Source organism: Choloepus didactylus, chromosome 9, assembly GCF_015220235.1.
Source record: "Choloepus didactylus isolate mChoDid1 chromosome 9, mChoDid1.pri, whole genome shotgun sequence".
Taxonomy (NCBI): Eukaryota; Metazoa; Chordata; class Mammalia; order Pilosa; family Megalonychidae; genus Choloepus; species Choloepus didactylus.
The window spans coordinates 2664205-2736293 of record NC_051315.1 but is presented as its reverse complement, the minus strand read 5'-3'; the positions used below and the strand labels follow the sequence as shown (position 1 = coordinate 2736293).

General features: G+C 43.5%; 4 pseudogenes; 1 reads left to right on the top strand and 3 right to left on the bottom strand.

The window, feature by feature from the left end:
- Positions 1–30498: 30498 nt before the first annotated feature.
- LOC119544536 lies at positions 30499–35541 on the bottom strand (annotated as a pseudogene).
- Positions 35542–37871: 2330 nt separating this feature from the next.
- On the bottom strand, positions 37872–48624 carry LOC119544535 (annotated as a pseudogene).
- Positions 48625–50826: 2202 nt separating this feature from the next.
- On the top strand, positions 50827–54012 carry LOC119544889 (annotated as a pseudogene).
- Positions 54013–57812: 3800 nt separating this feature from the next.
- Positions 57813–58909, bottom strand: LOC119544559 (annotated as a pseudogene).
- Between the last annotated feature and the right edge of the window lie 13180 nt (positions 58910–72089).

Below are 72089 nucleotides of genomic sequence, written 5' to 3'. Positions count from 1 at the left end.
GGGGAAAGGAGAGGAACGGCAGAGACCGCCCTGGAAGACATGCGGTTCCATCTGGGACAGGAGTAGCTCACATGATCTGTCCAAGTGCCATGTCAGAAGGAAATTCTATACTCGTAGCAGCCCTTGCCCCCATCTCCATTCCCTTATCCCCTAGTGACTTCTAATCTGTTACTGTCTCTATGGGTTCACTTGCTCTGCACATTTCATGTAATTGCAATCATTCCTATGTGGCCTTTTGTTTCCTGCTTCTTTCACGTAGCATACTGTTTCCAAGGTTCATCCCTGCTGTAGCATGTATCAGTACTTCATGACCTGTTCCTCTGGCTTCTTTCAAATTTGTTCTTTGTGTTTGTTTTCTGTAGTTGAATATTTTGTAACTAGGTGGAATGTTTTGGTATTTACCCTGCTTGGGGTTCTCTGAGCATTTTGGATTGATGGTTTGGTGTCTGCCATTCATTTTAAAAATATTCAGCCATTAGTCCACCAAATATTTATTCTGCTTCTTTCTCTCTTCTCTTTATGGTATTCCCATTTCACACATTACACTATTTTTAATTGAACCACAGTTCTTAGATTATTCTGTTCTGTCGTAGTTTTTTTTTTTTTTTTTTTCTATTTTTTTTCCTCCTTGCCTCAGTTGGGAAATTTCTAATGACATATCTTCCAGCTCACCGGTTCTGTGTTGGCTGTGTCCAGTCTACTCACAGCCCATCAGAAGCATTCTTTTTTTTCTGTTAGTGCTCTTGATTTCTAGTATTTCCTCTTTTGTTAAATTTATTTTTTCAGATTAGCAAAGTAGTCATGCTCTTTGTGGAAGATGCAAAAAAGTGTGGAGAAAAAGAAAGAAGCACGTATTATAGCACCTTCAAGAGTCAATTACAGGGCTGGGACTAGGGCGGGCAAGGAAGGCGCTTGCCTCAGGTGCTAATTTTAAGAGAGAGCCAAAACCTCAGTAATCAAGATATATTTTTGAGTAACATTTCCAAATATCAAAATTAATTGTAAAAGATTCCATGATGAACAGAATATAATGATTTTAAATCAAGATGGGATCTGCCTCTGCACTTACTGAGCCCTGCCTCACTCAGCTCATCTTAATCCCAGCACTGGTTGTAATAAACCTTTAAATTTTTTTTTTTATTGTAATACAACTCAGAATTTCCCATTTTAACCATGTTCAATTTTACAGTTCAGTAGTATTAATTATGTTTGCAATGCTGTGCTATATCACCAATATCCATTACCCCCACTTTTATTTTATTCAACATGATGTCTTCAGGATTCATCCATGTTGCCAAATTTTTAGAGCTTTGCTCCTTTCCACAGCTGCACGATATGCTATTGTACGTATATACCACATGTTATTTATCCATTCATCTGTTGATGGCTATTGGGAATAACGCCGCTGTGAACACTGGTGTAGAAAGATCTGTTCAAGTCCCTGCATTCAGTTCTTTTGGGTATATACCAAGAAGTGGGATTGTCAAGTCATATGATTCTCCTATTTTCAACTTTCTGAGGAAATGTCAAGTTGGCTTTCACTGTGGCTAATACATTTTTCAGCACCACCAGCAGTGTGTAAGGTACTCTTGATTTCTAGCATTCCTTTTAATTCCTTTTTTTAAGTTTTCACCCCTGTTATATTATCTGCCTGTTACTGAGTGTCATCTTTCCTTTTCATTAGAGCCCTTAGCATATTCATCATCATTGTTTTAAATTCCCCGTCTGATAATAAAAAAAATTTCAGTCAGAGACTGGTTCTGATAATGACTCTGTTCAGACTGTGTTATTTTTACTCACCTGGGAATCTAGTCTCAGCCTCAGCCTTGGCCCCTCCTCCGCGGTCCAGGGCCCTCTTGGCTGTTGGCCTTGCCAGGCACAGTGCAACTGGTGACAGGCTCCTGGGCTCAAGGCAGGCGGACCGCTACCCCCGCGCTCCCTGCCCGGGCTCATCACACCTTGTCGCTGCCTGGCAGCCGCAACACCAACGCCGCTCGGGTCATTAGCGCAGCGCCACGCTGCTGGAGGCTCCAGCCTTGCTGCAGGTTCAGCCCGTGCTCTGGGGTTCAGGTCGGAATGAGCGGGAGCGTGTCCAGCGGATCCCACCCAGACCAACGACGCAGGAATGAGGGCCGGGCTCCACGGCAGGGCTCCGGGTGCGGCTCCGGGGAGTGCATGCGCCTCCGAGCCCTGCTAACCAGGTCAACACTGAGGACGACGTCCGCTCCGACTCACCGCGCACACACGCGCGATGCACCAACAGCTCTGCTCGCCCCAACGGTCGCAGGGCATATACCAGCAGGCCTCTCTGCGCCTCTCACAGCCCTGGAGGCTTAGGGCCACCCAGAGCACAGCCCGGTGGGGCCATTGTGGCACTGGGTATGGGTGGGTGCCCAAAGCCTGGAGATGCGGGGGCTGAGGGGTGGTGGTAAGGTGGCGACCCGATGTCTTGTCAGCTCCTCCACTGCCGGGTCTCCAGATGCCACCCACAGAGGACGGTCAGAATCAGGGTGGCCTTGGAGGCAGGCAGCACTGGTGACGCTGGGCAGAGGAGAAGATCAGGTAGCCCCTCTTCCTCCTCCCCCTCCCTCCCCCTGTGCTTGCTGGCAAGATCCCTGAACCAGATGTCCAGCCTGTCCCTGGCTGAATGTGTGGCTGGTGTGTGAGTTGGTGAAGAGGTGGGCCCCGCCACCACGGCTCAGCGAGTGATGGGGGACAATTACTGTTCGGTGGAGTTCCCCTGGCACTCAATGGTTCTATCCCATTTTAGAGATGAGCCACCAGCACCAACAGCTCAAAGTCACTCAGCCCAGGAATGAACACAGGACTCAGAGCCGCTGTCTTAGCCATTCCTGCCACTCCTGCTGATGGTCAGGGGCCTCGCCCCGGGTGGCAGGCCTCCAATTTAGGTGCCTCCATCTCCTCTGCTTTAATCCCTAACACATGCTCATGAGGTCAGAATCACTGACTCCATTTTGCATTTAAGGAAACTGAGGCTTTGAGCAAAGTGGACATTGTTTGCATGTCACAGGGATATTACGTGGCCCACCTGTGCATTTGGCCCAGCTGCGGGTTTGGATCCAGGCTAACCTGACCTCAAAGGCTGTGCCTTGCACAAGTCCCTCAAGGAAGTGTCCCTTGAGACCAGCCTTGTGAGGGAGTCCAAAGGGAGTGTGTGAACTACACGGGAAGAACAGTGACCAGAGGTGGCTCCCAGGTGGGTGAGTGCTTGGGTAAGAGTGAAGAAGACTAGGGAAGTGGGACATGAGGTCAGGTGAGCATGCTGGAGAGGGCACTATGTTGGATCACGCAGGGCTGTGAACACTGGGCAAAGGAGCACGGGGTCATTGCCTATTTGGGAGTGAGCAAGGGGACACTGTTCTAGAGCCTCAGCATCCCGGAGCTGGAGGGAGCTCAGTGGGCATATCGTCCACACCCCCACCCAAGCATGGCTCCCCGAGCATCGGCCAGGGATGAGGCTGCCAGCCTTAGTGCCCTCCTTTGTATAGTGGAAGTGCTATGGTTGCCATCTGCCTTCTCCCGGGGTTGGGCATGCTGGTGTTTAGCCCAGAGCTGACTTCTTATGAAAGTAGACATGAAGGAGACTTCAGAACCCACAGAGAGTTGTGGGGGGACCAAGGGGACACCCTGCCCACCCAGCTCACCAGGATGCTTCTCTCCTTGTTGCTGCTTTCTTGTCCAGGTCGATGGGGATGCACCCATCACCCCCACTCTCTGCTGGTTGTAGGCAGCAGTGAGGAGATGTGATGCAAACCCATGAGAAGGAGTGCATGTGGGTATGCTGGGTGGGAACAGACAGTTGAAAGCCCAGAGGAGGAGATGCTGCTGGAGACTGAGGAGGAGAAGGAGCTGCTGGAGGACAGGAGGAGGAGGTATGGCTTAGGCTGAGCTCATGCCTGAGGTCTCTGGGAATTGTGGGGAAGTCAACTCCCTGGACTGTAGGGACAGGGAGGTCAGCAGACCTGTAGACCTGCATCCAGATCCAAGGGGCTTCTAGCAGCTTTTTTCTGCAGCTGGGACTTCTTGGCCCTTTTAGTGGGTGCAGAGAGGAAAATGCTGGCAGCCACAAGGGAAAGGTTGAGCAAGAGCTGTCAGGGAGAAGGGGTGGGCAGTCACCTTCTTTTCCTAGCCTCAGGACTCCCCAGGACAAGGCTCATGTTCATTTCCTCCCCATCAGAGCTGGAGGAGCTAGCCAAGTGCACACTAACCTTGTGGACTGTGGCCCTGATGCTCATATATGGGTCATGCTTGAGTCAGTCACTGGAGTGGGATCTGTCCCTGGGACTGAGCTCTGCTTTGGTGGCCTGGTGGCTGCATGGAAGGACCAGCTTACCTTGAGGCCTCCCCTGAGGACATGCCCATACCTGGGCCTCAGAGGGGTGGAGTGACTTACCTGAAGTCCCACAACCCAGAAGTGAACCAGGAACTGAATCCTTGGCAGGGGTACATTCAGCTGCCTCCATTCATGCAGCCATTCAACAAACATTTGCAGAGTGCTGCCTGGGTGCAAGGCACCTGGGGAGATGGGTCAAGCCCTGTCCATGTCCTCTGAGAGTTTACAGTCTCCCTCCCCTCCCCTTGCAGTCCAACGTCACTCATGGCCTCTGGGGCCTGGCCTGGCACACCTGTGCTCGTGCTGCCCCCCAGGCAGGCCTGCTGTTCCCACCATGTCCATCCTACCTGCACAATTCCCAGTGACTCACTACTGCTGTCAGCTCCTCCAGGAAGCCTGCCTGCCTTGATGAGACCCCTTGGGAGTGGGTGCCTTTCCATGTTTCCGTAATCCCGCTTCCTCATCTTGTGTCGACATTTACCATGCTGTCATGCCCAATTCCGCCCCTCCCCAGCTGTGAGCTCCAAGAGGGCACGGACAGTGCCTGACACCCTGTCCCATGCAGCCCGTCATCCAGGAGGAACTCCATAAGTGCTTGTGAAGCAGCTGAAAGAAAGCCAGTTTAGAAGTCATGCCTAGCACTACCTCTGAGGCGCAGAACCTCAGGTGGGTCACTCCACCCCCTTGAGCCCCTGGGGTGAGGATGAAATGACATTAAGACCCAAGGCCCTCTCTGGGCACTGACCTTCCTGAACAGCTGCATGACTGTTGGCCCAGGAACTTCCAGCCAGCATGGTCAACCCAGGGAGGCCACCGTACCCCACAGTGTACAAAGCAGGACACTGAGGCAGGCCTCCTTACCATGGGTGAGGCTCAGGGATCCTGGCTTCGGTGGGGGCAGTACAGGTGCCCCCAAGCCTACTCTGGCTCTATGATATGACAACTCTGATGGACAGCACGGGCCATGGACCCTGATCACCCTGAACACCCCAAGCTGCGGTAGCCCAGACTCCTTTCATGTTATTCTGCGTGGTCTGGTCAAAACACCTTCCCCAGCATGCTGCCCCCACCCTGTATTCCAGCTTCACAGGAGCCTTCTTCATCCCAGGCCCAGGCCCAGCCCTTGCCCACCTCAGAGCCCCTGGCCTGCATTGCTGTTCTCTGGAAACCACCCACCTCCTTGGGTTCTGCAAAGCATGGATTTTGGGGTCAGATTGTCCTTGGTTGAAACCCTCAGCTGGACCACATCACAGCCCTATGTCAGGATCTCAGACCCTCAGATTCCTGGAGTGCAGAATGAGGTCTGTGATTGAAACCTCAGGAGCTTGTGTTGGGTTTAAAGCAGGGCAGCTGAAGGATACTAAATGGCTTGGACTTGGGAGGTCTGCCTGGCCCAGTGGGCATGGGACACAGGACTAGGCCTTCCCCAGTTGGAGCAACAGGCAGGAGCACTGTGTGTAGAGGCTGGGATGCTCACTGAGAGCTGTCGGACATGAGTGCTGGTTCTGCCTGCCCATCGATAAATGTGGCAAAGTCACTGAGTGCCTAGGAGGGGTTCCTTAACACCAGAGAGTGCCCCCATCACTCTCTCAGCCCTGGCATTCTTACCAGCCTCCACAGTGGGCTTCCTCCTGCCCCTCTCATAGAGATAGGCTGGATTCAGGGGCCCTGGGTCCTGTCCCTGAGGAAGGGGGAGGAGGGAAGGAGGTGGAGGCTCAGCCTGCCTTCTCCTCAGTCCAGACCCACAGGCCTCTGCCCACCTCCAGTTCCACCCCGTGGGGGTCCTCCATGACTTGAGTCTTATGCACTTCCACATCCACCCAGTCATTTACTTTTGGGAAACTGAGGCCCAGGAATGGCTCAGGGCCTTTGAGGTATGCAGAGCACCAAGGATAGGTTAGGGCTACTCCCCTCTAGGCCAGGGCACAACCAAGCCCCCTGGGTTTGCTTTGAAAATGAGGTCCCTTCCATCTTGGGGCCCCTACCCAGACTTCTCCCTTGCAGACACTTTTCCTTTTGTCATCCCTACCTGGGCCCAGCACACACGTGAATTCCCAGGTGTGGACAAAGGGGCTGGGTCAGAGGGGGAGGGGTCACCAGTGAGGTGAGCTGGGCGAAACAGTGAAGAAACTGGAGACAGCTCTGCTCTTGTGCAGTGGCACCCACTCTTCTATCAAGTGCCTACAGACTCATAAATGGGGATGGGGAAAGATGCAAAGCTGATGGGCAGAGGGTATCCCCAGGGCTCCAGGGGACCACTTGGCCAGTGCCAGTCCCAGGCCAACCTTAAAATGACAGGCCTGGTGGATAGGGGCCATCGCTCTGCACACCTGAAATGGCGAAACCTGCAGTAGTGTGGAAGGAGCCTCAGGAGAGAGGCCTCGGTTTCCCCTCTTCATGTTAGGGGATACAGCATGGGTCACCACAAGGCTTCCACAGACTCAGGGAAGTGTCTGTTGACCTTGGTCCTCCTTCAATGACCCACTGATCTTTAAGGTGCCCTGGAGAGCCACTGCCCTGGGGACACTCACAGTGTGTTCAGTGTTGTGGCTTTCCTGCCTGGAGCTGCAGTGCTAGCACTGACCACCAGGAGGCAGGCAGCTTCTTCTGCCAGCCAGTCACACTGTGCTTTTCTGGAGCTTCTGGAGCCCAGGAGAGTCATCCAGGCACAACTTGCACCTCCTATTACTCGCATACATCTTGACAATCAGAGCTGGCCAGAGGGTGCTGCAGGGACTCTCAGTTCATCTCCTTTATTCTTTCAGCAGAGATGCTCCAAGCACCTACTCTTTACCAAGCTCTGTGTTAGGTCCAAGGTGTGGAGCTGAAAACAGCCTGCCTGGCCCCTGCACACCAGGAGCTCACACTCCAGAAGGGGACATGGACAGATGCATGAAAGCCTGTACTAGGGAATGAAAGAGCACGCACTATGGTGAGATGTAAGCAGGGTGCTGCAAGGAGGGCTCTGGGACCACCAGGAGGGAGGGTCCAGAAGAACACAGGGAGGTGACACTTCTGTTGTGACCAGAATGATGGGAGGGAGCCATCCCCTGCACAGCTCTAGGAAGTGCGCTCCTGGGAGATGGCCCACTGTGGGCAGGGTCGGAAACAGAGTGAGTTTGGACAGCGAGGAGGTTGGAAAGGGGTGGTGTGGGCAGAGCAGGCTTGGGAGGGGAGGTGGGGAGGGAAGGAGGGCAGAGCCAGGTCTTGGAGCCCACAGTATGGTATTATTTATGGACTGCAAGTGATAAGATTACCCCAAATCCAGTGGTTTAAAAGAGTAAACATTTATTATGAAGCATTTTCTCCAGACCAGGACTCAGAGCTCAAATGAGCTGGGAGTCTCGTCATCCAGGTCTCTCCGGTGACTGGCTGGAGCTGTGGTGTCAACTGAGGCTCAACTCAGGGAGGAGCTGCTTCCACGTCACTCATGGTGATTGGCAGGTTTCATATTGGGGGTGCATTTGGAGATAGAGAGACAGAGAGATCATGCACAGGAGGGAGTGATGATGACAGAAGAACCATGTGCAACTAAATCTTAGGAGTGATGTCCCATCATTTAGTCATGTCTTGTTTAGAAGCAGTCACAGGTCCAGGATACACTCAGAGGGGAGTTACACAAGGCTCCTTATACCCAGCAGCAGGGGTCATTGGGAACCAGGGTGCAGGCTGCCCACCACAGAGGCGGGAAGGAGGCACCTGAGTTTGAGTCTAAATACAGTGGGAAGACATTGGAAGTCGCCATTCCATAGTGACAATATCCGAATACCATCTAAATTCAACCTCGTCATGGTACTGAGACATGAAACCAGAGGGAAAGTGACTTTCCTAAGATCATCAAGCCATACCCAGCCCTGTTTTGAGTTGAATTTGGTGCTAGTCCATCCCTTTCTTGAAATGCATCCATGTCTACATTTGTGCATTAGCTACATGTGAAACAAGCCTGGAAGTAGATGCTAGAATGATCCCCATTGTGTCAGAGGGCATCATAAAACTGATAAGAAGTAGTAGCTATGTCTGAACCCAGCTCTGTCTCCTCCAAGGGGGACCCTCACTGCACCCAGGCCTTCCCAGGTAGCTGTGGGGAGGGATGTGTTGGCAAGACTGTTTCAGTTCACAGGATGACATGGTTGAGAAGTATGAACAGTGACAAGTCTAGAGGGGCCTTCTTGTAGTTCTTATCCATTAACAGGACCCAGGTAAGGGGACCTAAGGAGGTGACCTCACTTCCTTGGTGATAGAGCCCAACAGAACTTGGAACCCTGGTAACTGGGCCCCCAGATTCCAGACAGCCCCCTCACCCTTCTCACTTGGCTGGAGACAGTCGAGAGGGTAGGATGCTCTCCTGCTGCCTTCCTCATTCCCAAGACTCTTGCCTCCAGAAATGCAGGAATGAGACCCTCTTCCAGCACCTTTCGTGTTGGCTCAGCCTTCAGCCATGAAGCCTCTGGCCACTGGCCAGGGTGGCTTGGGGACAGCCAATTCAGGACATGCCAACACTTTGATCCTGCCTGGGCAGCCCCATCTCCCAGCCACCTCCCAGTGTGGGAGAGGCATGAGCAGGTGGACAGGGCTGGGAAGCCAGTGGGCCCTTCATGTTCACGTCCCAGATCATGGAGGGCCAGGTGGGCAGGCAGGTGTTGGGGGTGGCACCCATCGGGACAGTGTTACCCTGAGCCCTCAAGCTGTCATCTCCTTTCCAACCAGGCTGGAGGTGGGGGCAGACACCTGTCTGGGCCTGCTCAGGTCACAGACATGACAAGGGGCAGTTTCCCCCATGTCGGTGGCAGAAAGGAGACTTGACCAGACCTTTCCCTCCAGGTTGGGAGCAGCCCAAGCCTCAGGGCTCATGGAGGGAATATCACAGAGCCCCAGAGTTGAACGGCTCTGGGGTCTGACCGGTGTGACCTTGAGCAGCCATCTGATGCTTTCTCATCTCAAGAGTGGGGTCCATTAGTGAGGACTCACTGGGAAGATGCTTTTAATTCAGGCTCTCAATTCAAGGAGGACCATTACTACTCAGCCAGAAAAAAATGAGTTTACAGGGCTAATATTTTAATTATATCCTCACCTCAAATTCTATTTTAAGGCATAAGACTTTTCCCGCTAGAGGCACACATGTCCCCCCTCTGTCCTCAAATCACTGAAGGCTTGGGCGTCGCTTGTCTGTGCTTCAGGCCCAGACTCTCCTGGTGGTTCATGGAGCTGCCACTGATTGCCTGTCCCCACCTCTGTCCCACCCCAGAGGGAAAATGACTCGAGAGGAGACCTGCGCTGTACGGATGGTGAAGGCCAACCCCTGGGAGAAGTTAATGGAGCGCCTGGTCCCAGCATCCCAGGAGGCGCCTCGTGTATATCATCAGTTTCCTAGCAACATGCCGGGAATTCACCACCACCCAGCAGGTCCTGGACCTCCTGTTCCAAAGTTGAGAGCCCACGCAGTCCCTGGGGCCCTGAGGGCTCTGTCCCCACTAGCTGTGGGTCTCAGGACTGTCACCTCATCCTCAGGCCTCAGTTTGCTGCTCTGAAAGGTGGGGCAGTGAGAGGTCCATCCTCCTGGGGTTACTGTAAGGACTAACAGGGATAAGCCATGGGAAGTGCTTCCCTGGAGCCTGGCTCAGCAGAAAGGGTGGCTGGAGGGGCTGAGGTTGCTCCCAGGCAGTATTTTCCTCTTGCCCATGAAGAAACTCTCGGCCTTCCCCCTTCACTGATGTCATTTTCTCATTTTGAAGGAGGTTTGAGGTTCCCTTTCAGAGGACCCTGTCCTTGGTATGGGCAGAGCAGGGGTTGCTGGCAGAGGGTCCCAGGCCCACCTACATCTGGAAAGGTGCAGCTTAGGGTTCATTCATTCACTGTTCCAGTTTGCTAAAGCTGCCAGAGTACAAAATGCCAGAAATGGCTTTTTCAATGGAAATTTATTAGGTTACAAATTTAAAGTTCTGTGGCCATGAAAATGTCCAAATTAAGGCATCCAGAGAAAGATACCCTGACTCTGAAGAAAGCTCAATGGAATCCAGGGTTCCTCTGTCACAAGGCAAGGCACATGGTGACATCTGCTGGCCCTTCTCTCCAGAATGTCTCTGGGCTTCTGTGTGTCCTTGCTTGTTCCTCCCAGGGCATTTCTGTCTCTGGGCTCTCTCCAAAATGCCTTTGCCTTTTATCCCCTCATAGAGGATGCCAGTAAAGATGATTAAGAGCCACTTTGAAGGGGTGGTGTTCCAGTTTGCTAATGCTCCCAGAATGCAAAACACCAGAGATGGATTAGCTTTTATAAAAGGGGGTTTATTTGGCTGCAGAGTTACAGTCTTAAAGCCACAAAGTGTCCAAGGTAACACATCAGCAATCGGGTACCTTCACTGGAGGATGGCCAATGGTGTCCGGAAAACCTCTGTTAGCTGGGAAGGCACGTGGCTGGCATCTGCTCCAAAGTTCTGGTTTCAAAATGGCTTTCTCCCAGAATGTTCCTCTCTAGGCTGCACTTCCTCAAAAATGTCACTCTTAGTTGCTCTTGGGGTGTTTGTCCTCTCTTAGCTTCTCCGGAGCAAAAGTCTGCTTTCAAAGGCCATCTCCAAAATGTCTCTGTAAGCTGAAGCTCCTCTCTCAGTTCCTATGTGTTCTTCAAAGTGTCCCTCTTGGCTGTAGCAAGTTCGCTCCTCCTGTCTGAGCTTATATAGTGGTCCAGTGAACTAAACAAGGCCCACACTGAATTAGCGGGGCCACACCTCCATGGAAATTATCCAGTCAGAGTTATCACCTACAGTTGGGTGGGTCACATCTCCACGAACACTGACCCAATAGGTTCCAACCCAGCCGACATTTTCTGCCCCCACAAAAATGCATTAAAGAACATGGCTTTTTCTGGGGGACATAAATATACAAACCGGCATAGGTGGGGTCACATCTCCATGGAAATAATCTAATCAAAAGGTCCCACCAACAACAGGTTGGCTCCCACAAGATTAGATTAAAATAACATAGTCTTTTATGGGGTACAAAACATTCAAACCAGCAAATTCGCCAAATATACATTGTCTACCATGGGCAGGCCCTTTGCTTCATTCAGTGAACAAAGCAGACTAATGACCCTTCCCTCCTGGGCTCCATTTGAGTTGGGGAGTCAGGCAACAACACTAGTCCATGTAAGCACACGGTACACCCAGGAGGTCAGCTGTGAGACGCTCACGGTCTCCCTTAGGTATGGACATGGCCCATGGCAGATGTCACGAAATACAAAAGTGAGTGCACCTTGGGTACCAGGGGAGCAGCTTTTCTTACCAGAGAGGGAGTGGCTGGATGGCATGGAGAGGCTGGGCAGAACCAGGGGCCCCCAACATCCTATGGTCCACCTGGAGGGCTGAGTTCAAGGGGCTTTCCCAGCACATGGATAGGAGTCAAAGGGCATGGGGGTGGGGTTTCTGGGGTCCTGGCTGCAGAGGACCCTGGGGGCTCAGAGGTGGCTCCTGAGAGAACCCTTCCCCACCATAGCCCCTTCTAGCCCTGATGCCCCCAACCACCACCCCACGCAGACCCAGAACAGGGGTTTTCAGCAGCCTTCTCTCAAGTCTGCCCTGGAACTCAGTCCTGTCTGCCTGCAGCAGGGAGGGCTGGGCTGGGCTGCACCCCGGCCCTTTGGGAGGGCAGTATCAGTGGGAGGAGACCCACACATGCCCTGCAGACAATGAGGCAGCACCTCAGGGCATGAGCTCCAATGGGAGAGGCCACAAGAGCTGGGGCAGGAGGACAGTCTTTGTCCCCTCACTGAGCAGATATTCATGAAGCTCCTGCTGTTTGCCAGCACCTTGCAGTGAATACAGCAGGCACAAGCCTTCCCTGTTCTGAAGCTTATGTTCCAGGAGGAGGGTCCTCTAGGGCAGTGGGGAAGGGAAGGCCAGTATCTGACTCTGCTGTCCACACACCTATCCTCAGCACCCTGTGCTCCATCCTGGGAAAGTGGCTGGACAGGTACCCCAGTGATTTTATTCACCTGCCTCAAGCTGCTGGCAGCTCATGTCAAAGCTCATATGCCCAGCTCAGACCTGGAGTGCCATGCCTTAGATCTGCTTTCAGAGACCGACCACCTGGAGCCCACTGAGGTGGATCCGGAGGGTGAGGAGAAATGAGTGTGGGTGCACATGAGCATCGGGGAGGGGGTCGGACTGGACCACACAGGGAGGAATGTCCAGAGGGTGCCCTTGGGCCAGGAGCCAAGAGGTGCATCAGACGAGTCATCTGGTAGACAGCAGACAGGGAAGACTTTTAGAGTGGGTTGTTGGGCTGGAGCTTCCCCTAGATGCAGTGGGATCTTTTCTATATTTGAAAGACAATTTGCACCATTCATGCTGTTGTACGTACCTGTTCTCCAACTCTATTTTCAGCCCCAGGCCTGTGAATAGCTGCAGGGCAACTTCAAGTGCCACTTCCACCACCTCCTGCAGACATAAGGGCAGCTCCACAGCCTGAAACAGTTCCATCACCAACTCTTCTGCTCTGGAGCTAGAGTCTGCTGAATCACCTGCTGGAGCACCAGCTCCAGAGCTGGAGGCAGCTCAAGCATCACCTATACTGCCGCCTACAGTAGTGGCACCAGTGACCACCCTGGAGCTAGATGCTTCCACTTCACCAGCCAGAGCACCTGCTCAGGAACTGGAGGCAGCTCCACCATCATCACTAGCACAAGTACCAGAGCTGGAGGCACATCCAGCACCACCTCCTGGCCATCTCCTGAGGAAGTGCCAATACCTGTTCTGGAGATAGAGCCTGCTACATCCCCAGAGGTAGCACCTGCTCCCATCCTGGGGGCAGCCACATCACCATCAGTATCGTCAGTTCCTGAGCTGGAGACAGCTCCACCGCTACCTGAGAGCCACTTACACAGGTAGCGCCAGTGCCCATTCTGGAGCTTCAGCCTGCTCTGTCCCCATCAGTAGCACTGGCTGTAGAGTGGGAGGCAGGCATGCAGCCTCAACTGGTACCACCACATGGACTGGCCACATCACCAGAGTCTTCCTGCTCCTGGCCTGGGACATCGGAGGATGGGCTGAGTGAGGAGAAGGATAACCTCTTGGCTTTCCCTCCTAAGCAGGTGGCAGAGCAAACTGAGAGATGTGGTGGACAGCTGGGGTTGGCAGGGTAGAGCTGGGTGGATCTTTCTACCAGGATCTGACACCCCCTGATGCAGGATCTGATGATCCGGCCCCAAATCCCAGCGTCAGTCCCACCTTGTCACCTGGGCAAGTTTCTCAACCCCCAAGGCCTTGCTTTCCCCATCTGTAGAGTTGATATTGGACACTAACCACACCCAGGGCGCACAGGTAGACTGTGAAAATTAAATGAGAGCAAACAAATAGAAAGCCTTTGATGGCCTGGCCTGTTGAGAGGTGGAGGGGAGCCCAGTGGGGTGCAGCCAGCTCCTCGGGTGGCCCACCCTGTGTTCTGGAGGTCTCCACAGCATCAACACTGAGAAGACCCTGATATGTACTGGACCCTTTGGCAGACATCCAAAACCCCTGAGTCCCCAGGGACCATGCACTTGCCCTATAGCAGCTTGTGTCACTCAAGGGCTGGGCACCCTCAAGGGGCAGAGAACACACCCATCCTCGGCATGCTGAGCTCCAGCTGAAACCACTGGGCCCTGGCCTGTCTCCCAGAGGGTGGTGGGATCTGAACTGGGCTGGGGCAGGGCCAGGCTGAGTGACACTCCCCTCCTCCCCAGGAACTGTTCAGGGAGGTGGTGCCCTATCACTGTCTGGGCTCCATCTCATCCCAGCATGACAGGAAGGGCAAGGAGCATGTGGTGCCCACCATCCACACCACCATCACCCAGTTCAACAGTGTGGTCAAGAGTGTCATCACCACCCACCTTGGGGACCAGAGCATGAAGGCCCCGGACAGGGCCAGGGTGGTGGAGCACTGTATCGAGGTGGCCAGGATGTGCTGCAGGGGGTCTCTCTTGGAGTCCTGGAACTCCCTCTTCATGCTTCTTACCTCTCAGGACTGCAGGCCCACCCTGTCCTGCAGCACTGCCTCCCTCACATGTGCCAGGGTGGGACACATGTCACTTCCCACTGAGACCCCTGCATCAGGCTGAGGGAAAGGCCTCCTCTGGCTGTCACCCACTTGGCCCACAGTGAGCATTCCATGGCCTCCCTGAGCATCTGTCTTATCCAGGAGAGGAGACGTCAGCTGAGGATGGTGGAGCAGGAGGGCATCCTACCCCAAGTCAGGGCTCATTCTCCCTCCCTCCCCAGGAGTGCCAGGTCCTGAGCAACTTCTCCTTCCTCCATGCCATCCTCTCTGCTCTTCAGAGCACCTTGATCCACAGACTGAAGAAGGCCTGGGAGGAAGTTTCTAGGTGTGCAGGCCTCTCTCCAGAGGCAATCAGGGTGCACCAGGGCCCCCCAGGGGCTGGGCCTTGCTGGGGTCAGTGGGTCCTGGGTAGTGATGGGCAGATTGGGGCTCTAGGTCTGCCCATGACCTGGGGTCAGCTGTGCTGCTTCAGGACAGGCTCTCTTACCTGTCAGATACAGATTTGAGTCAAATGGGAGCCTGTCCAGTGTTTGCTTCACAACAACATGCTGTGTCCAACTGAAATCTAAATGGTGAAAACCAGTTGCTCAGTTAAATGGGAATAAGGGCCCAGTTGTGCCAACCTGAGAGCTCAGCTCCCCAGACCCACGGGGTCCCCAGGGCTCAGAGTTACCCAGTGTCTGAACCCCTCATACAGGCAGGCCAGTCCCTGGGGGGCTTCAATAAGTGGATTTACCATGACACCCTCCCACCATTCCCAACTGACCCCTTCCTTCTTGCCCTCCCACAAAGACAGCTTCTGCCACTTTCAAGAACTGTCTGAGCAGGGGGCTGCTCATCAAGGTAAAGAGGCTGGGGGAGAACCTAAGATGGCAGCTAGGTGAGACAGGGCAAAAAAACACCTCTGTGAAAAATACCAGATAAAAACCAGAAGGTGACCCAGAATACCAGTTTCAGCGATGCATCAGCTGGACAAGGTCTGCTACAACCACAGGGGCTGTACACTTGGTGAAACCGGGAGTCTGCACTCTGAAACGAGTGAGTAAGCCGGCTGAAAGACCTGCAGCCACGCTGCAGTGTGGGGAAGCCGGGGGTTGGCGTTTGGAGACGGACTAGTTCTTTTAAAAAAAAGAAAAAGGGGGGAAACCCAGGAGTGGCTGCAGTTGTGACAGTGGGAACCGGGCAGTGAAGCACGGCAGGAGTGGATTGAGCCAGACTCGGTGTCTGGTGTGGAGGATAGCCTGCTGCAGATTCCCTCAGGGCCAGGGGAGAGGAGGGGAGAGTCAAAAGGAGAAAGAAACCTTGCGGCTAGCAGCTGGCCCCCCGGAGGACTGGATAAACTGCCCGGGGCCATGCCCACAGCCCAGAGCTGCACCAGTTGTCCCGGAGCTGGGAAGGAGGAACTTTGCAAGGAGGAGGGGGTTGAGATGCCCCATTCGGCCATCTTTGCATCAGGCTGAGAGCTCCACTGCATGGCCCAGCGGCCCAGGGCTTCCCTTGAGGGACAGCGTGCACTGGTGATGTACCATGGCATTCCCTCGGCAGAGGTCCTGGAAGATCACAGCTGAGAAAGGGGGCCCACTCAGAAAACCCAGGGACGCTATGCCATGTCCAGTGGTTTGTGGGTCAGCAACAGAGAGATTCTGGGGCAAAACTGAAATGAAGGCTTAGATTCTTGCAGCAACCTTGAATCTCCGGGAACACCTGGGGAGTTTGAATATTAAAGCTGCCCTGCCTCCCTAACCACCCGGACACATGCCCCACATTCAGGGCGGACGGCTCCAGCAACACACCCAAACTGAGTTCACCAACTGAACCCCACAAGAATCATTTCCCCACACACCACAAGGGCAATGTTGAGGAGAACTGACTTGAGGAGTATAGGTGACTCGCACACGCCATCTGCTGGTTAGTTAGAGAAAGTGTATGCCACCAACTTGTATTTCTGTAAAATTTAGATTGGTATTTTTTTTTTTTACAACTTGAAAGAACCCTATCAAGCAAAGCAAATGCCAAGAGGCCAAAAACAACAGAAAATCTTAATGCATATGATAAAACCAGATGATATGGAGAACCCAATTCCAAACACCCAAATCAAAATATCAGAAGATACACAGTACTTGGCACAATTAATCAAAGAACTACAATCGAGGAATGAAAACATGGCAAAGGATATAAAGGGCATGAAGAAGACCATGGCACAGGATATAAGGGACACAAAGAAAACCCTAGAAGAGCATAAAGAAGACATTGAAAGAGTAAATAAAAAAATAGAAGATCTTATGGAAATAAAAGAAACTGTTGGCCAAATTAAAAAGACTCTGGATACTCATAATACAAGATTAGAGGAAGCTGAACAACAACTCAGTGTCCTAGAAGTCCACAGAACAGAAAATGAAAGAACAAAAGAAAGAATGGAGAAAAAAATCAAAAAAATCAAAAGGGATCTCAGGGATATGATAGATAAAATAAAATGTCCAAACTTAAGACTCATTGGTGTCCCAGAAGGGGAAGAGAAGGGTAAAGGTCTAGAAAGAGTATTCAAAGAAATTGTTGGGGAAAACTTCCCCAATCTTCTACACAATATAAATATACAAAGCATAAATGCCTGGCAAACTCCAAATAGAAGAAATCCAAATAAACCCACTCCGACACATATTCTGATCAGACTGTCAAATACTGAAGAGAAGGAGCAATTTCTGAAAGCAGCAAGAGAAAAGCAATTCACCACAAACAAAGGAAACAACATAAGACTAAGTTGTGACTACTCAGTGGCCACCATGGAGGCGAGAATGCAGTAGCATAACATATTTAAAATTCTGAGAGAGAAAAATTTCCAACCAAGAATACTTTATCCAGCAAAACTCTCCTTCAAATTTGAGGCAGTGCTTAAATTTTTCACAGGCAAACAAATGCTGAGAGATTTTGCCAATAAAAGACCTGCCCTACTTCAGATACTAAAGGGAGCCCTACCAACAGAGAAACAAAGAAAGGAGAAACAAAGAAACAGAGAAACAAAGAAAGGAGACAGAGAGAGAATTTTAACAGACGTGTATAGTACCTTACATCCCAAATCACCAGGGCAGTCATTTTTCTCTAGTGTTCTTTCTCCAGAATGGATCATGTGCTGGAACATAAAACAAGCCTCAATAAATTAAAAAAAAAATTGAATATATTCAAAGCACAATCTCTGACCACAGTGGAATACAAATAGAAGTCAATAATTTTTGAATTGTAACTCCACTATTTACTTCCTACATGATATAAAATACACAAACTCTAATGACAAATCGGTGGTTTTGAACTCAATGTAAAATATGTAATTTTTGACAAGAACTATGTAAAGGTGGGGTAATGGAGGAGTATAGGAGCATAGTTTATGTGTTCTATTGAAGTTAAGTTGCTATCAAAGAAAAACAAGATTGTTATGGATTTAAGAGGTTAATTCTAAGCCCCACAGTAAACACAAAGAAATTATCAGAGAACATGACCATAGAGATGAAAAGTGGAGAATGGGTTAAGAGAAATGGGGGAAGGGGCAATGGGGAGTTAAGAATGAGTGTAGGGTTGCTGTTTGAAGTGAAGGGAAATGTCTAGTAATGGATGGTGGGAAAGAGATAGCATTGCAACATTCTAAATGTGATTAATCCCACTAAAGCAATGCTAGGGAGGGGGTGGAATGGGAAGATTTAGGCTGTATATACATTTCCACAATTGAGGAAAAAAAAAAGATAATCTAAATAGATGACAATTGAATGCCAAGGATGACCCTGGATGGGATCTGAGGATGGAGGACAGGAGGCTCAAAGGGGCACAGTTGAGACATAAGGGAAAAAAAAAAAAGGAAATATAGAATTTAAGCTTTGTATCAATGTTGAATCTCTTGTACTTCTTAGCTGTGTTTAATGGGGTTGCATAAAAGAATGTTCTTGTTCATGGGCATTGTATATGTGAATCAGTGTTTGTTCAAGGATGGGTGCAGCTAGCTCTCGTATGTTCAGAAGACAAAGCAATAGATGATGGATGATAGATAGGGAGAGAGAGAGGGAGGGAGGGAGGGAAGGAGGGAAAGAAATAGCGATGTGACAACATGTTAAAGTTAGTGGATCAGGGTATCGGGGGGGTCAGGGAATGCTGGAGTTCTGTGTGTGGGGTTTGTATTGTTTTTGCAACTGTTCCTATAACTTTGAATTTATTTCAAAATAAAAAAAAAAAAGAGGAGGCTGGGGGTTCAGGGCTCATAGAGGGTGGGTTGTTAGTTTCTCACTGAAAGTTTCTTTGGAATATTCCAGTCTGTCCTTGTGTGAGCAAACAGGAAGAGGTCTCAGATAAAATAGACTTTAAATGCAGGGATGTTTTGAGAGACAAAGGAGGCCACTACATACTAATAAAAGGGGCAATTCAACAAGAAGAAATAACAATCATAAATGTCTATGCACCCAATCAAGGTGCCACAAAATACATGAGAGAAACACTGGCAAAACTAAAGGAAGCAATTGATGTTTCCACAATAATTGTGGGAGACTTCAACACATCACTCTCTCCTATAGATAGATCAACCAGACAGAAGACCAGTAAGGAAATTGAAAACCTAAACAATCTGGTAAATGAATTAGATTTAACAGACATATACAGAACATTACATCCCAAATCACCAGGATACACATACTTTTCTAGTGCTCATGGAACTTTCTCCAGAATAGATCATATGCTGGGACATAAAACAAGCCTCAACAAATTTAAAAAGATTGAAATTATTCAAAGCACATTCTCTGACCACAATAGAATACAATTAGACGTCAATAACCATCAGAGACTTAGAAAATTCACAAACAGGAAGAGGGATAGGCTTGGTTTGCATGCAGGTGGGGCAGTTGTAGCACAGGAGGCCAAGGTCCTCGGGGGCAGTGGTGGTGGCTGTTCCAGGAGGAGAGGGTGAACTGGCAGATGACGTTTCCATCACGGTGGGAGGGTCTCGTCAGGGTCTCATATGGATGACATATGTCTCAGAGCATTATGAGAAATAGTTGGGAGACTTAGGAGTCCATGGCACATCCTTTCTGATTGTACTCAGTAGTTCCACATAAAAGGGGGAGTCAAACATCACTGCCCAGTATTCCCGGCAGCCCCCACTGTACTTGGTCAGACCTGGCACCTCAGGAGACCTGCTCCAGAGTGGACACAGAGGGACTTGTGTGTAGACAGACTGTCCTGAATGGAGCCTTGTGGAAGGGAAGCCTTGGGCAGACTTTGGGGTCCTTGATTCCAGTGGGCTGGGGCAGGGAGGAGACATTGCATCCTCTTGCTCCAGAGACGCTGCATCCTCTCGCTCCAGGGGTTGGAAGGCATGAGGCCCTGACACCCACAGATGAGCTGGGAGAACTGCACCCCAGTTCATGGTGGGGTGGATGTCAGCTCAGATGATGCCTCTTTCTGGGAAGAAGCAGGTTCACCTTGGACTCTGTGTGTGTCCAGGTACAAGACGACACCCCTCTTGGACCTGTGTCCTAATCTGGAATGGAGGGATGGCTTCATGGTGGACTGTCAAGGTTCATGGGAGAAAAGGAATGTGGCCAAGCTCTTCCATGTCTCCCTGGTAGAGAGGACGATGGTGAGAGCCACAGCAAGTCCTCTGGACACTTGATAAGGGGGCTGAGATGAGCAAACAGGCTTGGGGAAGACAGGTGCCTTGCCCCCAGGTAACACTCCAGCACTAGTGTTGGCAGCTCCAATTCTACCCACCCCCTTGGGCAGGTGACCAATGACCAGGAACAATGGGCGAGGGGTCAAAGGCCTCACAGATCTTGTCTGGTCTTCAACCTTGGCAGGAGGGGACCTCCAAGTTTTCCACCCTGGAGATGAATGTCAACAAAGCCCAGAAAAGGCAGCAGCAGCAGGAGAGGGTGAGTGTGCCTCAAGCCAGGGAGGGCCTGGGTGGGGTGGCCTCCATGTCAGGGTGGCGGCCCTCCTTGCTCCCTCCGTCCTGGTGCCACCCTGCCTGGAAAACCTCTTGATCCTTTAGGGCCAGGCCCTGAGCAGCTGGACCTGGGGGAAGGGGAGCCAGTTGCAGTCAGTCAGGGCAGGAGCCAGAAGTGCTGGACTCAGGGTGGATTTGGGGATATGAGGGTCCAGAGACCATGTAAGCTTTGTGTTTTACCAAAAGCTTGTCCTGGGAGGTGACAGGAAGGAAGTTTGGGGGTCCTCACAGGCTGGGAGGGTGACTTGGAGGGAGGTGGCTGAGTCTCAGAATGGGGTGGGGGCTGGGTGGTCCTAGGAGTCTGAGGCTGAGGAGTTTCCAGAGCACGGCTTTGGGTGGCCCCTGGGAGCAGGTGCTCACCCCGATCCCTCCCAGTGTCACAGGGTGTCACCCAGGGCACCATTCCCTAACTGGGGACATTCCTCATCGACCTGGATGTGAGCGAGGCTGGGGCCGAGGACAGGGTGGGAAAGGTCCCTGAGGTTTGGGAGGAGAGGCCCCTCCCTGAGCACTGAGCCCTCAGCAGTGGGCACCCCTCATCTCATGAGAGCCTCACAGCTGCCCCTGGGAACTGGGTGTCATGGGCATCTTACAGAAGCATTAACAGAGGCTGGGACAATGGGGCATCTCTCCATCTGTCATCAGAGGGTGGGACTGGAAGATTGATTATCTACACTCGCCAGCCCCCTCCTAGCACCAAGGGTCCTGCATAATTCATCCCCGGTCTGGTCCCCTGGCTCCTGGTGGACCCCACAGTCATGCAGCCTGACAGGGGTGAGGGGGTATGGTAGAGGCTGGGGACCCTATACAACAGCTGTAAATTTTCTGCCTTCTGGGGAAGGATGGTCAATTTCTTGAAAAGGAGGAAGGTGAGCAGCTGTGGCAATCACTGCAGGGTGGTGCTGGGCAGGGGGATATCAGAGGCCCTCCTAAGCAGGACACCACTGTGGCTTCCTCTTACATTTATACGGCTCTATGGAGGGGGGGGGGTATGTGGGATGAAGGACAACCTCCTGGAGGACTGGTTGTCTGAACTCAGCTTCAGCTCAGAACATGTAGAGCTCAGATGGGAGTGGAGGGGACTATGGGCCCCCATCCCACCCAGACCTGGGCAGTGGGGAAGGAGTGATTGGAAATGACCCCCCTCATTCCATGTAATTCTCCCCAGGGAATCAGGAGATGGCAGAGAGGTCCCTAAGACTCAGCCAGGTGGCTGCAGAGGGTCTCTGCTGGCTGTACTCAGCTCCAGGTCCTATGCCCTGATGGCCTGTCCCTTCACCCACCCCAGCTGACCAGCCAAGATAAGGCTCCAGCCATGATCCAGAAGGCCATGAAGAAACATAACTTAGATGAGGACAATCCGGAGGACTACAAGCTGGTCCAAATCATTTCAGAGGATCAAAGTAAGTCAAAGAGTGAGTTGGACAGGGCGATGGTGAAGGGGTGGGGCCTTTGGCACCACATCCCCAGGCTGAAGGTATGAGGTCCTCTGGCCCCAGTGAACCTGAAAACAGGGTGGGTAGGCATCTTGCCATCACAACGACCTGCCCTCAGTGCCACAGTGTCCTCTCCCTGCCTGCTCCATCTCCCAGTAATGTCCCCTCCCCTGGGTGTGACCCAGGCATTGGAAAACCTAGTTTTCAAAGCTGACATCAAGTCACCCAAAGAAAGGGATTTTCAACTCAGGACATGGGCATGATGGCCAAGCACACGGGCTCAACTCAAAAGGCATCCTCTGGACAGGATGGAGTAATTGCACCTCCAAAGGTGTCATGCTTGGTGGATGCAAGCACCAAATATGTTACAGTCATGCCTTTATGATATTGAAAGCAAAACATAATCCTCTTGATCTCCTCTGGACCTTCTAGGGGTAGGGAAAGAATCAAGAATTACAGCCTAGACTCTGAGCCAAATCTCTTGAATCTGAGCACTTGGACCAGTTACTCAGTCCCCTGTGCCAATTTCTCATCCCTGAAGGGCAGAGAAAAATAGTCAACATATGTGCACATATTATGTCTGTGCACATGTAAGGTTAACTGTATTTCCTTTTCAGAGAGTGGATCACCTTCTCCAAGCTGTTAGCCCAGGCAAATAACAATGGCTCCCACCATTCCTAGAAGATGGTTCTAAATCCTCTCATCTTCATGATAGGAAATGGGAGATATGAAATTGGTAGGGCCAAAGACCTGTCCTACAGAAAAGAAAGATGAGATTTTGAGATGTTAAGAAAGGAGATTAGTAGCCACAGTTGAGGCAGGAGCAGGGATTCCAGCCAGCATCGTTTTCCAGCAGGCTCTAGGCCAAAGGAACCAGGTCAAAAGCGGGAGCAAAGAGTAAACACTTGTTAGGTGTTCCATACCCAAGGGGAATCCTGAGTAGTGCAGGATTCTCAGGAGATGGTCTGGATTCTAGAAAGCCTATTCCAGCTCTGAGATCCTGATAAGTGAAGGTAGCCATGGGCCAGATGGGATGACCCTCTGACAGCTCAGATTTGAGATTGGGGGTAGTGGAGTCAGAGTCACTTACTCAACAAACATTGTCAAGATTAATCAGTGCCTCTGTAGTGTGTGCCCTTAGGGGGGTATCATTCAGAGGAGTTGTTGGTGCTGTGGAGCTGGATGGGAGACTTGAAGTCTCTGGCTCAAAACTCCTTCATGGGGTTCTCAAATAGTTGGGGTGTCCTGTGGCCCCCATGAGCAGAGCTGACCACCCCTCTGCCCCATCAAAACTGAAGATCCCTGACAATGCCAACGTGTTCTTCACCATGAACTCTACTGCTACCTATGACTTTGTCCTGAAAAAAATGGACCTTCACCAAGGGGGCAAAGGTCAAGCACAGAGCTAGTGCAACCCTTCCACACGAAGCAGAAGGGACACAACATCACCAAGCGCATCCTCTAACCATCCCCTGGGGCCAGCCAGATACAGGGTCGCCCTTCCCAGGATTTGGCTCTCTGGGTAGGTGTGCCAGTTTGGATGTATTATGTCCCCCAAAACTCCATGTTCATTGATGCAATCTAGTGTGGGCAGACGTATTAGTGTTGATTAGATTGTAATTCTTTGATTGAGTGTTTCCATGGAGAGGCAACCCACCCAACTGTAGGTGATAACTCCGATCAGATAATTTCATGGAGGTGTGGCCCTGCCCATTCAGCTTGGGCCTTGATTAGTTTACTGGAGCACTATATAAGCACAGACAGAAGGAGCGAGCTTGCTACAGCCAAGAGGGACACTTTGAAGAACGCACAGGGGCTGAGAGAGTAGCTTCAACTTTCAGAGACATTTTGGAGATGGTCTTTGAAAGCAGACTTTTGCTCCAGAGAAACTAAGAGAGGACAAATGCCCCAAGAGCAACTAAGAGTGACATTTTTGAGGAGCTGCCGTCTAGAGAGGAATGTCCTGGGAGAAAGCCATTTTGAAACCAGAACTCTGGGAGCAGTCACCAGCCACATGCCTTCCCAGCTAAGAGGGGTTTTCCGGACACCACTGGCCATCCTCCAGTGAAGGTACCTGATTGTTGATGTGGTACCTTGGACACTTTATGGCCTTAAGACCGGAACTGTGTAACCAAATAAACCCCCTTCATAAAAGCTGATCCATTCCTGGTGTTTTGCAAAAAGGCAGCATTAGCAAACTGGAACAGTAGGTTAGCCCTTATGGACTTGAATGAGCCAGGCCAGGTGGGTTCCATCCTCCCCGCTAGCGAGCCTAGGCCCCCCCTAACGAGTGACTCCACATGCTCTTTACTGTGGGCCAAGGTGAAGTCTGGGGCCATGCGGTTTGAGGTCCACCATCTTGGTGATAACCAGTTCACAGTCTCAGTTGGGTTGTTACTGACTCCTCAAGGGGAATCGGACCCCAATGCCTTAGAGCTTGCAGCTCCCTGGGAAGGCTGTGTCCATTGTCCAAGCTTGTCCTTTCTTTACCTCATGGGTGTGTGAACCATTCCTGTTGGGAGGGGTGAAAGAGAGGGCATGGAGGAGGTGGGGGCAGGATGGCCCACGGGCTTCACAGACACACCTCACCACAAATTAAATTACTGAAGGCTTCAAAGGGGAGGTAAGACCAGCAGCAGGCAAGACTGGGAGGAGGTATCCAAGAAACTGGAGTTGAAAACTAGATGTCTGCAAACCAATTTTACTTGGCCCCCTACAGTGGTTTTATCATGAATTAAGAGATGCCTGACAGAAATGTAGATGATGTCTAGCTTCTCTGAATAACTAAGAAGATCGGGCAGCAATGAGCCCAGAGTCTCCCAGGGAGCTGATGGCTGGAGGGAGGAGAGACTTCCTCCTGGATGAAGCGGTGCTCTGCAGTCCACACAGCCCTTGCCCCTTTCCCCCGGGCATAACCCACTCATGGAGATGACCTGCCCCACTCCTGCAAGCAGCGGGGACGGCAGGCCCTGAAATGAACCGATGCGACAAGAGTGGATTTCACAGCTACTCTGAAATTCATAAATGGAGATGATACTAAGGCTTTCCATCCCCAATGTGACCTTGGAGCACGTGCCAGGGACCTACCCCCTCTCAGGAGGGTCCCTGGCCTAAATTGCCCTGTGCCTCAGTTTTCCACCCTGTGAAATAAGAATAAAGCAGCCCAGCCCACTCTGGTCGTTCATCGGCTGGAGGAGGATTCTCTCAAAGAGCGCAGAGGCTGAGGAGAAGGGCCGGCAGTGAGGAAGAAGGTGCCAACCTTGGGGCATCAGACCAAGTATCTGGAGGAAGACCCCATGGCAGGGAGGTCAGAAGCACAGCAAAGGGCAGTGAGGCTACACAGAGAGCAGAGAAAGGCCAAAAATGCTTGGAGACCCAGATAAAAGAAACAGCCATGGAATTTTCTCCCAAATCACCTCAGGATTCAGAGAAAGCAACCATGATGCCCAATATTTGTGCTTAGAGCTTGGGGGGTGCCTCTCCCCGCCCAGCTTCAGGTCATCCTCCCCCATCCTCATCCCCAGGCAGGGTGGGCATTTTCACCCCATTGGACAAAAGGGCCCAGCAGTCTCAGCAGCCTTCACCATCTCCCGTGAACTGGGTGGGGACAGGCCGCTCCCATACAGGAGAGATGCAGAGTGACTGAAGGACGCCTGGGTGCTGGTGGCTAGGGTGGGCTGCCCAGGGACAGAGTGCGGACCCTTGGTGCAAGGTACAGAAAGGGGTGCACCTTCCATTGCCAACCCCTTGGGGCTGAGCTCCCCTTCCAGTTGTGGATGCCCTCTCTCTGAGACAGGCCAAGGAACCAGTCCTCTGCAAGCAAGGCTCGAGTCTTGGACTGAATCTTGGCCTTAGCCTGGGCCTGGCAGGTGCCAAGAGCTTTTACATTGCAAAGCTTTGAGCTGTTGTCTGCCTGCAAGAAGTGGAGGCTCAGCCATGCCCTTGGTGTCAACCACTTCACCCAGTGGTCCTTATTTGGGTGTGTGGGCACTGGCTGCTGGGTCTAAACATCTATGCATGAGGAAATCATCCTGGATTACCTGAGGGAGCCCTGAATGCCATCACACACATCCTTAAACAGGAGAGACAGAGAGAGAGTAGACAGAAGAGGAGGGGGCAGTGTGGCCACAGAGGCAGAGGTTGGAGTGATGGGGCCACAAACCAAGGAATGCTGACAGCCACCAGAAGCTGGAGAGGCAGAGAACACTTCCTTCCCCACGGCACTGTAGCTAGTGTGGCCCTCTCAACATCTTGATTGTGGACTTCTGGCCTACAGAACTGTGAAAGAGTAAACTTCTGTTGTTTTAAGCCACACAGTGTGTGGTGACAGCAGCCACAGGGAACTAATACAGAAGGACAGAGGGTCCTTGAGCTTTGAAAGCATTTTCAGGATCAATTTCTGAGAGAGATCCTGGCTTGTGTCCTGAAGGGGGCAGTTTTTCTTCTCTCTTGAGTTATTGGAAGCCATTCACTGCATGGCAGGTTCCCTCCTCTTATCCTTCACCCCTTTCATGAGGGCACTCCTTCTCAGGCTGGGGGCCGCCTCCAAGGAGCTGCCCTGTCCCCATCACTCACAGTCACACAGTGTGTAAATGCCACACCCACGGCTCAAGTCACGGAGCTGCAGCAAGGCTCGTTTCACAGCATCCATGCAAGTGACCATGGGCAAATGTCCTCTGGGCACCTCCTACTGCTGTGCCAGGCTCAGTCAATGCAGCACTGAGAGGACTGCTAGTTCCTGGCTTCACAGAGCTCACATTTTATCAATGGAGACAGACAGTGTGGAGACAGACAGTAAAAAATAAATCAATGTCTAATTCAGTGTGAGGTGAAGAAGGCTGTGAGAAAAAAATAAGTCGCAGTGTATTTTAACTATTTTCCTGCAATCAGTCGGGCAGATTCCTCCTCCAGACCCCAGAAAATCATGAAGTGAGTTTTAACCAGGTCCACAGCTCAGCATCCCAGTGAGTGGGTTGGCCAGCATCCCCGATGCCCCCCCACCAACTGTCCGAGCACTGAGGAAGTACCAGACCTAGCCCTTGGCTGTCCCAATGTCCAGCTGAACCCCAGCCCCTGCTCCCTGGTGTGTGGACCTTGTTGAGGACACACGGCTGTCCCCGACTTCCAGGTGTCCCAGAGCCCTGAAAAGGGGCTGCTGGCTCATTGGCCTCCCTCCAGCTGGCAGGGCCGAATCCCAGGGGGCGGGGATGGGGACTTGGCCTGACCCTCCTCCCCACCCTCAAGCCCCACGTCTGAGTTCTGCCCAGGGCCTGAAGTGCTGAAAAACGGCAGGGGAGCCTCTTGGGTGAGGGAACCTCAAGTGGGGGCTATTGATCCTCCATTAACCAATGGCAAGGGGGATTCTGGAAAATGTTTTCTTTGGACCACAGAATGTAAATATTTCTTCTTGGGCCACTGGGTCAGTATGAAGCATATACTACGCAGTTAATATTCCTAGCCCCAACTTGACTCTACTGCGCCTAAGGACTGAGTGAAGGCGTAGTGCTCACTTTCTGCCACGAGATGGTGACAGAGCCTCTTCATAGGCAACACTGCCACCTGGTGGTTACTAACACTCATGACATCCTGGAGAAGGGGCAAAGAGGTCCCTGGAGGCGAAACTGGCTGGGAGCTCAGGGAGCAGAGCCTCCTAAAAGGCAAGTGTCTTTCAAAACAGGAAAAGTAAGATATTTTACCCACAATTGGTTAAGACTGCTGTCTCCGTCCGTCTGACCTGCTCTCCATCATATTTCCCTTTGTGTTGGGAGGCATTGAGTAGCCGCAGGTATTCTGGGGATTTGGCTAAGGGGAAGTTGAGTTGAGAATGCATTTCATTTGGATTTAATGGAAAATATGTACATGATTTGCAGTCATTTCAGTATATACTTAAGTTGTGGCTGGCCGTCCTGTGTAGGAAAGACTTCCAGGACAACACCTCCCATCCTCTTAGGCAGTGCTGTGACATGAGGGTGCAGGGCTAGAGGTGGCCTCACACTCCGAGCCAGGAGCTACTCTGGGAAATTCCTCTTATCATCAGACGTGCAAAAGTGTAGGCAGACGACACAGTCAAAATGGAAGTTATTTCCCGTCAGGAATAAATGTGATAGTGCAGCATATATGATTGCACCATACTTTTTTTTTCACTTTTGATGGGATTAACACAAAATAGAATTTATTAGAATTCTGTGTAGCACTTAGGTTTGTAGGAACACTATAGATAATGAGCAACCCGGGTGCAAAGTAGCATGTTCTATGCTCCCAACCTGTTCCATTGCATCATAACACAGCATTATCAATAATACCTTGTGACACTGAATAAAACAAAAACAACTTCTTTTTAGCTAGCAATAACAAAACCCAAATTCTGATGAACTATTTTAAAGACAGAATTACCATTTTATACTCTCTTTAGTAAATATTACAAAATTATTTTGTCATATGAGGAGCTGAGCAAAGAGTATGCAGCCAAAAAATATAGGGAAAGTCAATATAAAGATATGTCAGACAATTAATTAATGTAAATATTTTTTTCTGGATGCTTGGGGTCTCATATAGAAATTGAAAGTTGTTACGATTTCTTTTCTCATCCTAAATAGTTACTTCCTTTCACACCACTCAGAACTTTCCCTGGGGCCTGCCACAGTGCTGATGGCATGGGCAGGTCATAAGCAAGCGGATATACCAACGAATACCTTAATGGCAAGTTGCTCTCTCCTTCCAGGAACTTCTCCCTCCTTCCTGCCTGAGGTCTGGGAACAGCCTTCTCTCTGACCCTTCCGTCCCCAAATCTACATTGCTCCTACTTTTGCCTTCCATGGATATCAGTGGCATCTGTCTCTGTCTTTAAAATGAACTTTTTGAGGTATAACATATATATCAAAAAGGGTTACATACTCATCTTGACGGGTTATTGCAAAGTGAACACACTTGTGTAACCACTACTGAGAATCAGAAGTAAACTGTTCCCTATTTTTCAGAAGCCTCCTTGGTGTCCCCTTCTAGTCACCAATCCCTCCCATGCCCCCAGAGTTAACCACTGTCCTGGCTTTTAACACTGAAGATTTTTTTTCCCTTGGATTAAATTTACATAACTAGAATCATTCAGTATATATTCTTACATCTGTCTTCTTTTGCTCAATATTTTGCTTTGATTCATTCTGTCATTATGCATGACCATAGTTCATTCCTTTTCTTTTTCAAGTGTGTCACTGCTTTTATTTAATCTTTACTAAGAATTTTGAACAAAAATGCAAAACACAATCTAAGTTAATAGGTAGAAAAATAAAATTTTGGCAAAACAAAAACTTATTTATAAGGAAATTAAAGTGTACACTAATATTTTCCTTATGTACTTAGCAGTGAAATATATTACAGTTCTTACATTCTAAGAAGTCAGTTTCATGGTTATAAAAAATTATTTAAGTTAATTTAAAGAAATTTATGATGCATATTGAAAAGCATGATACAAATGGAAATTTAAGTTTCTGTGTTAGTAAGGAAGCCCAGTTTGCTAAAAGTACATTAATGTCATTCACATTAGATTTTAATTTGTTATATATATATATATTTGTAGTCCAGCAAATGCCCTTAATAATGAAGAAAGAAACATGTTATTTACCTAGGACAAAAATGACATGGTTTATGTAAAAGGGGGGAATGGAGAACCAAAATATTTTATAGGCTTATTGAATTCAGAAACAGAATTTTCATGAATTTAAGAGGAATGGAAATATTTAAACACTAACAGAAAATCCTTAGTCTCACATTTCAGTGATCAAATGGGTATATAACTTTTCAATCCATCTAGTTTCATAAAACCAAAATGTTGAACACATGCAAAAGCAGCAAAGTTTACATTACTTTGTATTTCTAAGTATCAAGCTGCATCAATTTATTATGAATTACATGTAAAGAACATTACAGACTTAGATTCAAGAGTACACAACTGCCTGATGCTTTTTAATTCCACAAATGCCAGCATTCCAAAGTAACATGTAAACAGACTTCTATGCTACTTGATGGATTCTTTCCAATTTTTATAGTACACTAAACAGTATCAGTTCTAGTATATGACTGATGCAAGTTAGGTTTCATTCATTATTTTTATTACTGATGTAGCAAAGAGGGAATTTTTTCAACTGCTGTGTTCATTTAAAACAAACTGACAGGTCCAAGCACCAGTCTTCAGAAAAGCCAGCAGCATTTCTCAACCTACTCAGAGTCAGATTTGGCCCAAGCCCTTAATACTTTCCTGAACAGCCATGCAGCTAAACACCCTCAGATGCTGCATAAGGGAGTGCAACATGCAGTAATTTGCATTTTTTCCCCTGGATAACAGAAAAAAAGTAAAGCAAATTCAGATATTTTTGAATGAGCAGCAGTTATGTTTAATATAATCAGAGCTCTATAAACCTAGAGCTACTATCAGATTTGCTTATATGGGTATATAATAATTATTTTTAATAAATTCTCTTGTTTGCTTCAAAATTTAAGGATGAACTTCTTCCTTGTATATCATTTCAAGTGAACAATAAAGTAGAAAAGGATAAATTGTTTTGCATATTTCTGTGGAATAACGGAAAACATACTTTGAAAGATTCAGAAAATTCACTATACAGAATGAACAGCTGATATACACTATCTGCACAATTTTTCTTGGCTGGGATATTTAAATGCAAGAGCCCCTCCAGGACAAGAAGCCACATTTATTCTTGTCCAAATCCCTCTGTCACTTCTATTTTAAAAAGAAACTTTCCCCTTAGTTGTTTATAACTCTTATATGGTGGTAGATTCAAGAGATTAAAACATGTATGACTTCTTGGTAGCCAAGTGTCTCTGCCAACTTTTTCTATGCAAAATTTTTGAGGCCGCCTATTACTTCCATGAGCTCAGCAAATCACCAGAGAGGTAAATGGCAGGTTCCAGTGAAAAACTGCAGTGGTCGCATTTTTACTTCATTGCCTGTCTCTTTTACAAATGGCCAAAACCAAATTATTTGCTTGCTGTTTCTTGTATAATGCTGATACACAGTATTTCTCTGCCAATCTGCCAAGTCAGCCTCCTGCATGCCACACAACATAACCTCCAATTCCTTTTCTTCAAAGTACTGCAGCCATTGAAGCGGAACAACCTCATTAAAACCATCAACGAAAGCTTTGGTCTGTTATTGTACTCCTCGAGAAAAATGCCATTCAGTCATTAAACCAATATATTTATCTTTATTCTCTTTAGTCACCAGGATATTGGAACCTCCCAATTTCAGATCATGCAAAGTAACATTTCTCAAAGTCTCCATATCAACAGAAAAGTACACTAAAACACATTCTTCAGTATTATTCTCTTATCCAGAAAAGGGAGTTATGAAATTCTGTGTCAATGGATTCCAAATCCTCAATAATAAGTTTTTAACTTAGCATATACTTGTAGAATGGTAAAAAGAAACCAGTATCAATAAAGTTTCCATGAAAAAGTGCTATAGTGAGAAAGTGACCAGTGAAGCAAAGTATGAAAGATGATCTGGATTAAAGGTTGATGCCAGATTTATCTGCAGGCAGTAGTTGTTCTAAAACAATACACTGGGTTCAAAACTTCATGTGAAAGTAAGAAAAACCATTCTCTTGCTAGACCATATAATCAAGTCCTTCTTCTCCACTAAATATTACATATAATTGTCTCTTAAAGTCATATGGTTTTTTTTAATATTCATTTTATTGAGATATATTCACATACCACGCAGTCATACAAAACAAATTGTACATTCAATTGTTCACAGTACCATTACATAGCTGTACATTCATCACCAAAATCAATCCCTGACACCTTCATTACCACACACACAGAAATAACAAGAATAATAATTAAAGTGAAAAGAGCAATTAAAGTAAAAAAGAACACTGGGTGTCTCTGTCTGTTTGTTTCTTTCCTTCCCCTATTTTTCTACTCATCCATCCATAAACTAGATAAAGGGGAGTGTGGTCCTTATGGCTTTCCCAATCCCATTGTCACCCCTCATAAGCTACATTTTTATACAATTGTCTTCCAGATTCATGGGTTCTGGGTTGTAGTTTGATAGTTTCAGGTATCCACCACCAGCTACCCCAATTCATTAGAACCTAAAAATGGTTGTCTATATTGTGCATAAGAGTGCCCACCAGAGTGACCTCTCGGCTCCTTTTGGAATCTCTCTGCCACTGAAGCTTATTTCATTTCCTTTCACATCCCCCTTTTGGTCAAGAAGATGTTCTCCGTCCCACGATGCCGGGTCTACATTCCTCCCCGGGAGTCATATTCCACGTTGCCAGGGAGATTCACTCCCCTGGGTGTCCGATCCCACGTAGGGGGGAGGGCAGTGATTTCACCTTTCAAGTTGGCTTAGGTAGAGAGAGAGGGCCACATCTGAGCAACAAAGAGGCATTCGGGAGGAGGCTCTTAGGCACAATTATAGGGAGGCCTAGCCTCTCCTTTGCAGCAACAGTCTTCCCAAGGGCAAATCCTGTGGTAGAGGGCTCAACCCATCAAACCACCAGTCCCCTATGTCTGTGGTCATGTTAGCAACCATTATGGTGGGGCAGGCCAATACCCCTGCATTCTCCACAGGCTCCTCAAGGGGGCTCTGCATATTTTTTTCCTTGTTTTTTTTTTTTTTTAACTTTTTTTTTTCTAAATCAACTGTATGAAAAATAAAAAAATTTAAAAAAAAATTAAAAAAACATACAATAAAAGAACATTTCAAAGAGACCATAACAAGGGAGTAAGAAAAAGACAACTAATCTAAGATAACTACTTTACTTCTAACATGTTCCTACTCTACCCCAAGAAAGTAACGTAATATAGCAAGATTTCTGTGAACTTGTTCCTACTATACCCAACAGAAATTAATAGACCATAGTCATTCCTGGGCATTCCCAGAGTGTCAAATTTACCCACGATAGCTTATCTGTTCTTATTGGATTATTGTTCCCCTTTCCTTAATTGCTCTCTATCGCTAGTTCCCCTACATTCTACATTATAAACCATTTGTTTTACATTTTTCAAAGTTCACATTAGTGGTAGCACGTAATATTTGTCTTTTTGTGCCTGGCTTATTTTGCTCAGCATTATGTCTTCAAGGTTCATCCATGTTGTCATATGTTTCAAGACATTGCTCCTTCTTACAACCGTGTAGTATTCCATTGTGTGTATATACCACATTTTATTTATCCATTCATCTGTTGAAGGACATTTGGGTTGTTTCCATCTCTTGGCAATTGTGAATAATGCTGCTATAAACACTGGCGTGCAGATATCTGTTCATGTCACTGCTTTCCGATCTTCTGGGTATATACTGAGAAGTGCAATAGCTGGATCGAAGGGTATCTCTATATCTAGTTTTCTAAGTAACTGCCAGACTGACTTCCAGAGTGGCTGAACCATTATACAGTCCCACCAACAATGAATAAGAGTTCCAATTTCTCCACATCTCCTCCAGCATTTATAGTTTCCTGTTTGTTTAATGGCAGCCATTCTAACTGGTGTGAGATGGTCTCATTGTGGTCTTAATTTGCATCTCTCTAATCGCTAGTGAAGCTGTACATTTTTTCATGTGTTTCTTGGCCATTTGTATTTCCTCTTCAGAGAACTGTCTTTTCATATCTTTTGCCCATTTTATAATTGAGCTGTCTGTACTATTGTCATTGAGTTGTAGGATTTCTTTATATATGCAAGATATCAGTCTTTTGTCAGATACATGGTTTCCAAAAATTTTTTCCCATTGAGTTTGCTGCCTCTTTACCTTTTTAACAAATTCTTTTGAGGTACAGAAACTTCTAAGCTTGACGAGTAAGTCATATGGTTTTAATACCATAATCTGTTAGAAGGAATCTTCAAACAGTGTCTCCCAGGACACACTGATCTTCTCATGACTGGGCTGTGCATTAGACTGGCACAAATAATGGAAATGAGCAAGTTTCCACATAAAGCTGCATTCATGAGCAATTTGTGGATCACCTTTCATTACAGATGACTTCCCATTGTGAAGATCTTTGGATGTTGTTCTTGTGTTATGACCAACAAAGTATCTAATGCCTTCTCCAGTATACCTAATTTCCCAGCCTTCTGGCAGGGGTTCTTCAATATGCAGGCCTTGAGTCCTTGGATCTTTCTTTTGGGTTGTGTTGTGTTATGATTCACAAAGTAAACCCTGTCTGTGGAATCCTCTTTTTTTCCCAAGCTGGTGGTAGAGAGCCATATGGATCATTTTCTGCAGCTAACATTGAAACTGAATAGTGGTATCGTTGATTGAACTGTTGTATAGCCCCCTGTAACTGGTTCCGCTGAGACTGCCACTGTTCAAAGTTTCTGACAGATTCCATGGTGGGCCACTGCCATGTTGTTGTTCTGGTGTCCTGGTCCACGTAATAAACTCTTCCATGATCATCAACTCTTCTTTCCCAACCTGGAAGTAAAGTCTGTGGTCTCTCCCACGTGGTTGTTTGGTGTTATGATCTACATAATAGGGTCTACCACGAGGATCTTTTCTCTGTTCCCACCCTGATGGCAAAGTTTCTCTATTGGCATTTCCAGTCTGTTGCTGTACAGATTCCTTACACCCATCTGGTTGTCTTAATTTGGCTGCTTCAAAAACAGAACTATTTCCAGAATGAGAGATGGCAGGATCCAACACACTTCTAGCTTCAGATCCCATTGCTGCACTGGTAGAAGGAATACATTCATTGTTGTCTGAGGAAGTCAGTGTTTCTTGAACTGGAGGATCTTCAACAGGAGCACCAGTGCAATTTGAAGACAAAGCGGTTTCTTCAGAAACTACTGCAGTCCCCAAGGTCGTTGCATTATTAGTTGGTGCAGATGAGCATGACTTGCCATTAACCATGTCACTGGCAGGCTCAGATGTGAGTAGCTAGGGAGGTGGTGTATTTTTGGGTGTGGCAGCAACCTGACATGGAAATGAAGGTGTGTTGTCTTCATTAACTACATACAAACAGCATGAGTTTCGGATTAGAGTGTTTGTAGGTACATGATTATCTATCCCATTAGTACCTTCAACAGCCAACTTGGTAGCTGTCCTTGCTGAAGGATCTTCACTTTCATGTAATGCCTCACCATTTTGCAGTATTTCCATGGTTGGAGGTGAGCTGCAGTTTGTTAGATTCTCTTGCTCAACCGCCAACCCATCAAGCACAACTGTCAATTTTCCAGTTTGCATTATACCATTTTTGTTTTCCACAGAAAGTTTTAATTGTTCTTTCACTCTTTGGAATTTTCTATTGTGTATTAACAGAACGTGTTTCAAATCTAATGCTGCACTTCCTAATAAAGCATCTGCTTTTAAAATGTGATGACTCCAAACTCGAAATTCCAATGTAATCTGTGGGGTCACATTTATAGTTAGTTTTTCATCTCATTTAGAATTTCTTGATCTACAACTACATCTCTATATATTGCTGTTCCAAACCAGCTCTTTTTTTCTTCTTAGTTTGGCACTAGAAACAGCTGCCTGGAACTGTAACCTTCCATTGTGATTATTACTAGTTTCAGACCCTGGTGAAGCAGTGGCCGTATCCCAAAATTCAGCTTGAACTATGTACCAGGAACTGTGTTAGACACTGGAGATACAAAGATGTGTAAAACACTTTTCCTTCTTTCAAGGAGCTCAGTCTGCCGAGAGACACCCTGTGGGAGGCTGTCTGCTCCCGGTGGTCAGGCAGCCACAGCAGCGGAGCCTCCTCCTGGCAGGCGCCCAGGATCGCCATCTCGCACCAGGCTCGCTGGCCCCAGCAGCCCAGGATGTCTGCAGCTGCTCGGAACCCGCACACCACGCTTGGGACACCCGACCTTCCTCCTACTTGCGCCCCGACTGGGACTATCAGTTCATTCATTTTTATTGCTCTGAATATTCTGTTGCTTGAGTATATCACAATTTATCCATTTTGCCCTTGAGTTACATTTGGTTTATTTCCATTTTTTTCCTCTTTTGAATAATATTTTTATGAGCTCTCCTGTGCACAGTTCGGTATACAAACGTATGCATTTCTGTTGAGCGCAGAACTAGAAGTGAAATTGCTGACTCATATGGTATGTATATATTAGAACTTTTCCATCGAGTTTGGCCTGCAATTTTCCTTTCTTGCAGAGTCCTGTTCAGCTTTTGGTATCAAGGAAACAAAAAAATGGTCCAGGTCCATTTGAAAAGAATGTGCATTTTTCAGGTGTCAGGTGCAAGGTGGTGGAACAGTGTATTCTATGTATCACTGGCTGTGGCTTCCTTGCCCAAGGAGTAGGACTGACTTCAGTTTATGCTCCCAGAAATCACTTGGCTCAATTTAATTCAGTTCTCTATGGACCAGTAATCTGATAAATAACCGAGCTTTTGGGAGATCAATATTTTCTGACTTGTACTAACTGCCACCAATAAAGCAGTCTTTACCATGAAAAAAAAGTCCTTTGTGCATTTTTGTTGTTATTTTCTGCTTCTCCTATGAGAGCAGTCTTGAAATTTCCCACTGTGCTTGCTGATTTGCCTACTTCTCTTTTTAGTTTTGTCAATTTTGTTTTACATATATTTAAAACCATGCTACTATGCACATATATATTTAGAAAAGTTACATATTCTTGGAAAATGGCCCTTTAATCATCATGAACTATTCCTCTTTATCCCTTTTATAGTCTAAATTGTCTGACATTAATAAATCTACAAAAGATTTGTTTTGGTTACTGTTTTCACCTTTTCACTTTCCATCTTTCTGTATCCTTATACTTTAAGTCTGTGTCTTGTTAGTAGCAGGTAGTTGTGCTTTTTGCCTTCTATCTAATATCTTTTGCCTTTTAATTGGAATATTTAATCTTTTTATATTTAATGATCTTTTTATTTTTTATATTTAATGAAATTACTAATATATTTGGTCCTACATGTTTCATATCACTCTTTTCTATTTGTCTCATCCATTTTATGTTCTTTTCCTCCCTTTTCTTGGCTTCTTTTGGATCAATTATATTTTATTATTCTATTTTTCCTCAATAAATAGTTGTACATGCTTTTACTGGTTAACCTAGTGATTATAATATGAATCTTTGATCTATTAAGGTTAAGCATAAAGTTGTACTTTACAACTTCCATGACAATGCAACAACACATTTAGACTCCTCTTGCCTTTTGTGCTATGGTTATCATGTATTTTATTTTATTTTGTTTTTGTATTTAAGTATTCAATTATTTTTAAAGTTTGCACACATGCCGTAACTCCAATATAATAAAAAAAAAAATAAGGCCTTAACATTTAGAAACAGCTTTGAGACATGGTCTTCTCATCAATATCCCAAGCCAGTTCTGAATTGGAGGTAGAGCACATGTTCCTATTTTACAAAGTCTCATATAGGGGATAAGTGGTTGAAGAGGACCAAACACCCAATCAGGCTTAACAGGAGGTTGGACAGACATTGAGAGCCTTCCTAAGGGGATGCTACTGAAGTAAAAATACACGTCTATGCAAAAGTCTTTATTTTAACATTTAAAAAAAGAATCAAGTTTCCATTTGAACAGCTTTGCCAGGCTTGGCCACCCAATAAGTTACACACACACTCAGGTACTTGAAAGGCTATTGCACAGCTCTTTAATCAAGTCAGGAAGTCCTCACTTTCCACAGCCAGACTCCGTGTTTCTTCCACAAGGCTCCTCACTCTGTGTGGGCTGTTGCAGCAACTGCAGTTGGAGTCTGCCTCGAGGTTATGAGGCCTATAAAATTAGCACGATTCTCACTGCCACTTTCACTTCAGGGTATTGTATTTAATGAAGTGGAGCTTTCTGAATAGAAATAGCTGAGGTACTGACTGCTTAGTAAATTAAAAAAAAAAACGCACATACATTTTCTGTAGCGCTTGAGATTGAGGGCAGGCAGTGAACAACTGATTGAGTTTCAGTAGCATTTTCCTGCCAGGCATATAGCAGCGCCTCAGCTCAAAGAATCTGAAGAGATTCTTAAGATTGTTGGCCAGTCAATTCTTTTTTTTTTTTGGCTCCCTGGTGGTTTTGATGAATTTGCTGTGATCTGGGGGTGTTCAAGCACTTCTTTTAGAGTTAGCGTTTGGCTTGGATTATGCTTCAAGAATCTTGAATGAGGTCCCTGGCTCCCTCTTTTACAAAGACAGGGAATGTGGATTCAATGCTTGATATTCTGTTGCAAGTCTCCTGGTATATATTTGCCTCAAAAGGAGGTTTCCCAGCTAAAAATTCTTAGCAAAGAAGTCCAAGGCTCCAGAGATCCTCCTTCTCGTGTACCATGCATTCAACCACCTCAGGAGGCAAGCAGTCAAGGGTTCTACAGAGAGTGGTTCTCCTGGAGGACGGGGCATGTACCGACCACTGAAAGTCTGCAATCTTAGGCTTTCCAGTTGATTTGAGGAGCAGGTTCTCTGGCTTGATGCCTCCGTGAATAACTTTCTTTGAATGACAGTCAGACAGTGCATCTGCCAATTCTGCGATATAAATAGCAGTTCTTTGTTCATCACACTTGGAAGCTTCTGAAGTTCTCTATAAACTGCTCCGAGTGGTGCGTACTCTAGAATTAGGTAAACTCGGGTGGCATCAAGGAAATAACTACCCAGTGTGAGAATATTAGGATGCCTAAGGTGAGACTGTATTTCTGCTTCTCTTATCACTTGATGCTCAATTCCTGCTTTCTACAGCTGAGCTGGAGAACCTCACTCATGATATATAATATTTCACTGACCCCAATAAATTACTCAGTGACCTTTTGCTATCAGTCACCCCACCAACTGATCTAGGAAAGTGGACAGAGTGCCTGAGGGTTCTGCAGGGTGAGCAGGTTCTCTGTATCACTTACTTCTAGAACTGAGAAAGCAAAATGTTCTTCACTAGGTAAATGGATAAGCAAACTGTGGTACCACCATATCCTGGGATACTGCTCAGCACTAAAATGAAAGGGACTATCCTGCTACATAAAGACATGAATGCATCTCAAATTCATATTGCTAAGAGAAAGCAGCAGTTGGAAATGTATACTTACATGATAAGACTACCCCTATTGCATTCTGCAAAAGGAAAAATTACAGAGATTGTAAACAGATAACCCTAATCCTAATTCTTACCATAACCTTGACCTTAAAATAATCCTCTTACCATAAATTTAACCCTAACCCAAAATGTAACCCTAACATGAAATTGAACCTGCAATTTAATTCTAACCCTAAATCTACCTTGATCCTAATATAAAACCTAATCCAAAACCTAACCCTAGCCCTAACTTTATCTGCTAGAAAAGCCACAACACTAACCCTAACTTTCTCACCTTAACTCTAAATTTTCTTCTAGACCTATATGTAAACATAAACCTAACCTTAACCTTAAAATGTAATTCAAATCTACACCATAACCTGAACCCTAACACCAAACCTAACTTTAACCCATATCCTAATACTGACCTTAAGTGTAACACTAACCATAAGGTAACACTAAATCCAACCCTAACCCCAACTGTAAGTAACAACAAATCTAACCCAAACCCAAACAAGAAACCTAAACCAAACCCTAAGTCTAACTCTGTCACTAATCCTAAACCAAACTTTGACCTGAACACTAACCCTAACACTTATATTAACCAAATAGTGTAACCTAATCTAAGTGCTATCCATAATCTTAACCCTTACCCTAATGCTAATGGTAACCATAACCTAACCCTAATCCTAATACCACCTGAATGTGAAATCTAATTCTGACTATAAACCTACCATTATGAAATTCATAAACGTAAACCGTTTCCTAACTATAACCTAATCCTAACCCTAAAAGTAACCTAAACCTTATCCATAAAGTTACCTTGACACAAAGCCTAACTCTAACTGTAACAATAACCCTAACTAGCTAACCCTAACCCTAACCTAACCTTAAGAATAACACCAATGCAAACACTAACCTAATGCTAAAGTAAACCTGAAACTTAACTCTAAACTTAAAAATATACTGAGTGACCCCAATCTTAATCCTAATCTGAACAATTGCGGTCGCAGTTGATTCGTCTGGGGGAGGGTGGCGGCCGGTTGCTAAATCCTAGGCTCCCAGGATTGCTCCGAGGGTACCGCCGGCGGGGGCTCTTTCCCGGAGGCGAGGGCGAGGCGGGGGACTTGGCCAGGTCCCCGGCGGGAGGCATGCAAGTATGGAGGGCGGCGAGAAAGGAACAGGCGGGACACGTTTCTTTTTGGGTGATGAAAACCAAGAGAGTTTATTAGGGGAGAGTACAAGCTTATATCGGGCATTTAGAGGGCGGGGTAGCTGTAAGGGTTAAAGGCTTGGATTGGTTCTGAGAGGGCGCGGAGGTTGATTGAAAAGGGGCGGGAGTTGCTCCGGTAACGGGGAGTGGGTGGGCAAGGTAAAGGGGGCGGTTTTCTCCGGCAAGCCCTCCCCAATGGTTTTTACTTTGGGGTGAGGAAATGGGGCCTGCATTCGGCTCCACTTTCTCAGGCCCGGGGGGCCGTGGAGGGCGCAACCACCCGTGCCCCACTACCTTTCCTAGGGGCTGATCAGTTCCCCTGGCCCAGGCCCGCCAAGTCAGAACTCGATAACAGTGTCCCGCAAACAATAACATTAACCCTAATTTGAACATGAACCTGAAGCCTAAACCTAAGCACACCCTACCCCAACCCATACCTTAATCTTAGACTAAACTTAACCCTAACCCTAACCCTAACCCTTAGAGTTATCCAAACATTAACACACCTCATCCTAATCCTAACCAGAACCAGATTTCAGGCATGAACCCTCACCCTAACAACAGCCAAAAACACAGCACAAACAATAATTATAACCCTAACCATTAAGCCTAATTCTAAACCTAACCCTAAATTTAACCATAAACTTAACAATAATCCTACCCCTAAACATAACCATAAAACTAACCCCAACAAATACTTATTATAGCCCTAACACTAATGCAAACTGTAACACAATTCAAACCCTAACTTCAACCACAACTCTAAGCCTAAACAAAACAATAACCATTAACTTCAAACTTAAAATAATCCTAACTGGACACTAACCCTAACTGGAACCACCCTGACCCTAAACTTATCAGGGCCTCACTCTAACACCATCCCTAATCCTCACCTTACAATATCACTATTATTAACCCTAACCCTAGTCCTACAAGTAACCCTAACCCTATGCTTACCCTTCTCTTAATTCAAATGCTACCACTAACCAAAACTCTCCCACTAAACCCTAACACACCCTAACCCCTGTGTTAGTGTGAATCTGTATGTACATCAGAAAAGAACACATTCTTTCAATGCCATGGGTGTAGACCTATGTGACCCACTTCATTCATGGTGGATGCTAATCTTCCTACTGGAGTCCTTTATAAGAGGACAAAATGCATAGAGACATTCACAGAAAGGGCCCCAGAGGACTTAGCTGGAGAGGCAGAAAGACTGTGTTTGAAAGGACAGGGTAAGTGTGTGTGGCCTGGATCACTGCTGGGGTCAGGTGGCTGGAGCTGGCTGATGAGCATGGGAGGGAACAGCTTTCCAAGCCCTGTGCACCCTTCTTAGCAGTTTGCTGGGAGATAACCCTTCACAGCCTCAAGGATGAGAGCACCTATGCTGGAGACTGACAGCTGGAGCCAGCCAATGAGCATGGGAGGGAGCAGCTTTCCAAGCCCCATGCACCCATCTCAGCAGTTGGCTGGGGAGATAACCCTTCACAGCCCCATGGCTGAGAGCTCCCATGAGGGAACTCAGGATCCTGCGGATTTGCAGTGACCACATTCACTCTTCCTTCATGACAGCTCACAGTGTGCACAGCTGAGAAGCAAGGGCACTGTATGGAAGTGCCAGGAGCCCCTCTCCAACCCCACAGGCTCATGGGCACATGGCAAACAGGGAATGTAGCACATTTGAGCTGGAGGGTGTGACCTGCATCCCCACAGCCCCAGAGAGGTCCACTGACAGCCCCAGGAACTACCTGACCCACTGTGCCCTGGAGTGGACTCCCTGCCAAACTGCCCAGGGCCCACGCCCCACCCACAGGGCTGGCAGTCCCCAGTGCACACAGAGAACTCATGTGCTGGTTGTATTTCCACCCAGTTTGAACCCAGCCTAGTGCACAGACAAAGTTGGGGGAGAGCTGGCTTGAGAATTAGAGGTGGCTCAAGAGCACCATCTGCTGGTAAGACAGGAAAAGTGCACTCCACCCAGCTGTAGCTCTGCCAAATTATAGATAAATGTTCAAATAATCCTATGTATCCCCAAATAACTTTATCAAGATAAGTAAGTGCCCCAAGGCCAACAACAAAAAAACATACAGAATATGAAAAAAATAGAAGATATAGACAAGCCAAATGAGCAAATTAAAAAGCCAGAGGAGACAAAGAACTTGGAGCAATTAATAAAGAAGTACACACAAATCTCCAAAACAACTTCAGTGAGTTGGCTAAAGACATAAAGGACTTCAAGAAGATTCTAGAACAGAAAGAAGAATTTGAAAGAGTAAATTAAAAATAGCAGATCTCATGTAAACAATAGATACAACTGATCAAATTGAAAGTGTATTAGAGACGCACAACAGCAGACTTGAAGAGGCAAAAGAAATAAGTGAACCAGAGGACAGAGAATTGAATGCAAATGCACAAAAAAACAAGCGGTGACAAAAATGAAAAAAGTTGAAATGTATCTCAGGGAAATGACAGACAACATGAAGTGCACAAATATAAGAATCATTGGTGTACCAGATGGTGAAGAGAAGAGTAAAGGCCTAGGAAGAGTATTTGAAGTCATAGTTGGGGAAAACTTCCCAACCCTTCTAAATGACACAAATATGCAAATCAAAGATGCCTAATGAACACAAAATAGAATAAATCCAAATAGACTCACTCCAAGACATATGCTAATCAGATTTTCAAATGCTAAAGAGAAGAACAAACTCCTGAATGGAGCAAGACAGAAGTGATTAACCTCATATAAGGGAAACCAAATAAGACCAAGTACTGGCTACTTGGCAGGTCCCATGGAGGCAAGAAGGCAGTGGTATGACATATTTAAGATTCTGAAAGAGTAACAATGCCAGCCAAGAATTCTTTACCCAGCAAAACTGTCCTTCAAAATTGGGGGAGAGTTTAAAATTCTCACGGACAAACAAATGCTGAGAGAATTTGTGAACAAGAGACCTGCCCTGCAAGAAATATTAAAGAGAGTTCTACCAGATGAGAAAAAAAGAAAGGAGAGAGAGGTCTGGAGAAGGGCATAGAACTGAAGAGTATTAATAAGAATAACTTAAACAAACAAAAAAAAAAGGGTGGGGGGAGGGAAACATATCTGACAAATAAAGCCAAAGGATAAGATGGTTGATTCAAGAAATGCCTTCACAGTAATAACATTAAATGTGAATGGATTAAACTCCCAAAATAAAATATACAGATTGGCAGAATGGATTAAAAAGTATGAACCATCAATATGCTGTTTACAAGAGACTCATCTTAGACCCAGTGATACAAAGATATTGAAAGTGAAAGGGTGGAAAAATATTCCGCACAAGCAACAGGCAAAAGAAAGCAGGGGTAGAAATACTAATATCAGACAAAATAGACTTTAAATGCAAAGATGTCATAAGAGACAAAGAAGGACACTATACTAACGAAAGGGAAAATCCAACAAGAAGAAATAACAACCATATATGTTTATGCACCCAGTCAAGGAGCTCCAAAGTACATGAGACAAACTGGCTAAACTGAAGGGAGCAATAGACAATTGCTACAATAATGTGGTAGACTGCAATACAATACTCTTTTCTAAAGATAGAAAAATTAGAGGACCAATAAGGAAATTGAGAACTTAATATGATAAATGAATTAGATTTAACAGAGATAGATGATAGATAGATAGATAGATAGATAGATAGATAGATAGATAGATAGTTATATCCCAAAGTCCCAGGATATACATTCTTCTCTAGCACCTATGGATCATTCTCCAGGATAGATCATATGCTGGTGCAAAAAACAGGTCTTAGTAAATTTAAAAAGATTGAAATTATTCAAACCACATTCTCTGACCATAATGGAATGCAACTAGAAATCTATAACCACCAAAGAACCAGATCTTTCACAAATATATGGAGGTTAAGTAACACTCCTAAACAACCAGTGGGTCAAAGAAGAAATTGTAAGAGAAATAGGTAAATATCTAGAGATGAATGAACATGAGAACACAACATATCAAAACCTAAGGGATGCAGGGAAGAAGTTACGGAGAGAGAAATTTATAGCTCTAAATGCATACATCAAAAGGCAAGAAAGAGCTGAAACCAAAGACCTAACTGAACAATTGAAGAGGCTGGAGAATGATCTGCAAACTTATCCTATAGCAAGTAGAAGAAAAGAAATAACAAAGACTAAAGCAGAAATAAATGAGCTGGAGAACGGAAAAACAATAGAGAGAATAAGTAAAATCAAAAGTTCGTTCTTTGAGACATTCAACAAGATTGACAGAACCTTAGCTAGACTGACAAAGTCAGAAAGAGAGAAGACCCAAATAAACAGAAACAGGGCCAGGGCCAGAGCCAGATGGCTTCACAGGGGAATTTTACTAAATATTCCAAAATGAACTGAAATTCCACTCCTGCTCAAACTCTTTCAAAAAAATTGAAGAAAAAGGAAGGCTACCTAACTCATTTCATGAAGCTAATATCACTCTGATACCAAAACCAGATAAAGAAACTACAAAAAAGGAAAACTGTAGGCCAGTTTCCCTAATGAATATAGATGCAAAAATTCACAACAAAATACTTTCAAATCAAATCCAAAGGCACATTAAAAGAACTACACACCACAACAAAGTAGGGTTAATTCTTGGCATGCAAGCGTGGTTCAGCATGAGAAAATCAATGTGTGTAACACAGCACATTACCAAATCAAAAGGGAAAAATCAAATGATCATCTCAATAAATGCTGAAAAAGCAGTTGACAAAATTCAGCCTCCTTTTTTGATAAAGACACTTCAAAAGGTAGGAATTGAAGGACACTTCCTCAATAAGATAAAGGGCATATATGAAAAACCTGGAGCCAATATAGTACTCAATAGTGAAAGGTGAAAGCCTTCCCCCTGAGATCAGGAATGAGACAAGGATGCCCACTGTTATCCAACTTTCTGCTAGGAGTTCTAGCCAGAGCCATTCACCAAGACAAAGAAATAAACAGTATGCAAATTAGAAAGGAAGAAGTAAAACTGTCATTACTTGCAGATGATATGATCATATAATTTGGAAAATCCTGAGAAATCAACAACAAAGCTACTTGAGCTATTAAACAAATTCAGCAGATACAAGCCAGTAATGTTCTTATAACCTAGTAATGACCTAACTGAAGAGGCAATCAAAAAATAAATTCTATTCACATTAGCAACTAAAAAAAAAATCAAGTATCTAGGAAAACCTAACCAAGGACCCAAAAGACCTCTACACAGAAAATTACACAACTTTACTAAAAGAAATAAAAAAGCATCCTAGGTGGAAAGATATTCTGTGCTCATGGATAGGAAGGCTAAACATCAAGATGTCAGTTCTACCCAAATTGATTTCCAGATTCAATGCAATTCCAATCAAAATTCCAACAACCTACTTCGCAGACTTGGAAAAGCTAGTTATCAAATTTATTTGGAAGGGAAAGGGGCCTTGAATTGCCAAAACATTCTAAAAAAGAAGAAAGAAGTGGGAGGACTTACACTTACAGACTTTGAAGCCTACTATAAAGCCAAAGTGGTCAAAACAGCATGGTATTGGCACAAAGATAGACATATTAATCAATGGAATTAAATTGAGAGTTCAGACATACACCCTCAGTTCTATGGTCAACTGATTTTTGATAAGGCCCCCAAATCCACAGAGTTAGGACAGAACAGTCTTTTAAACAAATGGGCTGGGAGAACTGGATCTCCATAACCAAAGAATGAAAGAGGACCTCTACCTGACACCCTATATGAAAATTAACTCAAAGTGGATCAGAGACCTCAATATAAGAGACAGCACAGTAAAACTTTTAGAAGATAATACAGGGAAACATCTTCGAGACCTAGTAATAGGAGGTAGCTTCTTAGACCTTACACCCAAAGCAGGAGAAACAAAAGAAAAAGTAGATAAATGGGAACTCTTTAAAATCTAAAGCTTCTGTTCCTCAAAGGAATTTGTGAAAAATGTGATAAGGCAGCCAATTCAATGGGAGAAAATATCTCTTATAATATTCTCTTATAAGAGAAATATATCCTACATATATAAAGAAATTCTACAATTCAACAGTACAAACAGCCCAATTATAAAATGGGCAAAATATATGAAAAGTCATTTTTCTGAAGATGAAATTCAAATGACTAAAAAACACATGAAAAAATGTTCATCTTCACTGTCTATTAAGGAAATGCAAATCAAAGCCACAATGAGATACCATCTCACACCAATAAGAATGGCCACCATTAAACAGAGGAAACAATAAATACTGGAGAGGCTGTGGAAACATTGGGACTCTTAGTCATTGCTGGTGGGACTATATAATGGTACAGCTGCTGTGGAAGACAGTTTGGCAGTTTCTCAGAAAACTAGATATCAAATTACCCTACCATCCAGCAATTCCACTTCTTGGTATATACCCAGAAGACCTGAAAGCAGTGACACAAACAGATATTTGTACACCAAGCTCATAGCAGCATTGTTCACAACTGCCAAGAGATGGAAATGATCCAGGTTCCCTTCAACAGACAAGTGGATAAAAATATGCAGTATATACATATCATGGCATACTATGCAGCAGTAAGAAGGAACAAGTTCCTGACACATATGGCAACAGGGATGAATCTTGAGTATAATGCTGAATGAAATAAGTCAGACACAAAAGGAGAGATACTGTATGTTACCACTACTATGAACTACCTGAACAATGTAAAATCAATATTTTATAATGTAGAATATTGGAGACTTAGTGATAGAAGCTAGTGAAGGGAGAATGATAATCTAATATGTTCAGCTATGTTAATGAGTGTGAATTCAAAGGTATGGGAGTGGATAGGGGTGATGATTATTTGTTAATGTGATTATAAATATCAGATAATGATACAATGAAGATGAATAGGATTGAAAGGGGTTGTTTAAAGGCATATATCTTACAGATCAGTACTACAAATAGAGATATGTGCTTGCATGATATACTTCCAAGGTATGACACTGGTACAGAGAGTTGAGGACAGAATGATATATGGGAAAAATCCTCCTATTGCATACTAGGGGCTGTAATTAATAGGAATACCTTACTAGTACCACACAAATACCAGGGACAAATAATTGAGGGCTGAAAAGAGCTATGGGGTGTTTTGGATCAAGAGAATTTTATAATGTAGAGTGATGTGGCTTGTACAACTTACTGTTGATAATGTGAGATACTGATGGATTTTCATGGACAGAACATATGCTATGTGAACTGAGGAACTCCCTACTTTATAAGCCAAACCCTTGATCTTAAGGCTTGCTCGGGAAACTTATGGTTGTAAAGGGGAGGCTAAGCCCACCTATAATTATGCCTAGGAGTCACCTCCAGAGAAACCTCTTTTGTTGCTCAAATGTGGACTTTCTCTCTATGCCCAACTCTGCAAATACATTCATCACCCACTCCCTACTTGGGACAGGACCCCCTTAGGCGAGTGAGTCTACCTGGCAACGTGGGACATGGATTCTGGGAATGAGAATGTCTTTTTGACAAGAAAGGGGAAAAGAAAGTCAACAAAATAAGGTTTCAGTGGCTAAGAGATTTCAAATAGGGTCGAGAGGCTGTCCTGGAGGTTGCTCCTATGCAGGCTTCAGCTAGATATGTCAAATGATCACAATATATAAGCCCAAGTCAACCATTGTCCCTAAAACCGTAAAGAATACCTGTCCCTAGCTGAGACTCTATAAAAAAGTTTCACTCACTAAGTTTATGCATCAGAAACTTTATCCTCCAGAGTTCCTATGCCAGCTAAATCCCCAAACTCAGAGGCAATAGCCTCTTCAAGAACGTCAACCAGATGTGTTCACTTTTCCCATAATGTTGACACCCCTTTCCAATATGATCAAGTTAGGGTGGTCACTGCCTAGACATCCCTGAAGATTGGGAAAGTGATTAAAGGAGAGGAAGAGGTAGCAACAGACAAGATGGAATTTAGCAAAGGATTATGAATACTGAATCTCATAAATCTTCTTTTTCTTGGTTTCTAGGTATTAGAATAACTAGAAGGAAAGAATTGACATAGTGGAACTGTAACCCATAGCATTCTTTGAAATTTACTCCATAACTAATTGTTAAATTGTAATTTGAAAAATATCACCTTTTTGTTTATATGTTATATTTCACCATAAGGAAATAACTGATACTATGGTACTATAACTCATAACATTTTTGGAAATTTCCTATGTAACTACTTCTTCAATCATACTTTGAAAGTTATTAATTTTTTGCATATATGTTGTATTTCACAATAAGGAGATAACTGAGACTGTGAAAATAACACAAAAAATAAAAATTTCCTTATAAAGTGAACAATGCAGTGAGTTTCTTTTTTAATATATTCACAAGATTTTGCAAGTATTACCACTGTTTAATTTCAGAATCTTTCATCCCTAAAAAAATCACTCTATACCCATTAGCTGGCCATCCATATCACACCTCTTACTCCACACTGGGGCCAACAATAATCCATGCTCTGTCTTTATGTATTTGCCTTCTAAAACTATTTCTTATGAATGAAATCATAGAGTCTATGTCTCTTTGTGTCTGGCTTCTTTCACTTACCAAGATGCTGTCAGGGTCATTCATTTTGACTGTAAGTACTTCATTCCTCTTCTGACTGAATAATGTTCCCATGTATGCACACTCCTCTGGCACTATTCTGGCAGCACAGCCTCTCCAAGCATCCCCAGGCTCCAGCCTGAGGATGATGCAGGTTGTCTGGCATGTCCCATAACATCAGGGACACAGCATAGTGGTTCAAGTTTGCTCCTGAGAGAATCCTCCCAAAGGGCTTTTTTTTTTTTTAACCTTCAATTCTATTTTTTTAGATATCTTCTCTTCCATCCCCACCAATAAGGCATTTTGAGAATATGGAAACTTAGTGACTGACCATTTATTTGTTACCCTCGATTTTATTTGTAAAATGCAAATGGTTGTTTGGTTTCCTAACTTGAAATCACTTTTCTTAATTTACTTTCTTTCTGCCACATGTTGCAAAGTTAATTGAGGGCAACTTGAGGAAAACACAGCGATGTCACTGGTTGCGGGTGCCCCAGAAAGTGCCTAGTGACAACCAAGAGATAAAAGAGAGGACTAGTGCCATGACTACCAAATTAGTGACATCCAAAGTAGGCAGACCATGGAGACATGTAGAGGCTTCCCCTCCTGCATTGATAAAGGTAATGGTCTGTGCATGTGTGGCAGGAAAGTATCTGAGGCTAAGAAATAGCCATCAGAAAGAATTATAGGAAATATTCAACAGAGCCCACACCACTTGGCATGGAGGACCCCAGAATTCATGGGATGTCATGTTGACTATTCAGAAGTGTTTTCCTTCACCAAGTATAAAGACCACTCTGGCACTTCCTAGAAAAATGGAGAAGCAAGTTCTAAAAAATCATCTTGTTCCCATGTAACTTTATTGTATACCAGAATAAAAGACAATAATATACACAGAATTACAAAACTCTGCAATAACAACAACAAAAAAATCACAATGTCTTGTATCCTATCAAAGATAACCACACAAGCTATGAAGAGGGAAAATATGATGCATAGTGAGCAGAGATCAATCAATCCAAACTGGCCCAGAAATTGCATAGAGGAAAGAATTAGCAGTCAAAGATTCAGAGACAGTTATTAGGCCTGTATGCCATTTATTTAAGTAACCAAAGAAATGATTGAGCCTGTTAAATAGAAACACAGAAGATGTAAAAAAGGTCTATATTGAACTTCTTTAGATGAAAACTACAACATCTGAGATAAAATATACACTGGATGAGACTAACAGTAGAAATAACCCTGCAGAAGAAATGGTTAGTGACTTTGAAGTGATAAAAATAGTAATTATCCAAAACAAACTACAGAGAGAAAAAAGACTGAAAAAATACATAAGACAACTTAAAGAATCCTACCATGAGTACAACTGTAGCTCCCAATGTAGAGAAGATGGGGCAGAGTGCACATAAAAACAATTTGAAGACATAATGGCCAAAAATGTTCCAAATCTGGTGGAAATTATAAACTCACAGATCCAAGATGCTCAAGGAATCCCAAACACAAGACACATGAAGAAAACAATACTGACACACTTCAAAACCATGCTGCTTATAACCAGTGACAGTCGATCTTAAAAGTATCCACCGGGAGAAGACATCACATATTCCATTCAGAGGCACAAAGGTAAGGATTAGAGGTTTCTTACTAGAAGCAATGAGAGCAAGAAGATGGCAGAGCAACATCTTTAGGATACTAAAAATAAAAATAAAAACAAACAGCCTTAAATTTCTTTACCCGGTCAAAATTTCTTTCAGAAATGAACGCAAAATAAAACATTTTTCAGATACACAAAAAACTGACAAAATTGATAACCAAGAAACCCCCAGTACAAGAAATAATAAAGGACACCTTTCAGACAGAAGAAAATGAGAGCAGGTATACATGAATCTATAAGAATGAAGAACCACTCCTGGGCGCCCGGCTCCGCCGCGCCGCCGCCTCCTTGCCGGGCCCGGGGCCCGCGCTCGCCGGGCACGCACTTGCCCGCTGGCTCGCAGGCGGCGGAGCCCATGGGGCTGTGGGCGGCCGCCGCGGAAGAGGCTGCAGGTTTCGCGTTTCAGCTGGTGGCCGGTGGACTGGGGAGGTGAGTGGGCGTCGGCGGACTCTGTCTGGGGCTCGTGATTGGCCGCCGCCTGCTCGCTGCGGACCGAGAGTGAGTCGAACGGTTTGGGAAAGTAGCCCCGGCCAGAGGAGGAAGAGGAGGGGCTTGGCGAGAGAAGAGGCTGGAAGATGCCGCTGTCCCTGGTGCTGAACACGTACTCCGTGAGCTAAGGGCTGCCGGCCGCTGTGCACGTCCTGGCCCGGGATGCCTGGAAGCTGCTCTCCTTGCTGCCGTCCCGCTTCTACCAGGGGGTGGACGACCGGTTCTACTGCATCTACCAAAGAATGGTGCTCTTCTTTTTCAGGAACTACACCTGGGTGCAGATATTGCTATATGGGGATTTTCCAAAAAATGAAGAAAATGTATTTATCCAATCACCAAAGCACAGTTGACTGGATTGTTGCCGATATTTTGGCCATCAGATAGAACTCTTGGACATGTGCACTATGTGCCAAAAGACGGGTTAAAGTGGCTTCCATTGTATGGGTGTTATTTTTCTTAGCATGGAGAAATCTATGTAAAGTGAAGCGCCAAATTTAATGAAAAAGAAATGAAAAACAAGCTGCAGAGCTACATGAATGCAGGAACTCCAATGCTTCTTGTCATTTTTCCAGAGGGAACAACGTATAATCTGGAACTAACAAGTCATTTCAGCTAGTCAAATATTTTCAGCTCAAGAAGTTCTTGCAGTGTTGAAACACGTGCTGACACCAAGAGTAAAAGGCAACTCATGTTGCTTTTGGTTCTGTGAAGAATTCTTTAAATGCAGCTTATGTTTAGTGGAGTATGCAGAGACTATGGATGATAAAGGGCAGAAAAAAGTAGCACTGTCTATGAATTTCATAGATATGCAAGAATGTCCAAAAATTCATATTCACATTGATTGAATAGACAAAAAAGATGTCCTAGAAGAACCAGCAGATATGAGAAGATGGCTTCATGAAGGTTTTGAAATAAAAGATAAGTGAGTAACAATTCCAGCACTTCAGAAGCTTTGGTTCAACTGAATTTCACTATAGTAAGAATTTGAAATTAATTTAAGCATTTTTCTAATCTCAATAATTCTTTTAATAAACTCAAGTCAAATCTTATTCCATGTACAATCTGTTCATGTTTTAACTTTACTTTTGTTAGTCACCATAAAAGATCTTGTTATGGTAGCCTTACCTATTTTTATTTACAATATTTCCTAGACTATGTTATGTAAAAAGATTAAAAAAATTATGCTCAAAATATGGCTTCCAGGTCAGATAAAATTGTATTATTGGAGCACCAGCAGTCAGGCCAACAGTAAGTGGAAAAGCAAGATTCTAGGAATAGAGTCTGATGTGCATTCAGATGATGCATTCAGATGATTTATTGGAAGAGGACAGGGCAATTGAAATTCCTACTGCCAAACTGACTGTCTTTTTCTGTTAGTTTTTTTGGGCCCAAACTCTTTGGGGGATTGACCATGTATTTGTCCATGTTAGTAATATTACTTTGGATAAAACAATGGTGTTGAACCTTGCTGAAAGTTACCCATAAGTAAATTGTGGGCATATTCAGATGCCTCTTAGATGAGGCATAATATAGAGGGTTCAAACTGACTCAGAGAGTATGACATGCTTATTAAGGACAGAATCTTGAAGCAGAAGATGACATTGATAGGGTATATTAATACTGCTTTTATTCAATTCAATTAAAAGTAGAAATTTTAGAATTTTATTTTCTTTTTAGGAAAATTTAAAAATGGGACTAAGGTCTAGAAATGATATTTAGAAATTGTATTTTGTTACATGAAAATATTTTCTTGAATGTGAAAACTTGAGGATATACTATTCATTTATTTTTTGTTTTGCTATCTCTGGAAGTTTTATTCTTTCTGACACATATTCTATTTTTTGAAAGATATGTTGGAAACATCTATAATTTGTATCCTGTTTTTGAAAAAATAGATCCATTAGTTATATGATGCACTATTCACTAAGACCACATTGAAAAATATGCATTTTTTGAAATATCTAAAAATTAATAATTCCAAAGTTATATTTATATTCAGAAAGTAACCATGTGTTTTATTCTCCTAATATGATTCTTCTCAAGAGAATGCCATTGTTTTTCTTTCTTTATCATAGTAAAATAAAGTATTTCTTTATGATTCCTTCCACATTAACTTCAACAAGTGAGAATTAGTGGAAGTCTAATGGGTTGAAAATGACATAAACTTTATGCTAAATTTCTTTATTTCATTGACTCAATTGCACATGGTGTAGTTTTTTAAACCAGCAAATTTAGGGCCCTTTGGTCATGTAAGAAATTTAAAAAGTAAGATCTGTTTGTATTGACATGAAAATTTGTTCTCAGAAAAAAGACTGAAACTTATATTTAATATCTAATTTATTTTATGCTACTTATATATACATGCATGTATGATGAATCTGGACATTTTAAAACAGTAGTTTTCTCTAGGGAATATGATTTATGAGGCAACAGAAAGATTTTCCCTTTTTGAACTTTGGTGTTAGAGATTTTTATTTTGAGTATGTTCTGAGATTATAATTTTTTCTTTTTTAATAGACTGGGAAATGAGTTAACTGTGCTTTTTTCTTTTATCTGCTTTTATAATTCCTTGCAAATAAGGGCTTTGTGGAGAAACTCCCTCTGTATTATAAGAATTACTAATCTTTTCTTTGACTTCTATTAGAATGGAAGCTATAGGTAGGAGGAGGAGTAAGGAGTGGGGAAGGTGGAAGAGAGGCTAAGATGGGTTGTTATTCATGTGTGTCAGATCACTGCAAAATTTTATAGACCTAAAGTTTAAAAAACAAGAACTCCCCCATAGAATGACTTAAAGCTATCAGTTTTTAAGTATTACATGTAACACAATTCATCTATGCTAATTATAGAGCATATTAAAGATATTTTAAAGGTCTAGACTTCTATTAAACCAGGTCTCTGGATGTTTCCTTATCACCCTTATTTTTGAAGGACCTATAACTTCCTAAGCACATTATAGGCACTCATTAGATATTTGTTGAATTGAAATACTGAAATGACTAAAACTGAAACTTTACATTTTATTTACTTATTTTTATTTTGGCCATAGATTGCTTATAGAATCCTATGATTCATTGGATCCAGAAAGAAGAAACGAATTTCCTGGGGAAAATGTTAATTCCAAATTAAATCCCAAGAAGAATTTACCATCATTATTGACCTTAAGTGGTTTGGCTGCTAGTATGCTTATGACAGAAGCTAGATGGAAACCATATGTACAAACATAGATATATGGAACCTTAATTGGCTGCTTATAGGTTAGTATTAAAGCATAAACAAGTAGCTGTCTCCAGTCAGTGGAATGTGCTACATTGTCTATTATTGGCGGCTGTACATTACTTCAGATTGTTCCTGAATTTAATAAGATGTGTAAATAAAGCCTTGCTGATTGAACTTTGGATAAAACAGAATTTGTGACTAAAGCCTATATGCAGTGTGTTTCAACAAGCACATGGTTTTACAAGTTTTATGACTGAAATTGCTGGAAAGGTAAAAGCTAATTGGAGCTGATACTATACTTTGCATTTCACATGAAGTAATGTCAACTGCAGATCAAAATAAATGTTGTTTTATCTTCTTGACCAAAAGGGGGATGTGAAATGAAATGAAATAAAGCTTCAGTGGCTGAGAGATTTCAAGTGGAGTCAAGAGATCACTCTGGTGGACATTCTTATGCACAATATAGATAACACTTTTTGGGTTTTAATGTACTGGAAAAGCTAGAAGTAAATACCTGAACTATCAAACTCCAACCCAGTAGCCTTGACTCTTGAAGTTGATTGTGTAACAATGTAGATTACAAGGGGTGACAGTGCGATTGTGAAAACCCTGTGGATTGCACTCCCTTTATCCAGTGTGTGGATGGATGAGTAGAAAAATGGGGACAAAAACTAAATGAAAAATAGGCTGAGATGGGGGTGGTGGTGATTTGGGTGTTCCTTTTTACTTTTATTTTTTATTCTTATTCTGATTCTTTCTGGTGTAAGGCAAATGTCCAAAAATAGATTGGGGTGATAAATGCATAACCATATGAGGGTACTGTGAACAGTTGGTTGTACACCATAGATGATTGTATGGCATGTGAATAATCTCAATAAAACTGAATTTAATTAAAAAATAAATGTTGTTTTGTAACTTATTTTGAACATCATTGGTTTGTTCTCACTTTAAATTTTAAGACACAATGCCATTGCAATTATGAGGATTACAAGTGATTTTAAGAAGGCAGTGACCTGCATTAAGATCACCTTGACTATTATGTTTCTTCTGAGAATACAGGTATTCTTACAAAAGGTCTATACAATATTTGTTAGTGTTTTTTTTTAAATTGTATCAAAATGTTTGAACAATTATAAGCTTTTCATTAACAGGCATTGATTTTTTTTTTTTTTTACTTTATGTATGCTTTTATTAGATGAAATTTTAGCCCATATAACAAGTCATGTTATGATTAATTTCACTCTTAAAATAAAACAAAGTTAACACACAACTCAGATAAACTTCAATAACAGTAGTTTTTTACAATATTAGTCTTTAAAGGGTGCAGTAAAGATATGGTTTCCATACAGTCAAAGCAATTAAATCGATTAAAGCATAAAATATGAATAATATGTTAAATAATCCATTATGATTTATATATTGCATTATATTATACCTTTTACTTTTTAAAGTTATTTCAGTTTATTGAATTAAGACCCATAGTTTTTGAATTAAGAAATTAATTCTTTGCTTATATTTACTTGTGATCAAAAGGGTCTAAACTGTGATACAAGTCAAATGGTAAAGGGTGCTATAACGAATACTTCAGGAAGATTTCAAAAGCATTCTTACCTAAGAATTAACAAAATTATTAGAAATAATTCTTCCTAATAATTGTCTTTTCAAAAAGAAGAAAAAAAAAACATGATATTCATATAGTTATAAACTACCAATCCATTATGAGACCAGATTCCAAATATTCTTTCCTTTAAGATTGACTTTCTGTAATCAAAATAGAATCTGCTTTATTTTATTTTTACCTAATTGACTGCTACTAGCTGGGTGGGTTATGTGTTGGGGAAATGTGATGAAGTTCATAGATAAAGTGTTCTATAAGTATTATCTAAGTCTGCAATGGGAACAATATAGAAAGTGTGGTGGTATTCATGTCGAGGATTGCTGATGCTGTCTTTACTCCTTTTTCCTTTATCTCGGGAATATGTATAAATTTAATTTTCTATCATGGTTGGTTCAAATGTACCATGTAAGCAACTATGAAAATCCCTTTGTAGTATCTATTCCTCTAAGTTTTAATAACATAGGATATTTTATAAAAGATTAAGTAGAACTTATTCAAGTTTATCCCTAAATAACATATAGTGGCTAACTGCATATAAGAAAAAAAATCCACAGGTTTTATATGTATGATTGATCCCAAGAAGAGGCTTGGTTTTGTCACTAGCATAGTGATTTATTCTTAAAGTTTTCCCTGAAAAGTAACAGATTATTACTGGTGTGCTAATTTCCTGTGACCTGATCATTTTCTGAGGGATAGCAAATTCTGAAATTATAAATGTTTAGAGTAACATCAATCATGCTGCTTTTCAAAAGCATGCTATTTTATTTCAAAACCTGTTTAGAAACAAATTTCTTTGTTTGATGGGATTTTTTATGATAAATTACAGTGCTGATTTGTGTCTAATGACTATCCGTATGCTCTGAAGAATTATATGTGCATTATTTAGCATTATCTTATTGCTTCTCTTTAATAGAATTAAATATCTAAGAAATATCTGCGTAATAGCATATATTAGATTTTTACTGTAGTTATAGTTTTGAATATTAACTATAATAATAGTGCATTTTATTATTCTCTAGTATTAACAGTAAAAGAGATTCATCTTTAGCAAATGTGATTAATTTGTCATATTTGCACACAACTATTGGCCAGAAGTGTTTTAACCTGAAAGGTTCTATGAAAATATAAACTTTTGAGGTATATTATCACATACAAGAATTTAAAGTATTGTCTTTTAAATGAATATTATTGTCATCATTATTAAATGTAACTTAATCAAAAGCCAAACTTCAGGAGTGATATTAAATAAGTCACAAAAGAACTTTCAGTTCCATGTTCCTGAAATCTAAAATGGCGAGAAAATTTTCCCTGACTTTTTAAAATAACTTAAAATATTTTAAGAAAGAAATATTCCAATGATTCTTTTCTTTCTTATGTAACAGTTGGTCTCTGATTAACATTAAACAATTTAAAGACAGACAGGGTATCCTAAAAAAGATTACTAAATACTTTGGGCATTATATCTTTATATTAATTGTGAAACAATTGTGTTTTCCTAATAATTAAGAAGCAGTCACTGACTTTTATAAAAATACTTTCCACAGCATCTAAAATCTGGAATTCAGCATAATAAAGTAGAAATTCTAAACATGCAAAAAGGTAGCATGCTATAGGTAACCAAAAATCTGCAAATGATGATACATATTGTGATGCGGAAAAGCAGAACCTCCTAACAATATGGTTCACAGTATGGCTCAAGATATATAATCTTAGTTTTCATAAGAATTTCATCAATGGAGAGTTATCCAAAGCCTAAGTACTAATACAGTAAACATGACTGAATCATTGGAAAAATATTAGAAATAAAATGTACATTATCACAAAATCATTAGGCTTTTTAGGTATTTATTCCATAGAGATATACCAAATATAAAAACAGTCCTATTTCTTTGGGCCCAGAACACAACGAAGATTTAACTGTGTGCTAATACAGGCATTTAGCTACTGTGAAATCAAAATTAAATTGCCATCAAAGCAGAATTTCAATATCAGTCAGAAATATAGCAAATTATACTATAGGGAATGTTGTTTGCATTAACTTTTCTCTCAGATATTTCCTCAGGGCAACATTGTGAAGTCTGCCAATGACAATATTATCCCTTCTGAAGAGTACACACTTTTTCATCAAAGATAACAGTAACAGTACATACTGATTTGGACAATTTTCTTTCCACAACTCAAAACAAAAGGAATGTATTGAAATTCGGTGACTTCAATAATTAAACTTTAATCAGTGCATTAAGAAACAGGCGGCTGATGATTTAATGCATAAACTGCTCTTTCCTTACTGTATTTTTCAGACCACTTGTGAGTTAGTTCTAGATAAAGACTTGGTTTATAAGGCCGGTAATCCAAATATACTGTATTACTGTTTCTTTTGGGGACAGCTTTTTCAATCTGAGTTCCTTCATGCCACTCATTAAAAGAGGTGATAGAAATTAAACTGGGGCGGACCCGAAGAGCAGCATTCAGAGCAGCTTCATAATACTTCCCATTAACTCGGTTCCGAGTGTTGTGCGTGTTCCATGGACGGATGCTGGTATCTATGTATCCTGGACCCACACTTGGGATAAATATTAAGTTGTAGCTATCACAAAAGTGTTTTAGGCCAGCCCAGTTCTGTTGTGATGAGCCATAAGTAAAACCATTTGTGGCAAAATATGTATAAATTCCATCAAAACCACTGTGAAGAATTTCATATTTATGATCTTCTTCTACCAGAAGTGCAATAAACAATCCATCATAAGGAGAATTGCGAACACTCTGAGATCCTGATACGGTTAACAGATTGGCCCATTTTTCAGGCTTTGTAATATAGGAATCATAGACATAAAACATAGGAAGAGTGTTGCCAGTCCTAGTCTTATACCTGTAAAAGGCTGGATGATTTCCATATCTTCAGATTATATTTATGAGCTTTATCCAAAATAGTTGGTACCAAGTCATCAGTAGGTTCCCCATTTTCATCACTTGAATCAGGTGGGTACCAAGACCGGGCTGGTACACCTATTGAAGCTGAACGCATTTGTTTCATATGAGTTTCTATGACAGAAGGATCCCGAGAGCTGTAACTTCCCAACTCAGGATAAAAGCTAGAGCCAATGTCATCTGGGGGACTGTGTTTTCCTTGTGGATAATTCTTGGCTATTCTAGGATCCCAATGCTCCAAAACTGGATGGTTCCAATGTACATATTTACCATCAAACTGTGGATTTCCATACCAACAAAGTCTGGGAATCCCGGCTAAAAGCTGGGACTCGACCGACTGAGCGGCCTAGGCAGGTACGCCGAAAGCCGAGGGCGGTCTCGGACGAAACCACCCACCACCGCCTCCCAAGAGGCGCGCGGGGAATTCCAACAGGCATTGATTTAGACTTGAATTATTATTTTCTAAATTTCTATGCCTACTTGTAAATCTTTTCCACACAATATCACTTGAGCTTTTTTGTTTGTATTATTGTTTATTTACAGCTTAGTTATTACTTAGTTTTTCTTTATAACATGCCATCAATGTGCATGGTTTTATGTTTTTTAGAAAAAGGGTATGTTTGGATGAAAGTTTAAAAAAATAAAATATTCCACTGTCAAAAAAATAAAAATAGTAATGAAAAGCATCAGAACTGATAACTATATGGATAAATATACAGACATTTTACTATATAAATCTCATAAAACAAAGTGAAAACAATAACAATGTATGGTGGGATTTACAATGTATGTAAAAGTGAAATGCAATTCTTTGATGGCACAAAGGCTGAGAGAGATGGAAGCCATTTATTAGATTTTTACAATATATGTGGGGTAGTATGATGGAACCACAGGTAGACTTGGGAAGTTAAGCATTGTAACACAGGGCGCAGCTGGCACTACCGGCGGATCCGGGCACTAGGGAGCGCGCTCCCTTCCGTGGTCCAGTCGGCGAACCAGGTCGCGGGCAGCACCGGGGGCCCCTCGGGCAGGACCCGGGCGGCGGGAGTCAGGGGCCTCACGTCCGGGTGCCAGGACCATGGCGCTGCGCACCCGGGGCATGCAGGACTTCAGGTCCGAGAACTCCGGGGAGATCTCGCTGCGGGGGCACAAGATGCTGAGCCTGTGCAGCGAGCAGTTCAATGAGGGCTGGCTCAAAGGGCGGTTGTTCTGGACCAGCAGGCCTTCTCTGTGGACCTCAACCAGGCCATCGCCTTCACCGGAGATGCTTATGACGCCATCGGTGAGTTCGGGGAGCAGCCCAGGCAGGACCTGGACCCAGTCACGGACCGGCTAGCGCTGCATCAGGGGTATCTGGCCAACTTCCTGGACATCACCCACGTGCAAAAAGCAGCGCTTACCAAAATAAAGGAAGTAGGCCACACATGGAAGAAGGGGAAATGGAGGTTCAAATGGCTGATAGCATTCAAGATTGCTGTAACACTATTTCTTTTGCCACTTTGGTTGAAATTCACCACTTCATCAAATTCTAGTAAGAGACTTTTTATCACAGATGCAGCATTTCTTACAACAACAAACAATATTTTTCCAAGAAGTGACCCAGAAATTGGAAAAAGCTTTTCACAAATATGACAGTTTTAATGACTCTACCTATGAATTATGGACTTTTTTTTTTCAGTTTGAGGATAATTTCTACAGCAGAATAAAAACTGTCATCAAAGACCTATTGCCAACTATCAGTGGTGGTACAAGGATGGTTTTGTGTTCAAATGAAACCCAGCTGAATATATAATTAGGTAGGAAATAAACAGTTAATAAAGTTATGTAATCAACACAGCACCACACATTGTAACTTAATTCTACTATGTATGCCTACACTACCATTGTAAATTTTTGAATAATTATTATACTATTTGCATCATTACTTTTTGAATTATGGGTATTTTAGTGTATAATTTGCAGACCTCAAAACTCATGAAGGGTCCCAAAGAAGTTGCCTGGATAAAAGCCTGCTGTGGATGTCTTTTTACTCTCATAGATTGGGATCACCTACATTCAACCTATTTTCTGTTTACAAACTCCAACAAGAGCAGCTATGCTACTTTGTGCCTTTAGACTCTTGGTTTTCAATTCTTCCCCCTCCTTTTAATTTTGTTTAAAGTAAGCCACAACTTTTTTGAATGAAAAGAGTGGAAAGCCAGTGCATATAATGACAAACTGATGACAACCTCATATTTGCTGAGGGTGGGAGATGGGGATCAGCTGTCATCAGTTTGTACAGTAAATATTATCTCCTGATAAAATACTGGCAAGAGCAGAGAAGAGGGACTTGATGGTCATCACAGAATGAAGTCTCTTAGGGAGGGACCTGGTGCCACTCTGTTCCCTTTGATGCTACAGTAGCATAAGTCTCTTCGCTCAAGTGAAAACTTGACATGAAGATTTAAATGAACATGTCTTATAAAATGGAGGAGTCTGATCAATCAGGGGATACAAGTACAGGATCAGTGACAATACACATGCAGTTTTAAGTTCTTAGACATTTTTTGTTTGTGTTTATTAGTTTGAAGATTTTAATATTCAGTGTTTTTTTTTTTTAATGGATCCATACTGTTAACTGATTGAGACTCCACTGTGATGCACTAGTTTGCTTAATCAAAAACTCGTCAGGGATGTGTGTAAAATTCAGTGTTACACATGATGAAAAGTAGTGTTGGTTGACATAAGCAGGGAACAGAAATAATTTCTATTATTCCAAATACTGAAGGAAAAGAATCATTGATTTATACTGCATTAAAAATGTATTGATAGCCCCCAGGACATTTGGCCTTAAAATTATTTAAAAGTATTCTTTCATTATTATAAGGGAAATACAGATGTATGATAAATACAAAAAAGATTCAAAAGCAGCTTAATTTAAAAAGCACAAAGAGATTCTGGCTTGAAATGCCAAAATCTCAATGTTTTCATAGTTGATGGGCTAAATAATGTGATCCTTCAGTTTACAGATTTAAAAATCATCACCAAAATGTTAAAGTATCTGTTGTTTTTATGAAGTCAAATTTATGCTGCCTCAGAAATCCCTTGGTACTGAAATGGTAACCCGAAAGTAAAGAGATCAGTTGGAAATATCGGTGGTCACCTAGATTAGGTCAGTTTGCAGATAATCAAAAAAAAAAAAAAAAAAAAAAAAGGTTATTGAAATACTCAACAGTACATTTAATTTCTAAAAAGTAACCTCATGTGTTATATTTTTAAGACCAGATTATCATCACTTCGACCCTTTGTCAAAATTTCATACCTTAGAGCCAGATTTGACATCATATGGCTTTGTCTTTTCTACAGATATACAGAACTATAACCAAATACATTGTCCTTTAAAAAATAACATTCTCTTCTTGACTGCAAAATACCTTTCTATAAACAAAACCTATATACATAAAAATGCTGATTTTATTGCAGGAGTTTAGAGATTATAGCATTTAATTAAAGTTTGAGTCTATTGGACAAATAAGCAGTATGTTTTTCAAATGATTTGAAAATCACTTTTATTTGTCTATTTTGATGGTGGTTTGAGGTTTCTGTTGGTTGGTTTTATTTTTTTAAAGAAAAGCACTCAACTTGTGCAGTGGTAGCATGGAAATTAAATGAGTTCTTGTATGATTGTGCTTTAGCCAGGGTGGACATAGTTTAAATTATAAAAACTAAAGATTAAAGTATAAGGAAGTAGAAGTTCCTGCTGCCTACTTCTATGAGAACCTTTTTTCTTCGTAACTATATTACATGATAATGCCACTGGTTCATAAGGGGTTTGAATTAATTTTGTGAGGTAGAACAGCAGAATTATTAGTCTTCCTTTTCATCTAAGATTTTTATTTCTCAAACACTCTTGGTCCTGTTGGAGTGTTTCAGAACACAGCAATGCTGTACAGTACCCAAGAGAAAAGCCATCATGAGTGTGTGCTGGTCATCATGGCCAATATAGGACAATTTTAAAAAATGAATCATGCCCTTTAAAAAAAGATCATAACACAATGAGTGGTTACAGCTGAGTCAAAAAGGAGATAAATGGAACTATAAAAATACCCAGTTAATTACAAAAGCTCAAATGAAGGAAAAAAGAAACAGAACAGAGAAAATAAAAAATAAATAGCAAGATGCTATACTTAAACGATACAAATATTAACATTAATTGAGATGGTCTAAATATCACAATTAAAATACAAGCATCATCAGATGGAAGGTACAATCAAGATTCAATTATATGTGCCTATAAGAAATGAACTTTAATAATTAAAGAGACACAAAATGATGAGAGCAAGTGGAGGAAAATGTCTTCACTCCCACCCTGCTCTCTAATGTGGGAAAGAGCCCCAGGGAACACAGAATGAGATCCAGGTATGGAAATGTAGTCTCCTTTCCCTCCCGTGCCCCAGGCTCCCAGACCCAGGTCTCAATGTCAGAGCACAAGGAAAATGAGTCCCAGTACAGTAAATTCAGGAGAATCAGGAAGGCCATGGATAGACAAGTGGAGGATGAGTAAGAGAATGAAGTCAAGATGGGCTTATTTATAGTGACAGGTCCTATGTGAGGGTTTATTTGATATTTTGTTGAGTACTATTGTATTTATATTCTTAGGGGATGTTGATGAGTAGTTTTCTTTTCTTATGAAGTCTTCAGCTGGCTTTGATATCTGAGTAATGCCGATCTCAAAGAATGATCAGGGAAGTGTTGTAATTCTTCATTAAATATTTGACAAAAATCACTGGGGGAAGCCATCTGGCACTGGGCTTTTCTCAGCAGGAAAATTTTTAATTGCTACTTCAAAATTTTTACTTTTCACAGGTCTATTAATTTTTTTTTTACTTCTTCTTGAGCCAATATTGATAGTTTATGACTTTCTAGGAATTTTCCCATTTCATTGAGGTCATCTAAAAAGTTGGTATTAATTATTTTTAGTATTCCTTATACTCTTTTTAGTATGTGGAATAACACTCTTTTATCTGGAGGGTCATTTTAGAGATGACCCTCTTTTATCTGGAAATTTCTGTCTTGCGTTTTGTTTAGCTTGGTCAGTCTAAGTGAAGGCCTATTCATTTTATTGCATTTATCAAAGATCACATTTTGGTTTCACTGACGTTTTCTCTTCCTCTTTGTGACCCCTCTCCTGCTCTGTCCCCTCTCCCCCTGCCCAGTGTGGCCTCCCTGAACACAGGCTCCACCCACACAGGATGCTGCCTCTGGCCTTCACCCTGAAATCAGCCCAGAGAATGCTCCATTGTTTGGACTCCTGAGAATGATCCCTCAAGTCTTCAGAAATGGCTGGTCCTGTGGTTTCCCTGTGGTTATTCAATATTTGACTCAGCTGTCCCCAATACAGCTGTAACTCCAGTAGCTCAGGAGACAGTGGGACAAAAAATACTCCAGAGAACAAGCTGTAGGCAGGGCAAGCCACAGGAAGCCAATGGAATGCACACCAACTCCCAACAAATTCTTCAACTCTAACCCTGGAGCATAGCCCCAGGGATCACCAGCCACATGCAGGCTGAGGGTGGGCTCTGGGATGCAGTGAGCAGTCTGAAGACACCAGCCCTGCAGCCCCCACCCTAAACCTCCTGCTGCCCTGGCCAAGCCCAGGATCTGCACACAGGACACCTGGGCTCCACTCCTTGACCTGCCACCATCTTTCTCTCTTGTGCTTGGTGATTCGGTCCCTTTGGGTCTCTAGTTCATCTATGAAATGGAAATGTGGAAGCTGACAGTGACCTGAAATGACTCTTTTTTTTTTTTAGTAAACAGTATATCATTTATGGTGCATGTTATTTCCATAAACTGTTTTCTAAACACAATTATTTTTTATACTTGAAAACTGCATCATAGAAAATGGTTATTTGAAAAGTATTTCTAGTCATCTAGTCAAGGTTACATTCAATAGCCTAATGTTAAAATCAAATATACAGATATTCATAAACAAGTTAGCATACAACTAACAATAATAGACAGATTCAGGGCCATCTCATGCAGGCCAAAATAAAGACCTATTTTCACTATAATATGCTTTATTCCTTCTTTCTAGATCTAATTTGAATTTTGTGTTTACATTTCTTTTTGATGTCCCTTGAATTTACGTAGAATATCCAAGAGAATATGAAGGAAGAAAAATTAGTTTTTAATGAACATGTTAACATTTTTTATGTTTAAAGCAATTTTTTTGATTTAAGAAAAAAGTAAGTATAGCTGTGCTGGCCTTTACCTTCAGGATTATTTCCTCTGTTCTATTGCAAACCAGAAAAACTATTTAAATTCAGTGAAGTATCTGTGTCCAGTTTTAATAAAACACTACTTTAAGCTTACAAAATAGACAAATTAACCAGAAAGTATTCATTCTGAGAAAGGGTATATGTTGTAAACAATACAGGGAACCAGGATCATGAGAAATGGACATTGAGTCCCGGTAAGCAACATGAAATGCATGCTTGGATAACCACTGATTACTATGCATAATTGACTCTGTCAATCAATCTATAATTTAGCTTCACATTTTTGATTATTGTGCATTTATGTAACAGGCTTAAATAACTTTAACATTGTAGTAAAATGTAAATTACTGTCTTAAATCAATAAAAATACCTGTTGCACATTTAAATCATTTTGAAGAATTCTATATCAATATACACCTACATCAAGAAATATCTATGTATATATCTATATTATGTGAGGAATATATTAGAATTAAAATGCTACCTGTTTTGCATTTTTCTTAAAATAATTTAATGTACTTAAATTCTCACTTTCAACTTAGTAACTTGAGTAACATCTGAATATTTGTTTCCTGTGCATAATGCACTCAGCATGTCCTTTCCCCTTATAAATGTCATGATATGACATCTTTATAGTTCTATGATGATTATATAATATTTGTTTCTGCTTAGGATCAACAATCTCAAATGATTTTTATAATGAAATAAGACACTTGGTTTTAGTTTTTTCTTTTACTTCAAGTCTAATTTTAGTTTCAGAGAAGTTTTTCTTTTTCTCTTACTCCAGAAAGATGACATAACAACAAATACTTGAGGTTTCTTAAGTGAAGGTTTGAAGCAATGATGTCTTTTTCTGTGATAGTCCCACAGGAAATTATTTCCATTTCAACATGCTTCTTTCAGTTTGACTAAGCTTCTCCAAACACTCATCTTCAATATAATGACACTTGCATAGCTTTATTTTTTGAACATACTCTAAGCTCTCCATGTGATCAAATCCAATGCTCATCATACAAGAGTTGGTGGCATCAGTCGCTTGAATCTCGTATTTATCTAGAGGCCCATTGGGAAGTGGTTTTAGTCCTTCTGTCACTTCTCCTGGCCTCGGTATCACACCATAGCCCTGCAGCATGGCAGCCACTCAGGTGCTGCCCCCTCGGGGCCAGCGTCCCTGGTGCATTCATAATCCACTCTGTTGGCAACAGAACAAAAGCAGATTCACTTTTTTTCTTTTTAAGAGTCAGCAGATAGAAAATGTATTAGATAACATGTGAGAGGACATGTGGGCACTCTCCCAAGAAAAGAGAGGTCACAGGCAAGAGGCCCTGATATGATTCTTGTTTTTCTAAAATTAAGTTTCAAAAGAACCATGAGAGTTTTCATGAACCAAGTACAGACTCAGAGGGACAGGTGAATCAGGCAGCCTGGGTGTCTGGGCTTTGAAAGCTTTGCAGAAGATCTTCAGTTTCCCTGCATTATCCTTTCTCCAAACCACAACCACAGCACAACAAAAGAAAAATATAGCAAAACACAACAATAATCACAAACACAGGCATTTCAGCTCAGGGAGAGGGTAACAGAAATTGCCCCTGCCCCGGGCTGAGCTAGGCCTTCGAGAGGTGATTGACAACATTTGATCTAACCCGCAGGTCCTCAAAATACACCCAGTCGCCCTCTTCACTATTTCATGAAACATAGTGCTAGGTCCTGGGAGTTTGTGAATCATTTCAGATACAATCGTTCGTTTTGTAATCACCACTCACTTTGGTAGATTCGTCACACCTTCTAGTCTCATTTCACACAAGGTTTTATGTCCCTTAGGTGGCCTCATCCCTCCCCCAAGACTAGAAATGGACATTCTCCACTTTTTATTTTCTTTTCTTGCAGCAATGTTATCTGAACTCTTTCAAAATGCAAGTCCCCAAATTCTACACCTGCCAGCCAATTCTGGGCACCCACAGGTGCTCGTGTGGGTCCCCCAGAGTGAAGAAGGTGTTTCCCAAGGTGTGAGCTCTGGGAGCTGGGTTATCTGGGGCCCTCTCCAGAGAGGAGGATTCTGTCAAGAACAGGGGCAGGGCCAATGATGAAGCTGTGGAATTTACGTTCAGAAGCCTCTGAAATCCTGAGAGAAATTTCTTAACCGATGCTTTGGACACTCTCATCCATGGGAGGAGGGGTCTCTGAGGCTCTGCCCCCCCACCCATGGAGACTGACTGAATACAGAAGCTGCAGCCCCAAGGGGCCTGTGGGGTCCTCTGAGGGGAAGAGTCTGCCTGGAAATGGGGAACGGAGAAGCAGAGGGGAGGAGAGGTTAGGGCAGCTCTGGGAGTGCCCAGGACAGAGGGGAGAGCCCTGAGAATGGACAGGAGGGTCAGGTAGGGTGCTGGGGAGAGGGTGCAGGCCCTATGTGGCCCCATCCTCTGATGCTGTGCTCCCTTCACAGGGCCCCTTGACCTCAGGGTGACCTCCCGAGTGAATCCTCAGCCAGGCAGGTGGTGCCCCAGCTGATACCTGGAGCAGGCTTCTCCCACATGCATTTCCACATGAGGCCCTCAGTGTACCCAGCTGCTCTCAATGTCCTGGGGCCAGGCCTGTGGAAATCTGACCCTCAGAATATGGTCTGTATTGTCCAAGGGGACAGAGATGTGTGTCCCCACCTGCAGCACAAGACTGGGCCCTGACACGTGGATCCCTCAGGGCTAGTCTCCCACTTAGCCCTCAACTGGGCAGCCCCAGCCTCTCTCCTGTGCTCCTGGCTGCAGCTTTGCTGCCCCCTTCTGGTGGAGGAGAATCAGACCTGGAGCTGCCCTCCTCCAGGTTCTTCCAAAACACCTGTCAACTGGGGGTGCTTGAACCTGGGGGTGAAGCCCTTACTCCGTGCCAGCCCATGGCCCTACCTGCACAACCCAGCCCAGCCCAGGGTAGGCCCGGGAGGTAATGGCCCTGCTGAGCCAGGCCACAGGGCTGGGAGGTCTGGGACAGTGGTCCTGAGGTGAAACCCCGGGAGGCTGATGTTTCTGACCTGAGAAGTGCCTCAGAGGAGACTGTGTGACTTCTGCCTCTCCCTCCCTCAGGCCCCTGGTGGTTTGTGAGATTCCCACTATATCTCCCAGGAGAGAAAAGGGATTTTCATAACATCAAACACTCACTGCCCCAAAGGGCCTGAGAGGGAGTAAGAGCAGACCCTGTAGTCCTGCCCAGATATAAGTCTCCGTTGGCATCTCCACCATGGCCTGGAACCTCCCCCTGCTAGTCCTCACTCTCTGTGCATGTGCTGCCCCACAGGCTCAGCCCCCACAGACCCTGAGCTGGGCCTGCCCCAAACCCTGCAATCAGCCCAAACCCAGCTTCAGGGATGGACACACTGTCCCCTGGGTTTCACCCTCAACACACCTAACCTGTCCTTTCCTCTCCTTTCTTGCAGGCTCTGTGGTCTCCTACTAGCTGCACAGCCATGCTCTTGTCAGTGGCCCTGGAACAAATGGACAGTCTCAACTGCCAGGGAGACAGCTTAGAAAATTATGGTGTGCAGTGGTTCCAGCAGAAGGCAGGCCAGGCCCCTGTGCTGGTCATCTACGGTGATAGCAAACTTCCCTTGTGGATACCTGACTGGTTCTCTGGCTCCATCTCAGGCCACTCTGACCAACAGCAGGGCCCAAGCTGAGGCCGAGGCTATTACTGTCAGTCTTTGGATAATGACAACGAAGCTGCTCACAGTGACTCAGACAGAAGAAAGATGAGAAAAAAAAACCAAACTTCTGCTGATTTTCATGCCTTCCCTCCAAGCACAGGAGGAATGAGAGCAAACAATGGGCAGGACTGGCCAGTGTCAACCTAGGTCTGAGATCCCCAGACTGCCCTTTCCTCCCAGCTATGCAGAGGGTGGACCCGGGCTGGGTTATTAGCTGGCAGGACCTGGCTGTCTTGGTGTTTTCTGGGCTGGGGTGGGAGTTCAGAAAGATGCCCTGCTTGGAAGGACAAAGGGAGACACTCATCACCTGTCCTCCAAGGATTCCCACATGGGGGGCAACTTTGAGTCCTTCTGGGCCCCACTTGCTGGCTCTATTGCCCTGGATTATTATCAGATTTGCCCAGGATCAGCGGACTCTCTGAAACATGGAACAGACCTGGCAGACTGGGATTCTGAAATCACTGGCATTGGGCAATAGTGGGGGAAAATGAGACGAGTCCTACAATTTCCCAACCTAAGGAGTGGAGAAGGGCTGCTCCAACCGAGGGACTCGGGGAGCAAAGCTCTGGGGACCTCCACCCTGGACCGTGCTCCCCTCCTCATGCTCCTTGCTCCCTGACATGTCCTCCCCTCACCTCAACCTTTGTTCATGGTCCTGGAAGTCAGGGAGGCATTTCTGTAACCCATTACTTTTCTCTCAAAAACTGGCCCTACCTTCAGAGCTCTGACCACCATCCAGAACCAAATAGGTTCTTTTTGCTCACTTCTTTCTTAGGCTGTGCCCCCCAAATGTCTCCCCTGTCCCTCAGTAATGAGGCTTCCAACAACATGTATTTTTCAGGTTGTGCCTTCTTCCTCAATTTCCATCCAACAGCATATTGTAGCCTGCTGAATGCAGATGGAAACATGAGATTTCAACTGAAGTGTATTAAGCAGTTTTAGAGGTTTGCAGAAATTTATAACAGTGCCTCCTTTCAGAGTCATATTTTTTCTTTAATTTTGGAAAACATTGTTTTTCTAAAAATGTTATTTTTATTATTATGTAATGTGTGCAGTTTAATATTATCTTGCATTTATGTTATATATAAATAGTTAACTGTTTTCAAGTTTAAATAAATGATGATCTATGTAATCCATGCAACAAAAGCCTCAATTATTTTTAGGCAAATAAAGGGGTATGACACCCAAATTTTGAGAACTGCTGACCTGGGAAGAAAGCTTGCAAGAAATAAAAAAAAAAATAGAGCTTTTCTCCAAGCACTGAGATGTCTGGCAATGGGTTTTTACTCCTAATGTTGTTATCTGATTACTGGCTCTTGATCCTGCCATCCTGACTCCCCTGGTGTGTCCACTGTGAATGGTCTGCATACCCCAGAATGACCACATTGTGTCTACTCCTTATTAGTTGGTTCTCTCAGATGGTAAGCCACACCCAGTACCACTGAGTATGAGCCTAATAAATGATAATTATAGAATGGACAAATAATTACTTCCAAACACACTGTCTTAGCAATGGAAACGCCACTCCCTAGGTTTGTGCAGACTCCTTGAGTACGCCCCACTTTTTTTATCAATACTTTGTAAGTCACTGCACTCAGTGCAGTCTGGGCAGACGTGGGCTCAAGTCTGGCCCACCTGTCACTTACCTTTGTGTCATCTCTAAGCCTCCCTTTCCTCATCTGGAAAATAAAATGAAGGCAGGTGTGATCATTCAATAAGGCGTGCCCAGTGCCCAACAGAGAGTGGTTAAGGACTCACATGATCAAAACCCATCATTGCTGGGTCATGGGCCATACAAATATTTGCTTTGCCTGATGGTGACAAAATAAAATGTAGAATTACATCATAGTCTTGATATTTTATACCAAAATGTAAAAATGTGTTTTATAAGTTGATTCTTCCTTTCTGATACATAGCTAAATAAAGCAATCTGGCAAATAAATGAATAAAATACTGAAGAACTTCAAGAAATTAAACCTGCCCCTATAGGACCAGGAAGAAAACTTTCAAAAGAGCAGTGAAGATACCGGTGGCAATGTTTAATGCTGGGCTTTGACACAAACATTAACCCGTTTCTCAGTTGGACTTTCCCAAATAAAATATCTTAGAGACTTCTTTATAGCTAAGAAGCTTGCTTAAAAGTTATTAACAAAGGCAAAGAAACACCTGCTAATTTGCATACTTCATAAATACCATAAATATATACTACAGTTTTTTGCTTTTTTTATTGTGGAATATAACATATTTACATAGAAGTAATAACTTTCAAGTGCAGTTTAACAAGTAGTTAGAGAGCAAATTTCAAAGAATGCTATGGGTTACAGTTCCACAGTTTCAGTTATTTCCTGATTGAAAAATATAACATGTGCAAAAAGGTGATAACTTTCAAAGTCCGATTTAACAAGTAGTTATATAGGAGATTTCCAAGAATGTTATGAGTTACAGTACCATAGTTTCAGTTATTATTGTAAAATATAACACATATACAAAAAAACACATATACTTTCAAATTACAATTTAACAAGTAGCTATATAGCAAATTTCAAAGAATGTTATGGGTTACAGTTATATTTTATGTGATCTCAAAACATCAATGGTTGAATTAACTTCTAATTGATCACCTTTGTAACACTGACAAGAATGTTACTTTACCAATGTAGCTTCTGAATTTGACAGAGGAGGCACATCACTTAATTATTATTTTAAATGTGTGTGACATATGTAATTTTAGATTTCCTGGTAACTGCATGACAAAGGTAAACAAACAAAACCAAAAGGTAAAACCAATCCTAGTGACTTTAAGTCGATACATTAAAAAATTGCCATTTTAAGGTGTAATCAATATAGAAGTTAATTCAGTATTAACTCTACACTCTTTTTATATACTAACTCTTGGAAACCCCATGTAAGTTTTACAATCTCAGAACATCTCAGTGATGAGCCACATTTCAAGGGCTCAGCGGTCACGTGCACTCATGGCTACAGGGCGGACAGAGCAGGTAAACAAACCCCCTTTACCTACTGCCCTCTGCTGGGAACAGTCACCCTGAATCTCTGCCTTTTCCCCGTTTCCCTGTGAGGAGGGCAAATTCTCTTCAACACAATTAAAAAATGGCCAGAAGCTCTCCTAACCCAGGTTTTGCTCACAATGGACCTCCTGGGCTTAGAGACTGTCTGATCCAAGGCCGCAAGTGGGTGGAAACTCCACTCTTCCTGACTACTGGGGGTGGGGTGGGGAGCATCAAGCAAAGAATGTAACTTTTATAAAAAGTTCCAGCAATTTTTTTTTTACTTTAGTTTTAGTTTTGAAAAGGTTATACCCCCAGGAAGCTGCATTGATGGCACAGAGGATCCCTCCCCTATCTTCCCTCAGTGGTAATTCCAATGGGATAAATTATATATGTAATTTATTCTCTGTCCAAATGACTTTGGGATGTGTCGCTATTTCACACTAACCTGTACAAACCTACAAGGTCTCACTTCCTATTCATATTGAAATTTGAACATACTGTATGAGTTAAATTGTTTAGGAAATATAGATCCTGCCCCAAATAAACATCTTTCCCCTTGGTCTCACATGGAAGTTGAAGTTTTAAAACACAGTATCATCCTTTACCCTTTTGCCAGATTTCCCCT